Source organism: Mandrillus leucophaeus, unplaced genomic scaffold (genome assembly GCF_000951045.1).
Source record: "Mandrillus leucophaeus isolate KB7577 unplaced genomic scaffold, Mleu.le_1.0 Scaffold558, whole genome shotgun sequence".
Taxonomy (NCBI): domain Eukaryota; kingdom Metazoa; phylum Chordata; class Mammalia; order Primates; family Cercopithecidae; genus Mandrillus; species Mandrillus leucophaeus.
The window spans coordinates 1,860,974-1,933,062 of NW_012106008.1; the positions used below are offsets into that span (position 1 = coordinate 1,860,974).

The following is a 72,089-nucleotide window of genomic DNA, read 5'->3' on the forward strand; positions in this document are numbered from 1 at the left end:
TTTATGCGTTGCCCTGAATCTTAGCATAGAATTACACATAGAATAAATGTTTGCTCTGTATAGGTTGATGAGTATCGAGTTTGTTAAACTTCTCAAAAGGCCCACCCACCTAATGCTGAGCATCAGGGCCAGGTCCGAGGTCAGCAGCTGGTTCTCCCGCTTCTTTTGTGACTGGGTGTGCGCTTTGGTGAGCTCCTTGGGTGCAGAGAAGAGGTGTGAACAAAGCGCTATTTGCCAGCCATGTGGAGGAGGTGGAGGTGGCACCTCCCCAGGGCACCAGAGTCCAATATGTATGTAGACAGTCTTTCTGTCTCCAGCACCAGTGTTACACCATTTAGTTCTTTTTGGAGATGGAGAAAGGCCTCTTTGCATTCAGAATCTGTATGGAAGATTTGGGACAGCCCCAGGCCAGATCCCTAACCCTGGTCTGAGAGGTATCTTTCATCCCTCAACAGACATTTTCAGAATAGACTTAAGCACCAGACAGGGTACCAGGCCCTGGCCATGACCGCTTCCAGAATAATCCCAGGAATGGAGCGGAGTGGCAAATGCAGGTACAGAAGTCCGCATCCCACTTGCCTCCTGGCTCCACCTGTCTCAGACAGACCCAGGAAAGAAAACGGTGGCTAAGATACCTGCGGCTGCTGCGATGGAGGCGCTCAAGGTGAGTGGAAAACTTTTCTACTCTTAAGTCCGGCCCTGTTCTATGCTGTAGGAAAATTTTCTATTTCCACCTCTGCCTTTTGTTCTCTCTTCTACCATTTGCCACAGCAGTGTTAGTGCCTGAACGAGTACAGTCTGTTTCCCTCTCTCTCTGTGTGTGTGTGTGTGTGTGTATCCTCTCCATATGTTCTGTGTTATCACACCCATTGAAAGATGGAAAGACAAAGGCCCTGAACAATCATTGAGTAGAAAAGGACACTCCAAAAAATGTTTCTTTGTCTCCAGGAAGCCTGTGTCTAAGTCATGGACAATAGCTGGGTGTTTTCCAGCTTTGAAAGCTCTTCGAGGAACTTGGAACATGACTGATCCCATCCTGGACCAAATTTCAAAAGAGAATTTTGCAGACAAATTAGCTTCCTAGTTGTGTCACCTGAATTACTACTAAACCACACTGTCTCCTTCCATTGACCGCATGGCCGCAAATAAGAGATTTTGCCCTCTCGTCATTACTGAAAAATTTTCAACTTTTCTTCCAATTCATTCCTCATATAGGACTTATTTATATTAGACATTTGACAATGGAATTTTTAAAGGAGAAGTACAAACCACTGTTAAAATGTATATGACATATTTATTGATTTTTGTTCAGTTGTTACTTTAACAAGTTTGCAACTTTTTTTTTCCTTTTTTCTTCTGTGAAGTGGCACTCTGAAAGCCAGCTGATAGGCTTCTGAGTCAGCGTTGCTGTTTCTAATTATTGAATATCTAGAAGCAGCTCCAGACAACTGCTCAGCATTACATTCCCACCAGCAAAACCTGAGAGACAGAATTCTTGGTTACAAAATGCTGGAGTTAAGGGTTGAAAGACAACTTCCATTATAACCTCCTGTTTTCACTCACTTAAAATTGCCCAAAAATTGTCCTCTTGCTCCAAATCATTTCATGCTCTGTTTCCACCCCAGGGATGAAATTGCTTGGAAAGTTTGAACAAAAGTGGTTTAGCCAGTTTGGATTCAGGCAACTTGGAGAGAATATCCTTTTTCAACTGAAAAACAAAGAATATGTATCTCTGGCTATGGACAACCCCAAAGCAGCTGTCACCTTATAGCATCGGTTCTCTGGTGTGGGTGGTCAGCTTTATCCAAGAAAGGAAGTGTCTGTGGACGCAGTAGAAATCCAGAATCTCAAGGAAGAAACCAGAAGCAATGACGGTAAGGATTTGTACTTTCTGTTCTACGATTTGATTGCCGATGGGGAAGGGGGGCAGGAAGAGAGGGACTTACATTACATTATCTGCAGAATAAAGACCATCCTCTTTTCCTGGTATTAACTGTTTTGTTTGCAATAGAATGCAGTGGTTAAAAGTATGGGATTTAAGTTAAGGCATTCCTGAGTTCGAGTTTGGATTCTGCCCATGACTAGCTATGTGACACTGAATTAGTAATAAAACATCCCTAGGCATTGATATCCTCTCCACTACAATGGGGATCATGATAGCAGCCACTTCATAGAAGTGCACTGAGGATAAAATAAGGTAATGCATATGAAATGCTTGGCCCAGTGTCTGGAGTACCATGTGCAGGCAATGTAGGTTGCCTGGTAGTAGAGCAATGGTAGTAATAGAGAAATACACAGACATGGCTGCATGTTGAATCTGTCAGTTGTGTTGACATCTATGTTTTTGCCTTTCTGGATCCATTCCCAATTCTGGTGAGCACACCTCAATTTTCATTTTAGGAAACCACTCCTTCCCAGGTTCAGCCCATGTGATTCAGATGTTGCTATCCCTCCCACCATTGTCATGGGTGTTTCTGGGACCTAATTCCAACCAAGTAGAGCTTGTGAATATCTGCTCGAGGATTTCTGCTGGAACATGGGCAAAGAGAAGATCCCTCCTCCTTTGGCTAGGGTCTCTGGCCCGCAAGGATGCCAACTTAGAGTTCCTTGAAGTCGCTTTTGGTCAAGCTTACCAAGAATGACTCTAACAGAGAGAAATACAGATCCCAGAGATAGCAAGAGTTCTGAAGGTATCATCCAAGTGCCGGGGCCCTCTGTACCTGGAGCTGGTCCTGTCCTAAGACTTTCAGTTTTGTGAGACATTTTACTTAAATCAGATTGAGTTGAATCTGTATTATTTCCATTAGTCCTCTTCAAAAAAGAAGCTCAAGGCTAAAAGCATCCAGCATTGAGGCAGAACTCTTCATGATATGGTTGGAAAACATGTATTTTTCCTGCCTCTACTTTGCTGGCAGCTTTGGACAAGTCTCTTTGCCCTCTGGGTCTCTAGGACCTCTATAGTTAGATCAGGCAGACGTAAGAAGTAGCCGCTGAAGTTGCAACATCCTGAGTATCTATGATTTGGAGGAAATAGAGTGTAGGGGAATCACAGTCTATACTTAGGTTTTTGGTGACAGAGGAGAAATTCAGAGTTTGTGGCTAACGATTAGAGTCTGTCTCACTTTAGAGACTAGTTGTGACTTTCAGCTTTACTACTTGCTGTGTGACCATGGGCAAGTGACTCAGCCTCTCTGAGACTCCTCTTCAATTGTAATATAAAGATATTAATATTAGCTAGAGAAAGGAACTTTCTACTCTTCCTAATCTCACATACTCATTTTAGCCCAAGGATGAAGGGCTCCTGCTTTTCTACTGGACATAAAAGTATTTGAAGAAATCCTTTGGCTTCCCTGTCCACCCTATCACTTGCTTCTCCTCATAGGAGAGAGGTGACTAGTCTGATTGGTGAGATTAAGAAAAGCAGTCATTTTTTCAGCCATGTTTCTGCCTTGGGCAAGGTGGAGGAGTAAAAGCTTGACCTACTGCCTGGACCTGCATGTGTTGAAGTTCAGCGAGCCATGTGCTTCCAGGACCCATGGGATGAACCCCTGAACAGGGGCACTGTCACTGCAGGAGGTCCCCATTCTTCAGTTTCTCCACCTGGGAAAGCATGGGTAAGTCAGGTTGGCCCTGCACGGTGAACTTGGACGTCTGTAATTCAGGAAGGGAAGAGGGTAGAAAGGCCTGTCATGTTCTCCATTCCAGATCGGTCTCTTACAAAGCAAATGCTTTGGTCCCCACATGGCTCTTTGAGTCTCTTGTTAGGTTAATGAGAAAATGATTCTGGGACCTTTGGACGAAGGAGGTTCCTCCAACAAGACTCCAAAATTGCAAACCATAAAGTGAGAAATGGATAGATTTGACCACATCAAAATTAAAGATTCTGCTCGAGTGAACAGATGGTATTAGATTGGGAGAAACTACTTGTAATACTTCTGTTATAAAACAGCAGAAATTTCTCATAGCTCTGGAGACTGGGAAGTCCAAGATCAAAGGACTAGCAAGTCTGGTTTCTGATAAGGGCCCACTTCCTGGCTCATAGATGGCCAACTTCTGATTGTGTCCTCCTGTGGTGGAAGGACCAAGGAATTTCTCTCAAGTCTCTTTTATGAGGGCATTAATCCCATTCTCTGCCCTCAAAATCACCTATCAAAAGCCCCACCTCCCCCATTGCCTCAGGGGTTAAGATTTCAACATTTGAATTGGGGGAGAGGGGCATAAACATTCAGTTCCTTGCAATATATAGTAAGCACTTGCCTCTTCTAGGCCAGGCCTAAATTGTAATTCTTTTAAGATAAGCAATAGAACAAACATAAGAAATCTGAATGGCTAATAAGGAAAGAGAGGAGCTCAACCTTTCTAGTAATAAGAGAAAGACAAATCAGAGAAAGACTTTGTATGAAGCACAATAACAAAATTAGAAATTTGAACTATGCCAAATGCTAAGAAGGATGTGTGGAAATGAGACCCTTATGCACTGGTGGGAGTATATAATGTATATATATTGGTGCAGAGGTTTGGAAAACAGTAGGAAAGTATAGTGAAACTGAGGATGTGGAGACTCTACAATTAGGCAAGTCCTACTCCTGGGTTTATATGCCAGAGACACTTCTGTACAGGTAAGCAAGGAGACTTATGCAAGAATGCCTGTCATGGTAAAGAGCTGTCAGCCATCTACATGTTTATTGAAACACTGTGCCGCAATTAAAAGGAACCGGCCAGAGTTACACAGAGCATCGTTGATGGATGGCAAAGCAGAGTAATGAGAGAAATAAAGAAGAATGGATAAAATGAAACTGATACCAAAAAGTCATTCATGTACAGTTTTAAAACAACAAAATAATACCATATAATTTCCATGGATGTCATGTGTAGAAATAAACCCGTGGAAGGTGGATTTTCAAGGACCTACTAGAAAAAAAAATAGGAACTTGGAATCTTTGGGGAAGATTTGGATCTGAGATAGCAGATGACAGGAGAAGAATGAACAAAAGAGGTAACTTGGGTGGTCTGTTTTGCCATCAACTGAGATAGATAAACTCAATTCTGCTCACCTGGGATTCGAAACCATCTTTATAAATTATATCTTTTTTTTTTTTTTTTTTTTTTGAGACAGGGTCTCACTCTGTCACCCAGACTGGAGTGCAGTGGAGCAATCGTGGCTCACTGCAGCCTTGACCTCCCAGGCTCAAGAGATCCTCCCACCTCAACCTCCCAAGTAGCTGGGAATACAGGTGTGCACCACCTCACCTGGCTAATTTTGTTTCTTATATTTTTTGTAGAGATGGGGTTTTGCTATCTTGCCCAAACTTATAAATCTATCCTTTAACAGAGCACTAAACCCATAGCAGGTGTTCAAGTCATAATTTAATAAATGTTTAATCTGTGTGTTTTATCCTTCAGATCCTGGGCTTTCTAAGGAATAGGATTTTGTCAGAGTTCTCTCTGAAACCATTGCCCAGAGCTTAGGGTAAGACCCTGCTTTCATGTTAGGTAATGGAGTAGAATGTCAGTCCATCTCTAAAGGACATTATTGATTCAATGAGGTAGAAAGAACTTTAGAGACTACTTGGTTAGAATCTTTGATTTTATGGAAGAGAAAGCTGAAGGCCTGAGAGGTTTAGAGACATGCGCAGGTCAGACACTCACCTGCTGCATGATCAGACCCTCTAACTCCCTGTCCCCTGCTCCTTCCACCGGGCCACCTGCCATCAGCATTGCTCCTCCTAAGGGCGCTGCAACTTCAGCTTGCTGTGAATGCCCACATCTGGCTCTGCAAATTTGGGAAGGGCTGATCTGGCACTTTTGTACTCTGCATGACAACAGAAAATTTCCCTAAAACATCTTCCCATTAAAAGCTCACATTTAGCCAGTCTCAAACATCTCAAATTCTACGTCTGGGAAAGAGGTCTGACTGTCATGTTGCTGTGGAAACACTGTTGTTGTACGGAGTGCTCACCCACTTTGAAGAGCCAGTCCTGATGCGGCATTAGCCTTCGGCTTTGTATGTGATGCCGGTGAACAGGCATTTACAGATCTGTGTTCCCTTTAGCTAGTGGGGTGTCTGACAGATGAGGAGGAGGTTGTTCTTTCCCAGCCTGAACCCGACTCCTTTTCATGTATTCTCTAAGGGATGCTCCAACATTTCCCCCCTTGAGATTTCTCTTCTAAGCCCATTTCCCCAGAGTCTGAAGTAAACACTCCACTAAGTGAGTATCTGGCTAAGGTTACCCCTTCCTCTGAGTCTATTTGAGGTTCATTTTTCAAACTACTCTTTTTGTTTTCAATTTTTAAAATCCCTTCCCTCTCAGGCCTCCTGGAAGCTTTCTCGGGGATGTGATGCCCTGAGCAGACAGCAGAGGGCACCCATGCCTAACAATCTTCCCTCACAAAGTGTGCAGCCGGGAGGGGCAGGTTGCAAGCATCCTTCGCAGCTGCACAACGGGAGATGCCGCCCCTGGGGAGGCTGGACCTGGCCAATTCCTCTGCGGTCTGTGGTCTGTGGTGAGAGATGGCTGTGTGCGCCAGCACTGTCACGGGAGACATTTCCATGGAGTTTTCTGTAGAGGAGGGCGAAAGCTGCTCTTCCTGGCTGGGAAAGTTCGGGTCTCCAGTTCTCTTCGTAAACTAACAAACCTCTCATTCAGATCTGCCTTCCCTGCCTGCCTTCGGAGAAAAGAGGTTTGTGCTTTCCATTCCACTCCTCACTTAGCCCCTCCCAGTAACGCCTTAGTTAATCCTGTAGCTGCCGCCCCAAGCTTTCTCCTAGTGGAAAGGCACTGATTTATTGCCTGAAGCCTTGAGATCATTTAGCTTCAAGACCCAGTTCTTCCAGAGCCTGAGTCATTTTTTTTTTTAGATTACAGAAGTGGTGGCAAATTTTCATTCACAGAGGGTAGATTTGGTTTTTAAAAATAATCAAACGCCATTCAGCTCCAAATCTCTTGAACGATGTAGGAGATAAAGCTGGGAATATGAATGTGCCAGCCTGGGGCCTGGTGTATGCTGGATTCCGGATTGATGGGCATGTTACATGAACCTGGACCAGGAGAGGTGTTGTAGTTGTTGTTATTTAGTGTCTTTACTATAGAATCATGAGATCATGTATCTTAGGTGGCCTTAAACCAGCTCTGAAGACAAATGTAAAAGGGAACTATCCAAGGAAAATATCACTGTAGTAAAACTGAAGGAGATGTTAGCTAAATGTTGGTTTGTTTGTCCAAGTTCCACATTTATTAAAAAACACCATCCCTTAGTATTTTATGTTTGTTCTTCATGTATACCAATCCCTCAACCTACAAATATTTCATGGGCACAGAATATAAAAAGTTCACTGAGGGCCAGGCGTGGTGGCTCACGCCTGTAATCCGAGCACTTTGGGAGACCGAGGCAGGAGTTCAAGACCAGTCTGACTGACACGGTGAAATCCCATCTTTACTGAAAATACAAAAATTAGCCAGGCATGGTGGCACACACCTGTAATCCCAGCTACTCGGGAGGCTGAGGCAGGAGAATTGCTTGAACCCAGGAGGCGGAGGTAGCAGTGAGCCGAGATTGCATCACTGCACTCCAGCCTGGGCTGAGACGCCATCTCAAAAAAAAAAAAAAAAAAAAAAAAAAAAAGTCACGAGAATATAGGCCCAAAGGTCTTGGAGTTGAGTGGCACTGGCTCTGCATCTGCCGTGAGAGTAGCTGAGTCCCTCATTGCTGCCGCCATGTGTGTCCCAAGACAGGTCATTGAATCTCTAGAGTCTCAGTTTCTCATCTTTAACATGGAGACCTCAGCAGCTCCCCTGCCTAGTGAAACCCCATCTTTACTGAAAATACAAAAATTAGCGAGGCGTGGTGGCACACACCTGTAATCCCAGCTACTCAGGAGGCTGAGGCAGTAAAATTGTTTGAACCCAGGAGGTGAAGGTTGTAGTGAGCTGAGATCATGCCACTGCACTCTAGCCTGGGTTACACAGTAAGACTCCATCTCAAAAAAAAAAAAAAAAAAAAAAAAAACATTCACTGAGGATATAGGCCCAGAGGTCTTGGAGTTGAGTGGCACTGGCTCTGCATCTGCTGTGAGAGTAGTTGAGTTCCTCATGCTACCACCATATGTGTCCTAAGACAAGTCATTGAGTCTCTAGAGTCTCAGTTTCTTATCTTTAACATGGAGACCTCAATAGCTCCCCTGCCTTCTTCTCCAAGGCCAGATTACCACCACGGATCCTTGCGTGTGCCTTGTGAACTTCAAAGTGCTGTAGATGTATCATTGCTTAGGACCCCTTGATCCTTGTGCTTTCTGCTTTTCTCCATTGTAAGTTCCCAGCTCTCCCTCCCCACCTTCTGTGGCGAGGTGGGGCAGCGGGTTTTTGCTGCTAGGCAAGCATCAGCCAGGATGCCAGGTGCCAGCCTCCCCATTGTGTAGGTGCCCACGCCCACTCAATGAGTTGCTCTTTTCTGCCCCCTTCATTTGCCACGGGAATGGGGATCCCTCCCTCTTGCTGTATACCCTGAAGGGATAGGGTAAAGCCATGACTCTACTCCCCAAACATTCCTTATTCTAAGGACGTCTCTCCTTAAATTTCAATCTTCTATGAATATCAGCTCAAGAAGAGGAATAAGTCACAGAACCAGCTCATCTACCTTCATAAGTCCTTAAGACATGAGGGGACCTCATGGCCTCACCTTGGGGCTTTAGCCAAAATACCAAAACAACAGGAAAGTACTGTTTGGTATTTTATTCCATTAGTGACACTTTATAGCAGAGTTTCACAATCTCAGTACTTTTGACATTTTAGGCCAGATAATTCTTTGCTCTGGGGCCATCCTGTGCATTATAGATGTTTAGCAGCATCCCCAGCCTCCATCCAGCGGAACTCCCCTTGTCATGACCATCAAAAGTGTCTTCAGATATTGCCAAATGTCCCTAGGGGTGGGGAGGGACACGCTTGTTTCCTGGTGACACTGCTTTTCTTTTTTTTTTTTGAGACCAAGTTTTACTCTTGTCACCCAGGCCGTAGTGCAATGGCATGATCTCGGCTCACTGTAACCTCTGCCTCCCAGGTTCAACTGATTCTCCTGCCTCAGCCTCCCAAGTAGCTGGGATTACAGGCACCTGCCACCATGGTAGAGATTGGGTTTCACGATGTTGGCCAGGTTGGTCTCTAACTCCTGACCTCAGGTGATCCACCCACCTCTGCCTCCCAAAGTGCTGGGATTACAGGCATAAGCCATCGTGCCTGGCCTGAGACTGCTTAATAGACTAAAGGAAGTCATTGAAAGTTTTTGAACAAGAAAGCAGCATAAAATTATAAACAAATATTTGGTTGAGTTCACTAAACGATAGGAAAAGAAATGGCCAAGGCCAAGAAATACTGTGCAAATGACATCTTTTTCACAGCCTTTAATAGTGTACAAAGTGCTGTCATTAAATTATCTCACTTGACTTTCACACCAACCATGTGAGGAAGGGCGGGCCCACACTGCACGGGTGAGTTGTCAGCATGGGGGATGGGGGCTAAGGTGTGGAGAGCTCTCAGGTTAGGTAGGGTGTGGAGAAGGAGCTAGGTGTAGGGCGGGGCTCTTCCGTGAAGTCTGGACTTTCTTTCCAGAGCAGGAATCCCGTAGAAGATATTTGGATGAATAATAATAATGGTTTACTAAAATTAATTGAGAGCTCACCACGTGCTGGACATAGCCCTGTGTATGGTTCATAGATTATCTCATCTGCTTCTCTCAACAGGCCCCTGTGGATAGGTACTATCATTTTTCACAGTTTACAAAGTAGAAAACTAAGGTCTAAAAGATTAAATCACTTTCCCAGGGTTACTCAGTGATCAGATGGGATTTTAATTGAGGCCGGCTGGGCCGACTCTGAGCCTGTGTTTGTAACCATGGCCCCTTCCTGCATGCATTTCCTCCAATCTGACTCATAGGCAGGCTCCACAGTCACCAGCGTCCTGCACTCGCTTGGTGCCTGCAGCTCACACCAGCTTTCCTGTTATCAGCATTGTTTATTAGGAAAATGGGGTGGTTCATTTCCGTTTGCCTGCTGAAGATGTGACCTAGAATAAAAGTGTTAAACCAAAACTAGAAACTAGAAATCTTTGATCCCTCTTACAGTATATTGGATGATCCAAGCCAGGCTGTGGGATAGAATGTTCTGGCAATTTCCTTGAAACTCCAAGATTATGTTTTAATTGCAATCTCACTCTTCAGCAGAAAATAAATTAACATTTTTGCCCATCTTCCATGCCAGTCACAGCACTAAGAGCATTAGCTTATGGCATCCTCACAAGAATCCCATTTTACAGATTCGGTGATTGAGGCTCAGCGAGGTTTAAGTCCATCATGAATGACAAAGTCAGGACTCAGAATCCAAGTATGTCTTACGTATGTGCTCTTACACTAGGCTTTATGCATCTTTCATCTTTTTATCCTTATAAGGTGGGTATTATCATCTGACCTTTACAAATAGAGAAGGAAATAAGAGGCAGAGAAGGTAAGTAACTTTCCCTAAATCCAAGACTACTGCTGGCAGAGCCAGGAGTCAGGCTCTGGCTGCCTAAGCCCAGAGTGACAGGCTTTTCACCCCGGAGCTGTGAGCTCAGGCTCTATGAGAACTTGTGAAAAACAAGGCTTCATCCCTCTGTTTTAAGTCAGACTACATAGTACCTGGGACACCAAAAACATTCGTCAGCCTTGACCGTGCTGTCCCCTCACACAGCTGATTCCACTTGTAGGTGAGGCATGTGGAATGAGGAAAGCTCTTGCTCTTCGGAGATGTGGGGCCCTGGAAACTTATCATGGCTTCTGTGGAGCCAGGCCTTCAGGAAGGTGAACCTCAATCCGGGTGGGGCTGAACATCCACTCAGTTGCTCTTGCTAGGGTATAAGGAGGACCTGCTCAGGAAGGAGGTGGCCTTTGAGACCCTGAATCTGATAGGACCAGCCCGTGCAACAAAGACAGCCCAGCTCCTGCAGAGCTTCTGTTCGGGCTCAGTGATGCTCCCTAGCAGCAGTTCGGGAGACACCGCACCTGACGGATGTGCAGCACCCTGCTGGGCCCTGACCAGTCTGTTTTGCTGCAGGCAAAAGTTAGGGTTGGCTGGAAAAGGGATCAAAGATTGGAATGGGGCTGGAAGCGGTGGCTCATGCCTGTAATCTCAGCACTTTGGGAGGCCAACGCGGGTGGAGGACTTGAGGTCAGGAGTTTGAGACCAGCCTGGCCAGACATGGCGAAATCCTGTCTCTACTAGAAACAAAACACTTAGCCGGGCAGGGTGGCACACACCTGTAGTCCCAGCTACTTGGGAGGCTGCAGCAGGAGAATGGCTCAGACCTGGGAGGTAGAGGTTACAGTGAGCCAGGATTGCACCCTGCAGTCCAGCCTGGGTGACAGAGCAAAAGTCCGTCTCAAACAAACAAACAAACAAACAAACAAAAGAAAAGGAATGGGACTCAAGTGACCCCCCGGTGGTGGGGGGGCAGTGAATTTTCCTGGAAGGCCCTTGTTACCTTAAGGCGGTTGAATGTATCTGGTGAATTATGCTGGCAGAGGGAGGAGATCAAGCAGGCTACAATTAAATTTTAACACCCACTGCCAACTATTTTCATCATAGTTCACAGTAAATGCAGATACACAAGTTAAGGGAAAGAACAGCAGAATTAAGATTTACGTTCCATTGTTTAATGTCCAACGCTGACAGATCCCTAAATTTTTCTTAGTCATAAAGCAATGTTAGTTTTTTCACAGTTGTACTGAGGGATGTATTTGGACTGGAGAGTTAACCATGGGGATTTTGAGGGGACAAGTTATTGATGGGGAATGAGACAAATGTCATCCACATTGTCTTTTAGGGGATTCTTTCTAGTTGTGTGGAACCCAATTCAACAACACAGATTACTTTGTGCTTTGTACACCAGGCCCTGGGTCAGGTTCTGGTGGTATGGAAAAGGTGAAGCAGGACTGCCATGTGCAGCTGTTCAGGCTGCACATTTACATTTACAACCCTAGGGGGTACCACGTAATTGATAGTATACATCGATTTGTGTATCTGTTAAGCCCTATTCCTGCAGATGGCAGGAATGTGAGTTAAAGACAGTGAGCTATATGGGCTGTGTGTGGTGTCAGACACAGTCTGTACCTTTAAGGAGCTCATTGTCCAGCCAACGGTTGGGATTTAAAAACTATGTAAATCTGGACATCCTAGACTAGAAGGTGGGAGAGCTTTTCTCTTTCCCCTTTAAGAACAGGCTGAACAGGGTTAGATAAGATTGGAAAACAAACTTGGTGTACTCTAGTCTTTTGACTATTGTTGGTAGCTCATGATATAACAGACAAACCTATTCCCTTGTTACCACCTCCCACCAACTCCCAGAACCTAAGATCTTCCACCAACTCCCAGGACAAAGAACATCTCTCCTTTGGCCTTATACTAAATTGCCTCCATTTAGAATAAGTCTCTTTCTGTGCATTATTATTAGGAGAAAAACAAAAACAAACAAACAAAAAAACAAGTTAATTTTGAAAGACAGCATCTCTTCCCAGTCTCCCCAGAATGTGCCCCTGGGCAAAGCTTGCTGTGCAGCAAAGCCCAGCTTAGATACAGGCATTATGCTCTGGGATTTATGGTCTCAGGACCCCAGCCTCTGATATCCCTTCTCCATGTCTGAGTCGACTTCCCTGTAGCACAATAACACACCCCATGCTCCGGCAGTGCCAATTTCACATATATTATTTTATTACTCATTTGTTTGCTTTCCAGGGCAAATGAAAAAATAATTTAAACCAATTGTATGTACAGAGGCTTGGTTAGTTTTCCCAAGAACTTCCAGTAAGTCCCACAGCCCTGTAGACAGCAAAGCGTATTACCTTTAGCATCTATACAAAAGTCCACCTATAAAAGTCTCATGTGTAGAAAGGTTTTCTTTATTATAAGCATCACATTTTGGGACAGGAAGGGGGTCAGGGTGGGAGGTGGAGGAAAGTGCAGGGTGGGGGTCCACACACACCTGCCCGGGGATCATCCTGGGTGGGGAGGCTGTGGCTGGTAGGGCTCAGGTGATCTGCAGCGGGGTCTCCAACATCTCCATGAGGAAGGTGTCAATGGGGGTGTCCCCGATGAGCTTGAAGAAGAAGAGGTGCTCCAGACATTTCAAGCCAATGGAGCGCAGAGCTGGGAGGCGCAGCAGCAGCTTGGCAAACCTGCAGGAAAGCCAAGAAGCATCAGGAACAGGGATGGGCATGCGCTGCACACCTGCACCTGCTGGCGGGAGGCTGTCCACTTGGTCTTCACTACCAACCTGTGATAAAAGAGCTGGAAGGGGAGACAAGGGAATCACAGAATCTCTAAGCCTAGAGAGCTTCAGAAACAGGCTAGAGGGCTCGTCAGCCTTAAAGGCAGAAGTTGTAGCACATGACCCTTCCAGAATCTTGAATTCTGTAGCCATGTCCCAGGACTGCCCTCGGCTCCCCTCACTCACGGTGGGGCAGAGGAAGAACTAGATGACTGTGTCCACTCATGTTGCCAGCCATACTGGCTCCTCACAGTCTCTATGTCCCTCGGGTACCTACACAGATCTGCTGAGGCACCTAGAGCCGAGCGTGAGGCACTGAATGTGCTCAGTCCATGGCAGCTGTCACCATTAGATGAACATGTTTGAGAACCTTACTCTAGCCATCATGCCATCAATTTGTTTCAGTTTCCAGCCCCCACAAAAAGTCTTTTTAAGAATGGGGTCTCACCATGTTGCTCAGGCTGGGCCTGAGTACCTAGGTTCAGGCAGTCCTCTCGCCTCAGCCTCCTAAGTAGGTGAGACTACCGGCACATGCCTTGGGGTCCACAGTCACCAAATTTTTGTTGCCAATTTGTAACCAATTGTTACCAATTTTTTTTTTTTTTTTTTGAGACTGAGTTTCACTCTTGTTGCCCCAGGCTGGAGTGCAACGGCCCAGTCTCAGCTCACTGCAACCTCTGCCTCCCAGGTTCAAGCAATTCTCCTGCCTCAGCCTCTCGAGTAGCTGCGAATACAGGCTCCCACCACAATAGCTGGCTAAATTTTTGTATTTTTAGTAGAGACGGGATTTTGCCATGTTGGCCAGGCTGGTCTCGAATTCCTGACCTCAGGTGATCCACGCACCTCAGCCTCCCAAAGTGCTGGGATTACAGGCGTGAGCCACTGTGCCCAGCCAATTGTTACCAATTTTTATGGTCAACTTCTTAGTCTGTGCTTACCCTTAAATTAGGAAAAGAGGAGACAGAAAATCATAGTCTCTGCCCCCAAGGAGTCTATGGTCTGGGGAGAGGATACATGCACACATGCATACACACTGACCCACACATTATCACACATACTCGCACATGCTTCACACCCATGTGCCCGCACACACATCCTCACCACTCACACACATGCACACTCACACTCTCTTACACTCTCACATTCCCTCACACACATGCATTCACACACACCCTCACACATACACATGCCCACTCATGTACACTTTCACATGACTTCACAACATGTGCATGCACACACACCTTCACACACTCTCATGCACACGCACCTTCACACACACTCATGCACACGCACCTTCACACACTCTCATGTATATACACCTTCACACATACTTCATGTGTTTGTACACACATCCACACACTCATATGCTCTTGCACTATATTCATGCACATTACACACAATACACATACTTACACATGTGCACACACTTAATCTCACATATCTCATGCCTGTGGTCTCACATACGTACACATGCACACTCATACACACACATGTGCATGCATGCACTCACACATACACACATGCAAATACACTCCACACTCACACTCTAACATGTTCTTACAACATGCACACATGCACACACACACACCCTCACTCACTCATACACACCCTCACACACACTTTTCGGTAACTGAAGACACTTGTTGTGAGGTTCACAAAAGGGAGAAAGAACAGTGTGTGAAGGAATTCATCTCCCATCTGCATGTCCTTTCGGGCACCTCTTTCTGTGACCTTTTTCACTCTGCCTGTGACATTGTGCCCTCTGTGCACAATGCAATGCCAGCTCATTTTTAATGTTATTAATACTACTAGATATGAAGTCACTCTACTCACAACTTCCAATAAAAAACTCAAGGACCAAAATCACATTAGTCACTATGGCCCTAAGTCAGAGATTTCTGGTTCCAGATGAATCTTTACTGAGTGTCACAGCATCATTTCATGAAAAAGTTACAAATGAGAATTTCAATGTTCCTTGAAAATGTGTATATTTCTATACTCATGCCATATGACATTTTAAAGAAATGTAGCAACACAAGGAAAATAAAGTGGCACCATCGAAAAAAGTAGAAATTGCTTCCCTACATGGAAAAATTAAAGATCTATGCCAATGCCACACATTACTTCGAAAGCCTCCAGTGGTAAAGCCCCTGAAAGCATTTGAGTGGCATCACCATTCAGGAAAGAGGTCGTTAGACAATAAGGAGTCTGAACTCCTGGCTGTGCCTCTGCCATTAAGCTTTATGGAAGTAGGCAAAGGAAACGGCTTCTCCATAAGTGCAAAGTTAGACTGGGATTAACTCTAAAATTTTTTTTTAACTCTAAAAAGGCCAAGATTTTACAACATCCAAAATTCTAAGTATGCCATCGTACCGCCCTCTTTGTTGTGTGACCTGGATTTAGGAACGGAGATCAAATCTAATAGACGAATGTCCCAGCATTCCTTGCCCACAGGTTAGCAGCAAGGGGGATATATGCCTTTGAAGGTGCCTGCTGTGCGTGCAAGAGAGTGTGTGTGAGAGTTCAGTGACCTGACTTTTGAACTCTGCTTTCTGATCAGAGCGAAAGCAGAACGTGGCCCCTGTGACATGCACTTCTGAGACATCTCCACAGCGTGGCAGCACTCTCCCACTGAGAAATCCGCCTCTACCTGGCTGTGCCAGGATCCCCTTCAACCAGGTTCTGCCGACCAGAGGTGACCAACCCTCAGCACACCCACATGCCTGGCCAACGACACCCCTGATATACTTGCTGAGCCAACTGTGAACACTTGATCAGGGCAGTCACCCTCAGTCCAAGCTGTGCTGGACAAACCCAGGAGACGATGCAATGGACCCATCCTCTGCTACGTCTCTGCAGTTCCAGGCTCTGCCCTAGTCCTGGCAACAAATGTTGGCCTCTCTCCCCAGTGTGTGAAGGCAGCCCAGCCCCCTACCAGCCGTCTTCCGGCAGAAGAGTCAAGTTCCAAACTTTTCAAAGTGATATGAATTAGAAACAACCCAAATGTCAATCACAGGGCAATGGCTAAATACATTAGGATATGTTCACACTGCAAAATATTACAAAACCTTTGAAAATGATAATTTGTAGTTGTCAATAATTGAATACAATTTCTAGAATGGCTAAGGGAAGAAAATAACACACAAAACTGTATAATTTCATATCTAGAAATGCATACAGGATATATATAATACATAATAGATACACGAAGATACACACAAGATATAATAGATACATGAGGATACTGGAAAGAAATATACCAAAATATTTACAATAAGTTCTTATTATCTGCTTTTTTTTTTTTTTTTTTTTAATGGAGTTTCGCTCTTGTCCTCCAGGCTGGAGTGCAATAGCACGATCTCGGCTCACCACAACTTCCGCCTCACCAGTTCAAGTGATTCTCCTGCCTCAACCTCCCAAGTAGCTGGGATTATAGGCACATGCCACCACACCGGGCTAATTTTTGTATTATTAGTAGAGACGGGATTGCTACATGTTGGTCAGGCTGGTCTCGAACAACCAACCTCAGGTGATCCATCAGCCTCGGCCTACCAAAGTGCTGGGATTACAGGCGTGAGCCACTGCATATTTTTAAAAAATATTTTTCTAATGGTTTTTTTTTTTTCTTTTTTTTTTAACCAAAGCATGCATTGCTTTTATAATTAGGAAAAAAAGTGAGTTGGGGTTTTTTGTTGGTTTTTAAAGAAAAACAGCAAGTCATAGAGCCAATTTCAGGAAAATGATATGTATGACACTCATTATTTCTAATGCCCTGCACACAATATGTGCTCAAAAAACGGAAGATTTGATAGAAAGCATCCAGCTCAGGGCTTCAGTTAAGATGACTTGCTCAGGGCTCACACCTGACAGAAGCCAAGCCAATGCTGGCAGCCACGTCCTGACCCCTTGATCAGGGCTCTCTCAATCTCATCTGTAGTGAACTGCTAGATTCACCAAAATCCAATCTTTTCTTCTCTTCCTTGGCATACAACAGGGTACATTCTCCAGCCTCCTTTGTGGCCAGCTGGGCCACGTGACTTGGAATCAGCCAATGAAAGTGAAGGAAAAGGTGAGGGTGCTCTAAGACCCAGGTCTGGCCCATATGGCCTCGCTCCTCTGCTCCTCCACCTCTTCCCGCTTCCATCATCTGGATGCAAAACACAGTATGGCTCTGGGTCATGGTGGAGACACAGGAAAAAAGGCGCCTTGGTCCCTGAGTGATGGCGTGCAAGACAACCAGCTCTCTGAACTGACTGCCCACCCAGATTTGAGAGCAAGCAATAGATGCTTGTGTTAAACTGGTGGCATCTGGTGGGTCTATTCAGCTTCATCTCACTAATAAACTAGGCCCTGCCTATTCATTGCACCAAAGGGGCAAAACCTACCTACTCGAATTCATCCACAGCCTCCAACACAAAACACAACTCAGTCTCTTCTGGACATTGCTAGATGTCGGCTTATGATCCAGGATAAACAGCTAAGTAGATATTAGACTTCACAGAGGAATAGAAATAATTAGTGAGCATCGGGAGCATGTAAAATTAATCCCTCAAACAAAATTAATGCCTTTAAGACAGTCTTTTCAGTTTCATTTCCAATTTCTATGAGATTTGAGGATCATATTTTCTCATTTTAACTGGCATTAGCAGAGAGGGAAAACTCTTTGGCTTAGCTGTACTTTGGAAAAAACTTTTGAGAATATCTTTTAATAACTCAGAAATACCTATACTGCTAGATGGCCTCAGAGATCTGCTAGACCGACATCCACCTTTCCAAATGAGGAGCCCAGACCCAGACCCAGCACCTTCCCAGATGCCACACACATGGCACCCTGGGGACCAGCAGCCATGCCTTCTGGCTACCAAAGCCTGTACTTCCTCCTGCATGGGGGTTTCTATGGGGGCAGACCAGAAAGCAATGCAGTCACACCTCAAACACAGGCTCTGTGAAATCACATGAACTGGGTTCACATCTCACCTCCACCATGTGCTAGCATTATGGTCTTCAGCAAGTTACTTAACATTTCTGAGGTTCTGTTTTTTGATAGAAATCGGAGATAATAATTCCCACATTTATTCATTTGTTTGCTATTCATCGTCCATTTAAAGATGTGTGCTATGTGTCAGGCACTGCTTTACCTGTGGAGGTTAGAGGAGTGAATGGTGAATAAGACAGATAAGGCCGCTAGCACCATGGAATTAACATTTTTGTGGCTTTCAGCTTGTTATGAAGATTAAATAACATTTGAAAACACCTAAACAGTGCCTGCTGCTCTTTAGGGGCTCAATAGTTGAAGAATGGGAGTAGTTGCTGCTGTTACTGCCATTCTGCCAGCACTCTCTCACCTGCCTGGCTGTTCTGGATACTTTTGCTTGGTGTAGGCCTCAAGGGTGGCATAAACCTTCTCTCGCAGAGTCTCCACCTCAGAGGGGTTGGACAGGCCCTTGGCATCTAAGAGAGATGACTGAGTTAGCCTTTGATTACACACCCTCCAGCAGAGGCTGTCCTCATTCCCTCTGGCCACCCTCCCTAGAGTTACTAGAGACACCCTGGATAGGGACAAGTGTGAAATAAACAAAGCTGATCATTCGTGCCCCCTTGCTCTTCTTTCCGTGTCCAATTTACCCAAAAAACTCTTAGGGCAAAGATTTTAAACTCCATGAATAGGCAAATGTACCCACCACGGACTCTAAGGAGGAGAGCTTTATTTTATCCAGACCATTCTCGAAATATTACCTGCACACATTTACCGAGTGCCTACTATGTGCTAAGCATGGACTGAGTGGTAAGATGGGGCACAAAAGCTGAATTGGCACATGTCCTGCATTGATGAACTAACTGCCTAATTCTGGAGATAAAGCCTCTGCATGAATGATTACGTAATTCTGAAGGTTCCTCTTTCTTGACCACAGCAGCGTTTGCTGGAGCTGATCGCCTCCTTCTTGAAAGACTATTTTCCCTCGAGCCTCCAGGACACCACCCTTCTGATTCTCTCCTTATCTCACTGCCTGCTCCTTCTCAGGTTCCTTTGCTGGCTCTTCCTTTTCTCCCTGACCTCTAAATGTTGGCATGCCCCAGGGCTCAGTCCCCAGCCGTCTTCTCTGCTCTATCTTCCCAGATGATCTCACCCCAGTGTCATGGCCTTACACAGGCAGAGGCTGACAGCTCTCGGATGCACATGGCTTCTCCCATGAAGTCCAGGCTCATATGAGCAGTTGCTTCCTGGGAAGCCACTCTTGGATATCTACTACCCATCTCCTATTTTAATGTCCAAAGACAAGATCCTGATTCCTACCCACCCACTCTCAGAACTTGCTCCTCATGGAGTTTTCCCCATCTCAGTGAAGAGAACTTCATTTTTCCCATTGTTCAGAAAAACAAAAAACAAAAAAACAGAGAGTCATATTTAACTCCTTTCTTTCTTTCTCATTCTACATTCAATCCATCGGCAAATCACAGTGGCTTTACCTAGAAATATATCTAGAATCTGACCGCTTTTTACCACCCCCTTCACTGCCACCCTGGGCCACCATCATCTTTCATCTTCCCCACTTGCCCCAGGCATGTGCCTGCCACACCCATTCAAAACATTTTTCAAGACGGCTCTAGCTGACACTGTGAGCTCCCTGGATTCCTGGCTCTGCCGTCTCTGTCTCAGCTGAGCTGGAGGACCAACAACATGGGAGCACTGGAGGCTGACAGTGGAGAGGGGTGAACACACACATCCCCTGGGGTCCAAGGGTGGTTACCTGGGTTAAAGAGCACAATGGCTCGCAGGCACCCCAGCTCCGACTTGTCCATCTGCATGTCTTTCATTTTGGAAACCAGCTCAGTTAGAACTCTGTTAACAGGAAACAAGAGGGTAATAAGAAAACCATGAGTAACAGGCGAAGAGTCAATAAAATGAATTCAACCAAAATGTGTATATGCCCACCCTGTTTCCAGACGATGTACCAGTTACTAGGGGTATAGAAATGTAAAAGATGCAACCACTCACTGCAAGGAGATTACAGTTTAACTAAAGAAACAGACATGAAAACAAGCAGCAGCACGATGCCCAGGAATATAACTGCCATGAGCAAAGTCCAAGTGGGCTCCAAAGAGGAAGCAATGAATGCAGGGAAACAGAAAGGCATCATGGATGTCTTGGAAATTAAAAACGCAACAGGCAAAGCAAGGTAAGGGGATTGTAGGTCTAGAAAAACACAGCAGAGGGCAGCATTCAGTGAACTGGTAGAAAGGTCCGGGCACCACAAAGAGGGACGAGTCATTCCAAACACCATGTTGGGCTCTACATGGAACATGTGGGAAAGGGCAGGGAGGTAGTAGAGACAGCTCAGTGGATGTGCACATGACCAAAGAAGACCATTTACAATGGAGGTGGAAAGGGGCCACGGGGCCCTGGCATCGGACAGAGAGATTAATTTCAACTTAATTCTCCTCTTTACCAGTTCTCCATCCTCTCACTCTCAAGTCATCAACTACTCATTTCATTCAACTCCTTGTCAGATGGCTTAATTTTCCTTTAGTATCATTTAAGGCACAGAACTTCTGTCAGGGTGTCCCTGCCTGACCAAGATGGATTTGCTCCTGCTGCAGGCCTCCTTCTGAGATCATCCAGAGCCCAGCATAAACAGTCCATCTTGCCTGGCTTCTTGAGGACAGATCCTGATCCCTTTCCCATCCTTGGCCCCTAGGATAAACAGTTCACCCTCTCCACCCACAACTTACTAGCTGATGTCAAGATCTGATCTCTCCCTGGGAAACCCATTGGGAGAACAGATTCTCCTATCTGCCTGGCAACTATGCTGGCCTCTGACTGGCTCCATCTTATTGTGATCTCAACCTTTCTTTTATTCTCTCCCTCATTCCCCAGGTTTATAGTTTCATGTGCCTAGTGGTCTCTGCATGGTCATGTGCAGCTAACTGGTCTGCCCATCCTTCCTCCCAGCACTACCCAGAGGTTCATACCCACATGAGAATTCATGTATACACACATGTGTACACACACACACACGTGTACATACACACACACATAATACACACAAATACTGGAAGCAGAAGACAGACACCTGTCAAAGATGGAGCCGACCCCAGCACTATGGGCACTGCTCCGGTGGACATGTAAACCCGTGGCCAGAAGGATGCCATCCTGCACGGAAACTGAGCGGTGGGAGAAAGAGGCAATCAGCAATTCATTCCACCCTGCAAGGATAAAGAGGAGGTCTTGAGGGAAAACAGACCACATTCTTTCTTTATTTATAATCACCCAAGGCATGTACTATTATTCCACATAACACAAGCAGAATTGACAATCTAGGGAGGTTAAGAATTAGTTCAAGATGACACAGCTAATTAGTGAAGAAACAAAGGATAAGACTGGGGTCTCCTGACATGGCTCTGCACATCCCCCACTCTCTCTCAGATGCAACTCAGAATGACAGCTTGAGGACAATGATTCTATTTTTTTTAATCAGTCAACAAATGTGGATTCAACATTTAGCAGATAATGGTCACTATGTTAGCTTCCGTGGTGGATAAAGCTAATATACCTTGCAGTTTCTGCCCCCAGGACCTGATAACCTAGTTTTGTTTCTTTGGCATTGTCTAGTAACACCCAACACAGTCTGTAGCTTTCAGCTGACACTCAGTGAGTGTTCATTATCTAACAGGGATGAATGAGTGGACTGGTTCCCAATGCTCAGCCAATCTTCATGAAATTTCCCTGCTGGCTCAGTGACAAATAGGAGATATGGCATATGTCAATGGCCTGCAAGTGTCCCAGAAATAGGAGGCAAGAGAAAATACAGTACATTGAGTCTTAAAATAGGAAGATCGTGGAACCCATCTAGTATAAGCTTGAGCAGACATCTTTGGCTTCTTTATCTCACCTATGAAATGGGAATATCTCTATTTGCCAATTTCATTACAATAATGAGGCACTGCTTCAAATTATCCTCAATAAAAATGATTTAATAGTCTTTTTAAAATGTATGCAAATTATAAAGCCATGGTAAAATTTGCATGGGAAGAGAGTCCCACTCCCTCATTAACAATGCTTCATTTGGGAATGAACAAACCTGCATAGGGTTATTTCATCAACATGGTACATAGCTTGGACATGTTGCAGCTCCATCAGGTTACTTTTTTTTTAGGATCCCGGGAGCAATTTCAAAACTGTCCCAGGGAAAAAGGCAGCCAATATGCTTTACCTGCCCGAAGCAAAATGACCTGGTCCTCCAAGGTGAGGTCAGAGAAGTGGGGAATACGCTTGGCCCATTCAACGAGGGTGAAAAGCTGCTTGTCAGCAGCATGACATATGTTGGTAACAGGGTCATTTGTCTGAAAGAGGAACAAAGTACTGTGAGGGACAGGTCCCAGGACTCAAATACACCCCTTTCTCCCATTTCCAGTCCTACCCAAGAAATGGAGCACACATGTGTGTCTAAGAGCACATACCGAGTTCTCCATGTTCATGTCACCATAGGACTCTGTCTTTGGTTCAACAGCAAGTTCAGCTTCTAGAATCCTCTCCACAGGCATGTCTTCATGACCACTACTGGCACATTCTGCCTCACTCTCGGCTCGCTCCCGGCTCCTCTGTCTTTCTTCTTGCACAGCTGACATGCAGCAGGACATGCAGAGGTTACCATAATGCCCAGGACTACAGTGGGAAAGTTTGTTACCCACCTAAGCCTCAATTTACTCATCTATGAAAGGGGATCCTGAATTGGGGATATTGTAATGTTGACAGATGAAACAAGGAAAGCAAAGCTGTTTGCTTACGCCTATGCAGAATGAGGGGTTCTTTAGTGCATATTCTTTCCAATGCATTATGGTGATCACACTAAGAAGTATGCATTTTAAGCTTTAATAAACTCTAATTATATCCTCTCTTTTAATGGGCCGCCCTCTCCTTGCTATCCTTGCAGATCCCCACATTCTTGCTCTACCTGCTGCCTCTATAAAATTGTGAGCATGAAATAGTTAAGTAGCAAGCACATTACTTTAAAAACTCCCTCTGTCAGATCCTATGCATCATCCTTGGCATTCACGTCCCATTAGGTCTGCCCCTAGTGCACCAGCTTGAACACAACATCACCTGATCCGACTTGTCAGGGAAGATTTTCAGGGAGCCAGCTGTGGGTATTTAGTAAGTGAAGGGGTGGAGGGATGTCACCTAGATGACATTTCAGAATCAGTGGCTGATTTTGGAGGTGGGGGAGGGTACATAGGCAAAGGTGTAGGCTGGAATTATCTCAGCCTCTCCAAAGCTTAGGGTTTTCATCAACGTTCAGGGCAACTCTCAGAATCCTCCATGTCTATACATTAGGATGGAAAGCAGACTGCTGCCCCCTCCAATTCTATGCTCTTCATCAGGAGAAAAGTCTCTGTTGGGTTAGTTTCCATCATCTAGACGGCTGTAGTTTCCATCTTATTCACAGCAGCAATAAACAGAATTCGATATTAGAACACATTTTTTATATCCCAAGAGTCAGGAAAATTATCCTTTAAGCAGGTGACTAGCCTGAAACTCCATGACAGCTACTCCACTAGCAGCTCCTATTTCTGTTTCTCTCCCTTCCTCCCCACAGTCCACTTGCAAGAGTGCCTCCTACTCTCTGAGGAGATAACAAGCCCCAGAGGCTGCAGAATGGACTGGAACCGCAATGCTGAACATCTCGTTTGTCATGCAAGCCATATCAGTCTTTCAGGATAGGTCAGAGAAGGGTATGACTGCAAAAACACAACTTATACTCCCAAGCTTAGTGGAGATGCGCCACAAAGCTTCAAGACAAGAATGGTACTGTGTGGTTGCGAGAGAGGCAAAGAGGGTAGAAAGAAGAAAAGGAACAAGGGAAAGAGACAACAAAACGGTGAGAAAAAGAGGAAACAGAAGGGAGAGAGAACAGAGAGGAGAAAATAGGGAAAAGAAGGGCAAAAAAACATGTGCCTTAAAGTCAAAGAAACCTTTTTCACATAGAACTCTACCCCTTCCCTGCTAAGTGGCATTGGCCATATGACTGAGCCTGGTAAGCCCCAATTCCCTTATCTGTGAAGCAAGGATTAACTGAGATGGTTAAGGCTGGCACTTAGTTAAGGTTGGTACTCTTCGGTAGTTAACTGAAATAATATCATAGGGATGGACGAAGCAATTATAAAAACTCAATACAAATAGTTATTTCCTCTTTGCCTTTGTGTCTTTTTACCCCCTTGGGCTCATCTCTCCATCTCCCTTTTTGGCCTCTTCCCCTCTCTCCTGTTGTTCTTCCTCTTTCTGTCTCATCCTTACTTGCTGCTCACTCTGTCAGCCTTCATTCACTGGCAATATGTAGAAACTATAATATGTATTTTTTATTATATTTGGATTTACTGGGAAATGTTGAATGCTTCTTGTATTAATTTTTTAAAGGTAGGTTATGAGCTTCTATTTGTCTTGACTTTAAAAGATGAGGGAAAGCAAACTAAGTTAAGTTTCATTCGTGGTCCTCAGTCAATGTCTTCTACAGATTTGTAACACTCGAGGAAAATAACCTTCAAGCTTCAAAGAAAATATCCTTGGTGTCAGGGCATTCGATTCTAATTCTAGTTTTGCCATTAACTGAGCAAACCCTTTGCTGTTCACTTTTCCTCTTTGTGCTTTAAATCTTCCTGTCATCAATGAGGAGTCATATATTGTTATTGGGGTGTAGCTTCTATATGTCAGACATTCTGAGCTACTATTACGACACACATCAGGGTACATCCAGAGAACCCTGGATGATCAAAAATAGAACCAAACTCCTGCCTTAGGAAAGGATTTTAACCATTCATCCAACATGTGTTTATTTTGCACTCATTACAATAGCCAACATTTATGAAGCTCTTTCTCTGTGTCAGGAATTGTGCTCAACATTTTAAATAGATTAAATTTCATTTAATCCTCACAATAACCCTCTGACATATTACGAGCCACAGAGAAACTGGTAACATATCTGAGGGCATGTGGTAGGCCATGGTGGAACCAGCACATACACCCACAATGGCTCCTCCTGGGCCCATCTCTAACCTCTCAATACTGCCACCAAAGTACTGGGCTAGGTCTAGTAATAAAGACCACACAGGGCTCACAAGGATGCCAATGCTGCCCACGAACAGCCTCAAAGGTAATCCATTCTCCAGTCTTAAAACTACATGTATATGATGAGAAATCATGGAAATAGACATTCCAGAATTCCTGAGGTGGCCCACGAATCAGAGGGTCCCAGTCCTATACAGGGTCTGCCATGTGCTTGCTGTGTGAGCTTGTGCGGGTCCCTAGGCTCTCTGAACCTCTGATTTGTCCTTCAGGAAATGGACGTGTTACATTAGAGAATAGAAAATGTCCACTCTGGCTTTAACATTATGTATCCTAAAAGGGCAACAGGTCCTGGCCCCTGGTCCCAGGCAGGTAAACTCTGTGCCCACCCCAATTCCATCTCTTTATCTGTGTGATTTCCATGGTCTCTCTGTTATCTGCTCCAGGATGTTATTATTCTTGTCCTCAAGAAAGTGTCCAAACGGAACCCCAAATTCTATAAATCAAGACCAGAAATGATGGCGGTGAAGGACAGGCTATCCAGTAGCCTTTTGAATGTGGCCCCTTATATAGCAAGAGGAGGAACTAATTCACCTCTTTGCCTTCTCTTTGTCAGGGTAAATGGTGCCAATCTCTTTAGAAAGTTCCCTAACAGCTCATTTCCCTCTCCTAATTTTTACTACTCAGCTTTTCACTATTCTTTCTGTTTCTCCACAGTCTTTTTAAAAATGCAGAAGCAAAAACTGGGTCCAATTTTCTATTAAAGTACCCAAGCCATACAAGAAGGAGTGCCCAGTCTCTTACAGTTCACATGTCCCTGTTTTCCTTCCTTTTTAAAAAACAGTTAACAAACCACATTTCCCAACATTTCACCACTCGGTCCCTAACTGAGCTGGAGATATTCAGCCTGCATTTCCAGAAATGGATTAGACTAACTCTAGAGAAATAGAAATGATGGTTTCTCTGACTGAGACCATTCACTTTCTTTTAATTCAATATCATGTGCTTGATGAAAACTTATTTTTCCAAGTCAACTGGAAACTTATCTCAAGTGTTTTAGGAGGAAAAAATGACCCTGCAGCCACTGGGCTCTTGTTAATGGGAGAAATACTTGTAGTCATTAGTTTCATTTTGATAATCATGGTGGGGGAAGCTCCAAGAAGTATCAATTCTATCTTGGTGGAAAAAAGATGTTCTTCACCAGCAGGTATTTCATATCGTATGTTCCAATCTGTAACATCATTGATCCCACTGCCACAGCAAGTATGACATAAGCACAGAGTAGGCACTCAGCTAATACTCAATGAATAAATGAATGCGTCATTTTTAGGAGCTCCTGCACTTCTAAAACTTCTGATTTCAGCATTCAGTTTAAACTGTTCATTCAACAATTTATTAAATGGCTACAGTGTATTAATTACTGGTGATAAAGCAGCGGGGGAGAAAAAATCAGACAAAGTCCCCACCTTCATGGATACAGACAGTAAACAAGATAAGTACAAGTGTTAGTGATAAGTGCTGTGTAAAAGAGACAAGGAAGAGTTGGCGGTGGCTGGTGCAATTTTAGATGGTATAGCCAGGCAAGGCTTTACCAAGAAAGTGAGAATTGAGTAAAGATCCAAAGGATGAGAAGAAGTGAGCCATGCAGATACTTGAAAAAAAAAAAAAATCATTCTAGACAGACAGCAAGTGCAAAGGCCCTGAGGTGGGCACATCTCTGGAATATTTGAGGACCACCAAAAAGACCAGGATAGCTGAGGCTGGGAGACAACAAGGCATCCAGACCATGTACAACCTTAAGTTGTGACAGAGATTTTTGCCTTTTTGTCTGGGTGAGAAGGAAAGACACTGGAGGATTTTGGTGAAGGAATACCTTGACCCAATCTACTTGTTCAAAGCCTCGCTCTGGTTACTGTGCTAAGAAGAGACTGTAGAAGGTGGAAAGAGGGAGATGTCTTAGGATGCTATGTAGATCACTGCAAAAGATATGGGTAGCTTGGATTGAGGGTTTAGTGGTAAAAGTAGTGAGACATGGAAAGATTCTGGACATATTTTGAGGAAGAGACAAGATTTCCTCACCCACTACATGTGGTGTGTGAAAAAAAGAGGGGAGTCAATGGTTTTTGTTCTGAGCAACTGGAAAATAAGTGGCCATTTCCTGAAAGGGGAAGACTGTGTGAGGAACAGGCTGGGGTGTGAGGCAGATTATCAGGAGCTGAGATTTGGGTCTCTCACTTTTGAGGTTGCCGTTAGATGTCACGGCGAGGGCTGTCCTCAGTTCCTTCACAACCTGGTAGGGAAGGAGACACAGACTAGCACTGATCTGAGAGTCAGAGACCTGGGGTCAATTCGTTGCCTGCCTTTGGCACCTCAGAAAACTCCGTTCACCTCTCTGAGCCTGTTTTCTCATCTGGCGGATGGTTACAGTTGATTAGGTCACCCTGTAAGGCCACCTCTAGCATTTTGACATGTTAAGATTCCAATAATTTGTTTGCTTGTGGGTGACATTCATTTTAGCAGGGACACAAAGAACCCCTCTTCACTGACCCTTTCAGTAAGATGCCCTCTCCTCACAGAAAAGAAGTTCCTCAAGAATGAGGAGCATGCTGGGCCTGACTGACTGAACTCCTTGTTCTTATTTCCTAAAGAGAGGCAGGACCTTCTTACTCTAAAATCTATTAAATTCACCACTATCCCCATGTCCCTGCTTGAGCTCGCTAGTTAATTAACTGCCCACTTCAATTTATCTGTGCTACTTAATGGAAACACTTTTCCATCTACTAATGGAACAGAAAGCACCTTCTGAGGTTTTTTCTCTGATACTAGAGTACCCAGCTAAACCACACTAAAAATTAAAAGATGTGATGTTTTCAACACACAATGGTGGTCTCTCTGAATGGGAAGGCCAGGCCTATCAAACCTGTGTAATGCCAGTAATGCCAAAAGATGATGGAATATACCAATATCAAAGAATTGATAGAAGACCCAGGTAAAAAAAAGCTCAGTGAGTGAAATCAAACCTGCAGTTTTCCCTAGAGGGAGACCTAGGATTAAGGGAGAAAAATCACCTCCACCCTGAAGGTCAGTCTGACGATCCATCGGTAGAACAGAGCATGAGGACCCTGAAACCTTGGCTCTGAGACTTGCTGCCTGGTTATTGGAAGAAAAAAGGAGATGGTCCAGTTTGGGGATCACCATCTGGGCTCCAGAAGAGGATGGGTAAAGTGGAGGAGGAAGACGCCTCTTGCCCTCTCTTCTCTGGAGAGACACATCTCCTAGGACAAGGCACATTCAATTGCAATACACGGGAAGTCATGGTACCCAAAGTTATCCTAACCCCCAATCAGACTTCTCTTGAGAGCCCTGTGGGGAAGAAGTTTGAAGGGGAAATTAGGATGACTTTGGGCACCATGACTTCTCGTGTATTACGGTTGAATGTCCCCTTGCCCTAGGAAATGCCTCTCTCCAGAGACGAGTATTAGAATTGAATGTGTCTCACCTTCCCTCTTCATGCCCATGACAAGGCACTTCTGATAGCGACAGTACTGGCAGCGGTTGCGCTGGCGCTTGTCAATGAGGCAGTCTTTATTATCCCGACACGTGTAGATGAGATCCTTCCTTATCGTCCTCTTGAAGAACCCTTTGCAGCCTTCACAACTGTACACCCCATAGTGCTTTCCTGGTTACAAGAAAAGAACATTCCATAGATTGTTCTTGTGTTTATTTGGATCTTTCATTCAAAAGAACCTCTTGGTTCTTCCCCAGAGAAACAGGCACATCACTTGGGCACTGGGACAGAAAGCAAATAATAACTAGCAGAGAATGCAGGCTTAATCACAGGAACTAAACTCAGACAGAGCAAATACACCTTTCCTTGTCTCTTTCCTCTGCATTGCTAATTCCAGATAGAATTATTAGAAAATTCCTAAAGCTAAGGCTTTCTTTACATTTATTTTATGAAGGTAACTCTTGGGTTTAGTTAAGCAAATGTTCTGCTTCCATTCAAAATATTAGTGTAAATAATAAATAAAAATATATATGCTTGTCACATATTACCTAGCAGGAAAAGAATCCCAGCTTAACTAATATTTCCTATAATTGAGACCCAAGTTCTTAGGAAACCCATTTAAATTTATTATCCTTTACCATAAACTATGAACAGAATTCTGAGTTATGAATTTTTAAGTGCTATTGCCTGTCGAGGAAATTAATTGCTATTTGATCTTTATTTCATCATGTGACAACCAAGCTATGACATAAATATCTGATAGAAGCTGATTTTGCAGCCAGGCATGGTGGCTCATGCCTGTAATCCCAGCACTTTGGGAGGCCGAGACGGGCAGATCACTTGAGGTCAGGAGTTTTGAGACCAGCCTGGCTAACATGGTAAAACCTCGTCTCTATCAAAAAAAAATATTTTTTTATGTGTGTGTGTGTGTGTATGTGTGTATGTGTGTGTGTATATACATATATATACACACACACATACACACACACATATATATATACACAAAAATTAGCCTGGCATGGTGGTGCATGCCTGTGGTCTCAGCTACTCCAGAGGCTGAGGTATGAGAATCACTTCAACCCGGGAGGCGGAGGTTACAGTGAGCCAAGATCATGCCCCTGCACTCCAGCCTGAGTGACAGAGCGAGACCCTGTCTCCAAAAAAAAAAAAAAAAAAAAGGTGATTTTGCTTAATCCAGACTAATTTGTTGCGTATTTTACTGCCCTTATTACCTGCTCCACACATGCGGTTTTCAATTACCCCAAGCAGGGGCAGCTAATTTGTGTCAGGAGGGCCACCAAGCCCATCCTCACACAGGCATCATGAATCAATCACAATCCTTTTTCTAGGTAAAAGTCTTCTCAATACTATGCACCAGGCGTTATGCTTGATTGATTGAAATTACGGAACTTCAAAAATATAAGGAAACAAATCATTCAAAACATATTTATGTCTGATTCTTGAATGTAATGTGATGTCACTGAGCTGCAGAAGTGACATGACTTTCTAATTCTGTTTTACTTAGGTTTCCAGCACCTCAAGAGCTTACAGTTCAGAGGAAGCCACTCTAAGATGAAATGATGGTTAGAGATAGCCTGCCTGAAGAAAAGCCAATCTGTGCCTCATTAGTTGACCATACTACAGGCTGGCTTTTCACAATGCTGAACTCACAGCAATGATAAATACGGGATTTTATCTTGGGCCCAGAAAACCCAGTGCTCTCAGCTCTGAAATATTTGTCTTAGAGAAATATGGGACCAATTTTTCAACTGTGTGACATAGTCACTCCCATGGCTTTTCAATATTTAAATGAACCTCATAGACTTTCAACTAGAATAAGCATAGCAGAGTAAACACTCTGTCAGACTGTGGCTGGTATGCTGTTATGGCAATGGCCAAGTCTGCATGATTTGGGAAGTATTTTCTGAGAGCAAGAAAACATCAGTCATTCAGCTAGGTAAGTTCTAGGTGCCTGGAACTTCCAACGGAGTGACATTCTGTAGTGACTTTGGTGACATTAAGAGGATAAGGAAATATTCAGTTAGCCATCATGGACAGCTATAGAAAAGAAAATAACCTCCTCCTCTTATTATTCTTCAAATAATCAAATCAGAGATTCAGATGTGTTCAAAATTGGTGGGGAGGGAAATATGGAGCAGGAAGAATGGAGAGGAAAGAAGCAAGGAAAGAAATAACTGAAAAAAGGAGAAGAGAATCAAAGATAAGTTGGTGAAAACACATTTATTCCTGCCTATAAAAACATATTGAAAACCTAGAATGTTATAGCAGAAGATATGCTAAAATATTAAAGGGTTTATCTTTCTTGGGGACATTATGGGTAATTTTTTTACTTTTTCTTTAGAGTTTTCTAGTTTGTTCAAATCCTCTACATTAGGACATTATTTTTACAATTGCTTATTTGGGAGGGATTTTTCTTAATACCTTTTTTTTTTTTTTTTTTTTTTTCAGACGAGGTCTCATTCTGTGGCCCAGGCTGGAGTAGCGTGATCACGGCTCACTGCAGGCTTGACTTCCCAGGCTCAAGCCATCCTCCCACCTCAGCCTCCCAAGTAGCTGGGACTACACCAAAGCACTGGGATTATAGGTGTGAGCCACCACACCCGGCAGAAATACTTGATAACCACAACAGCTTCTGTCGCGCAGATACGTGTGTAATAGTGTGACTCCAGAGAAGGGTTTCTGAAATGCTTCCCGTAAATCTCATCCTCAAAAAATAAAGCCATACTTTAAATTCATCAGAACGGCAACCTATGAACCCAGTGACAGAAATGTACAGGCGGGTCCCCAGTTAGCCCATCCTAAAGGGCCATTTTCCTTTCATTGGGTACAAAGTATCCAGGCAGGCAGTGAGCAACCCCTTTTCTGTGGCACTTTTCGGGGGCTGTCTGCTTCTGCATGTACCTGAGGATCTGTCTCCACAGATGGCACAGATGTGTTTAACCAGAGATCCGGGGCTGGTGGATGGGTAGTTCATGTTTCCAATCCCGGGAAGCCCTGGTAAGGGCTTGATGTCCTCTGAACTGCTGACGCTGTTGACCACATTTAGCTGCAAGAGAAAAAAATACTGTAAAGCACAGAGCCAGAGTAAACTCAATCCCCAAGGCCTAAGGCAACGAGGGCACACTCAAGAAAAAACAAGTTCTATTTCAAGAAACAGTTTCCAAGTACAGAGTATTTGAAACTGGCTATCTGTGAGATGAACTTAAGGGAGGGGTAAAAGTGCCATAGGAGGAACAAAATTATTTCTAGAAGCCAAAACCTAAACCAAAAATCACAACACATCTCCATTAGAGTCTCTCTGCTTTCATTCATTTTACTCCTATGTTTTATTTGAGCTAGAAATCCATGCCAAATTACACACCCAGGACAATGTCAACTGTGTATTTTTAAATTTTTATCAACTATTGACTGCCTATTCAGCCATGCTGCAAGAGGAGCTATGGCCCTCAGGCTAAAGACTTACACTCTAAGAGAGCCAAGCAAAAGAACGCAAATTCATTCATTAGTCAATCAACAGACATTCCCTGGGCACTCAGCATGCCAGACACTGTGCCAGGCTCTGGAGTACAAAGGCAAAGAAAAATACACACCCAGAAGGAGTTCACAGTAAAATGAAAAAGGACACGTGTAGTGGTCATCTCTGCAAGCACACTGAAGATGCTAACTCAAATACATCCCTTATTTTAAGTGAATATCAGTTCCCCACCACCATCCCTGTAGCTCCCAGTGTTCTTGGGAAGATTCCTAAGAAACTGCAGCTAAGTGTCTTGTATTCACCAAAGAAAGCAAGTTGAATAAATTTGAGCCAGTCATCCCATCAGTGATAGAAACCCAGAAGGTATATCTCTCATTCCTCAAAAATGTACAATGTCATCAAGGAGTCAGAACATGCACCAAAAAAATAAGAACACTTACAAGCAAGTCCAAATGAAGGTGGCGCAGGATATGCATGTGTGTAAGTGTCCAATAGAGGTAAACGTTTAGGGGTTAGGAACCACTGACTTTCCATAGTTTGTCTGAATTTTGAATCATATTGCCTAACCAGAGTGACAATAATTCTCAAACTGAATCAAAGTACGATTTTCCTCTCTATTCAAGGCCTTTGGGACAGAAAAAAGGTTCAATAAAACAGAAACTACAATAGAGCCTAAGCTAGGTTCCTTCTAAATTCACTAGCTTTTTCAATTCACTAAGCAAATATTTAGTGAGCGCAGGAGGCAAACAGAGGCTCTCAGTTAACGTTATGAGGGATACAAAAAATAAAAGACACAGCCTTTGGTGCTTTGTTTTGAAATCAACATCACTATTAATTTTTTAAACTTAATTTGCACAATAAATGACAACACATAAGTGATAGAAGAATTCTCTCTCTTCTTGCACCACCCCTTTTATATACAAGGCTATGAGAAGACATGTGGAGCTTGTAACCAGCATTTTGCTTTGTTTTCATGTAGCACACTTGTTTTCAAGCCTGGGAGCTTTGGGAAAAAACGTGGAGGTTCTCAATCCTGGGGGCTTTGAAAAAAACATGGACCCCATGTCTTGAGATTCTGATTCCATGAGTCTGAGAGGTAGGGCCTTGCCTCTGGCATTTCTTTCTTTCTTTTCTTTTTTCTTTTTTTTTTTTTAATTTTTCCTTTTTTTGAGACGGAGTTTTGCTCTGTTGCCCAGGCTGGAGTGCAGTGGCGCCAACTCGGCTCACTGCAAACTCCACCTCCCTGGTTCAAGCAATTCCTCTGCCTCAGCCTCCCAAGTAGCTGGGATTACAGGTGCGTGCCACCACACCTGGCTAATTTTTTTTGTATTTTTAGTAGAGACAGGGTTTCACCATGTTGGCCAGACTGGTCTCGAACTCCTGACCTCAGGCAATCTGCCCGCCTTGGCCTCCCAAATTGCTGTGATTACAGGGGAGAGCCACCACACCTGGCCGGCTCTGGCATTTCTTAATTTCACCAGATGACATTAATGTGCATCCAGGGTTAAGAACCACTGCTGTAGCATGACTTCTAGGCAATAACTTTCCTCAAGTGCCTCAAAGAAACAGAGATTAGCACTTGGATCTGACTCATGAAATGGAAGAACTTTAGGTCAGATGACCCCACAGAGAGAGCCCTCTAGCTGACCATGGCTCTGTCCCCAAGTCCTCAGATGGACAAGAAAAGTCATGGGAATAAGGAAGATCTATCACCTGAGGCTCAAGGGGACCTCACCCTTCCTTCTCCTCCTACCCCCAACTCCAGCAGGGCCAGTTCCATAACCATCAGCCTGCAGCAACCACAGAGCGTAATGATTGCCATTGCTACCATCTGTGGAAAGCTTGCTCACTGCTGATTAATTATGTTAATCCTCACAACAACCCTAAGAGGTCTTCCTATTTACAGATAAGCACATGAGCCTTAAAGTGGGTTTATTCATTTGTTTATTCAGGAACAATATGGAGATCCAAAACGGAGTGAGATGCAGGCACTGCCTCAAGGAACTGGCCATTAATGAGATTAAAAGTCAGTTTGGATCATTTAGGAAGGAACGATCACACGCTGTTGAGATCAGGGAAGGCTTTATGAAGGAAGTGGCATTTGAGCTGGGATGTGACAGCCTTCAAGAATGGATAGGATTTGGATGGGCTAGTGATGGGCAGAAGGCTTTGAGAGCAGCGGCCTAGAGGGAATCCCAGGTGTTTGTGGAGCAAACATGTCCAGTGGATGGATGGGAGATAATGCTGAGAAGTGGGCCATGACAGAGCCTAGAAGCTGAATTGTCTGGCTAGGAGAATGGATTTAGTTTGGGAAGCAATAAGCAGCCACTAGAGGGTTGGAGCAGAGAAATAATTACATGAAACTATCTCAATAATATAGTAAAAGAGGTAGAGCATGAGGAAAGATTGAAGGAGACATCCGAGGCTATTGCACCTTCCCAGATACCAGGTTAGGTACCTTACCAGGTCTGACTGCTTGGAGCCAGAACCCCAGGATCCTGGATCCTAGATCATCATTCCCCATTCACCACATTGTCTGCCTTGGGTGACAGGCGGTCCTCAATCCTCACCTTCCCTAGCAGCTTCCTTCCCCACCTCCTTGGCCAGGAGCCCCTGAAGGAGCAGACTTGCTTTGGGGCACTTTCTCCCCAGTCTGAGCCAGCAGTCCCTCTCCAACACTCCTCCTCTTCATGAGTGGATAGTGGCAGGAGGGGCAGTGAGACAGGTGGGTTGATATTTTCTCTGCCCATCTCTCTGGCTGGCTTGGGGTTTGTTTTGGGCTCAGAGCAATGGCAGATGAGATCAAAGGCAGCCATCAGAGCATAAACCCATTAGCTGCCTGGTCCCCAAGTCCCCCAATCCCGGCTGTCTTGTTCCATTAGAAACAGTCTACTGAAATAAGCACTTTAGAGCTGGGATTCACCGGGCAACTCCTATCTGCTCCTGCACGCAAGCCGGCTGCTCCCTGAGAACAGAAAAGAAACATACTTGTCTGCCGGATTGTCTTCCCTTTTGCAGACTCAGCCAGGAACCAATTCATTCTGCATGCTTCTGGAGCCATCCTTGAACATTGAGTCCTGCATTTCTGAGCTGTGTTCAGCCCAAATCCTTCCACCAAAGGTTAGGCTGCAGGCAGGCGCTCCTGTTACAGGGAGCAGAACCCTTATAGTCGCACAGCCTTAATTTAGTTAGGGCCTTCATCATGAGGAGTAATAAGCCTGAACCTCCAACATGGGTTTGGTCTAAACCTGCCACTTCCTAATCAGGTCACTTCACTTAGCAAAGACTCTATTTCCCCATTTCTAGGTAAGTGTGTGTGTCACTGGGGGGCAGGGAGGCTGAGGCTTCAAATCTTTTGTCCCTGGCTCAACCAGATCTGTTTTTATCTTATGTGTATATTGGGTTTCCAAATATGCTTTCATCCGAAGAAGACTTGATGACTTAATTTTTTTAAATCATCAGATGAGATGAACTTTAAGGTCTATTCCAGCTCTAACATTCGCAATTTTTATTTATTTTCTATAAAAATGCAAACAGACTTAAGAGGATAATAATTCAGTTATCAATGAATACCTAAGCAGAAATTAGCAGTGATAGAGCCCAGGTCAAGCTGCAGAGTTCAGGAAGGGAGAAAAAGACAGGAGTATCGCAAAGATCTGTGAGGCCCGTTCTGGAGTCCAGCCAGCAGACATCATGTTGACAAAGATGCAGTATCAAACACAAACACACACACACACAAACACACTCAGAAAAATGTTTCCTATATCACATTATCTAAAAAGTACATAAATATCTTCCCAATTATATATTGATGTCTTTAGAAATTGCATCACTCCACTTAGATGCTCCCCAGGGCAGGGATTGAATCTCATACACATTTTTGGTATCTCCAATGCCCAGTACTGGGCCTGGTTCAATAAATGCTTGTTGAAATGAACTTCTCTAGAACCTTTCAGAAACACCGGACACCTGAATGACCTAAGTATATAATACTATCACCTGGGAATAATCCTAATAATACCAACTTACGGCTATAGAGCACTGCACATGTGGAGAAGTGATTTTTAAATCCACATCTTCTTTGACAGGCCTAAAAAGATCCCTGTAGGGTAATCAGGGCAAGTATTTGTCACTCCACGATAAAGAAAAGGAAACTGAAACAGAAACAAGTTAAAGTGGTTTGCAAAAGATTACACAATTTCTGCCTTCATCGTACCAGTTCCGATCTCTTTACTCCTTAAGCTCAAAAATCCAACAACTGCAAAAAGAGAAGCACAAACAACGAAATGACAGAGCACAGAGTAGGACACTGGCCCTGCCTTCTGCTCCCACTCCTAGACAGTTCCTCCTCCCTGCACCCCCAAATCGTACTTACGCGAGACCCAGGTCACAGAACAAACATGCTTCCATCACGAATCCCTCTCAGACCAGTCCTGGGTGAGGAAGGCAGGATGCATAGGAATAATCTGCCCAGACAATCCAGAGTCCAGCTCACTGTAGCTAACACCAAGGCCTTTTGTCCAGTGTCATCTCGTTAACTGGGCAAAGCTTTGCTGCAGTGTGGTTCCGGAGTCCAAGTGCAGAACACTGCTCAGGGTCTCAGGCTGCTGAGATTCCCCGGCACTTGGCAAGCTTAATATAGCTCCCCACAGCCAAACTTGGCCTTGGCCTCTGCACACAGCCCAGTTGGCCAGGACCAAAGCTTCCATCTGACCTTTCAACCCCAATCCCTCTGTACAGACATATGGTCCAGGAATAGCGGCCCTGCTACTCACACAGCTCTGAAGATGAATTGACTGGCCAGGTTTGGCTCAATCAAACTTGAGTGTGGTGGCTAAAAGTGGCCTCAGAGGGATGGTGCCTTGCCCAATTCCTACCCACAGGATCTGTCTACCACCTCACCCTATTTTATTTCTTTTTAGATATTATGATTTTTATTTGAAACTATCTTGTTTATTCCTTAGGATTTTGTGTGTCCTGCCTGCTATTTTGTAATTGCCATGAGAGTAAAGACCTTGGCCACCTTATTCCATGCTTATCCCTAAAACCTAGGACAATATCAATTAGTACCTGATGCACAGTAGGTCCACATAAATAGTTATTGGGATGAATGTCAATGCCCTTTGCAAAACTGTACTTTCATCCCAAAACTTCAATGTACTTTCTGTCTCTAACTACCAGATTTTACTCGCCTTCCTGGACTCTGTTCACAGGAAAGAAAGGGAATAAACAAACCTCATACATTATGAAGCATAGGGTATCAATGGCCCTGCTGATTACAGTGGCTGTGGGTGGTATAAATACATGTAAACTCCCACTGCTTCTTCACCCCCACTCCTCCGAGCAGTTTTATACTCTCACTGGGGTCAAGGAATATATATTGAGCAGTTTATAGGTCCTTCTCTTTGCTCCCTTCAGGTCTGCCCCTGCGTCTATGACAGCACACAGGCAGCACCGAAGTGCAATGGATCTGCATAATGTGGCCACCTCTCCCACAAGATTCCCCAGGAGCACTGATTATCCATCTTTTAATCCTTGGCAGCCAACAGGAAGATCTTGGGGTCACTGTGCAAGTCAGCATATATCACAGCATTAGGAAAATGCAGGATCGTGAACACAGGGTTGCAGGCCAGGGGACAGGTTCTCATTTTGGCTCTGTTTTTGACTGGCTGTGTGAGGCCGGACAAGTCACTTGGGCTCCCCAAGTCTTGCTACTTCATTTGTGGAATAAAGGGTTTGGACAGAATGAGTGATCCTCATTTGAGCAGGAGTGGGGCAGTTAGGATCCCTGTGGGGCTTTTGTTACCTGCACAAGGGCCAAAATATGGGATGAGGGAGAAATGTGTACTCTGAAAAATGTCCTAAAGGTGAGAACCATAAGATTAGAAACTGGGGTGAAGATGACTGGCCAAATTAGACCCAAGAACGTAGTTTATTTGGCCTGAAGAATGCATTAAAAGTCTGTGAATCTGAACAGCTTTGAGGGAGCAGGGCAGTTCTCCACAGTCCACACCCGCCCCATTGACTTACACACCCCTCATTCACTCACCTCCTGTGTTACCTGACTGGCCCCAGCTCCTGGAATCCCTACACTAGCTTATCTCTAAGGCAGTTTCCTAATTATCTCATCCATGGAGCAATACACTTTTGAAGTCCTTACTGGCTCTATGCTATAACTCCACAAGAATTTGCTTTCAGACGCCTAGAATATGAGGTGTCTCAGAGGAGACTCCAGGCGTGGTTACTGAAGTTCTGTCTGGAGTAGCAGAAAATGCTGACATAAAAGGAGCCCTACCTCCTCTTCAAAACCATATTCGAAGGAGGCTTTGGGACTGCGTTAGTCAGTGATCTCCAAAGAAACAGAATCTATAGGAGGCGTGTGTGTGTGTGTGTGTGTGTATGTATGTATTTTAAATTTTATTATAAGCAATTGTCTCACATGATTTTGGAGGCTGATAAGTCCCAAGATCCACAGGGTGAGTCAGCAAGCTGGAGACCCAGAAAAGCTCATGGCACACTCCAAAGGCCAGCAGGCTTGAGACCCAGGAAGAGCAAATGCTTCAGTTCAAGTTCAGAGACAGGAAAAAAATGATGTCACAGTTCAAAGGTCATAGGCAGGAAAGTTCTCTCTTACTCAGAGGAGGGTGAGCTTTTTTGTTCTATTCAGATCTTCAACTAATTGGATGATGCCCACTCACATTAGAGAAGGCAAACTCCTTTACTCAGTCTACCTATTTAAATGTTTATCTCATCCAAAAGCACCCTCTCAGAAACACCCAGAACAATGTTTAACCAAATATGAGGGCATCCTATGGCACAGTCAAGTTGACACGTAAAGGACCTGCCAGTTCTGCCTCTAGGTGTGCTGGTAGTTGGGGCAGCAGGAACCCTGGCTATTATACAGGGAGAGAAGAAGATATGGCAGATGGGATTATTGTTCTTAATACTTCACTCCTTTTCATTCTTCATATTCTTTGCATCGTGTCTCTGCAGTACCTCCCAGTAGTATAGACACAGCCTTCTTCCTTGTCCCATCAATGTTGGAATCTGTCATATTTTGTTTTGCTTGGTTTTGTTCTTTTGAAATGGAGTCTCACTCTGTTGCCCAGGCTGAAGTGCAGTGGTGCAGTGGCACGATCTCGGCTCACTGCAACCTCCGCCTCCCAGGTTCAAGCTATTCCCCTGCCTCAGCCTCCCGAGTAGCTGGGATTACAGGCGTCTGCCACCATGCCCGGCTAATTTTTTGTATTTTTAGAAGAGACACGGTTTCACTTTATTAGCCAGGACGGTCTTGACCTCCTGACCTCGTGATCCACCCACCTCGGCCTCTCAAAGTGCTGGAATTACAGGCATGAGCCACCGCCCCTGGCCTGAATCAGTCATTTGGTTTTCTTACGCTGATGGAATATCAGTGGGCATGATTTGAGCAGAGACTTCGCTGTGCTTTCTGGGTTGGGTTTGGACTTTCACATTTCTATGACACACCATGAGAAAAGCATGCCCCAGGTAGCTGCTGCTCCTACTGAAACCTGAGTGGGCTATAGCTGAGCCCACTCACTCACCATCTGAAGCAGAGCCATCTGTCCTAGTCTAAGGTAGACATATGAGTGAGAAGATAAGTGTTTGGGAATTTTTTGTTATGCAGCATTATTGCAGCAAGAGCCAACCATTACAAGAGGGGAAGGATGATGACCTTAGTGTGGTATTGCTAGAAGGAAGTAAAGACATCTGGTCATCCTATAGGCTCTGCAGAGTAGCAACCTACCATGTACCATGCAAATACCTCTTCTCCTCCATCATAGCAGAAGGTACTCGAAATTAAGGTAAAGTTTCCTTCCCGACTTCCCATAGTCTCAGAGACAGCATGTAATGCAGTCTGCCTTGTTCTCCATTTATCCATTGCCATACCTGTCTATTTCTCCTCTCTGTTGTAAGCTCCTGAAAAGCAATGGCCATATCCTGATCATTTCTGCATTGCCTTTAACAAGAGCACATGGCACTTCAGTGACTCAATAAGTGCTCATGATTGAATTGAGAAGAATGAAAGAGGTCCACTCTGCTGATGACACAAACAACCCTGAGAGATGTTGAAATCACAGCCAGGGCTGAACTACTAAAACCACAAGGCAGGCTCCCTTTGGGTCACAGTCCCCTGGACCATGAGGAGTTGTCAGTTCTTCAGGACCGCTCAGCCTGAGGACACATGCAATGAAGGCCCTGCCTGAAGGACGTCTGCAGAGACCATCCAACCCCTTCGCCAAGCACACATTATGCACCTGCTGAGTGCTGGTTCTGCTCCAGGAGCAGCCTGGGTGAGACCATGTAAGATGGCTGGAAAGGCCTTGGAGAGGAAGAACACCTACCTGAGAGCTGGGTGGGGCAACCAGGTTGATTCCTGGAGGTGCTGCCAGTGCTCCTGAGGGTGGGCCCATGGCAGAGGTGATGACTCGATACGGAGAGCCCAGGGCATTGAGGGGGGTCCCCACTGCACTCAGAGTCCGTGGGGCACTCACTGGGGTGTCCGTGTAGCTGGGGTGGCTGTCCATTGGCTTCCCTGTGGACAAGGCTGCTGACGGGCTCATGGATGTAGAGCCAGTGTGGCCAGGGGAGCCTGTAAGGAGAAGAAGAATATAGGTGGTGGGAGGTTGGGGGGCATCGAAATGGGCCCTGGGGGACAGAGGCTCAGCCCCACCTTTCTTTCCTGTAACTTGCCGCTCTTTTTAGCCACACCTACACATCTGTGAGCCCTAGGTGCTCTCACCTACACTACCCTGGTGGTATAAAGACAAGCGAGGGACACAGCGGGGAGAGGGCCTGACCTAGGACAGAAATAAGCATGGATGTTCTCTGGGGCCCAGCTTGGAATCCACTCTGGGTGATGCTGGATCCACAGCCAGTGCAACAAGGGGCACAGCCCACAAGCTCCTGGCCTGAGTGACTGTGGCCTGGGCCAGCCAGCCAGGGAAGGTGAGTCTATACCAAACCTCAGATGGGGAGAGCGAGTAGGTTCCCAGGCTGCTCCAGAATTCCCTGCCTAGAACTCATATTGCTCTGAGAATTGGGGCAGGGCTGAGATCCATTCATGTATATGCAACAAACATTTATTAGGGTGCCAGGTGCTAGGGATTCAGAGTTGAAGAGCACACAGTCGTTGACGTCAGGGGTCACATTTCATAATAATGATGGGGAAGGCAGTGGCTGTCGTCATACTCCTAGTTTCCTATATCTATTGAAGCTTTATGTACATGATGTTCTTGTCCTGTCCTTCTCTATAGCACAGGGTTAATTAGCACTCAGGGGAGAAGACTTGGAATGGCTAGGCATGGCTTTATGGCCACAGAGGCCCAGGAAACACAGGAAGGCAAGTGCAGACCGGACTGCTGAGACCATTTCTGCCTCCAAGAATAGAATGCTGCAACCAAAAGTGTCTGTAGAACAGGGTCTGGGTGAGGAGATCATCAGTGCCACTTTCTTCCAATAAACTGAACCCACATTCCCCTGTAGTCAGTAGCAAACTCGAGATGAAACAGGAGAGTGCCCTCCTGTCATCTTGGGAGCCCCGCATGGAACATTCTCTCCAGAAGAGAGGAGCTATAAACTTTAGGATCTGTGGCAGCAAAGCAGAGACTAGAAAACACCATGGGGAAGCCCACCGTGGATCACATCATTAGATCCCTGTGCAGCTAGCATGCAAGAACAGATGCGAGGAAGCCATGTGCACAGTAGCAGCACGCGGCACATCCATGGCACCCACGCTGTCCACATGGACAGAAAGGGAGAGGATTAAGTACTCAGTAAGCACGGCCTGCTGGAGAAGCTACCCCATTCTCAGATGGCTGCTGTGAGTCAGACACCTTGCCAAGCAGATGTGATAAGGAGTGGAGGAAGTTATATGCCTAACTTTATGTGGCTCACTATTCATTCAACAAATACTTCTTGAGTGCCTACTACGTGCAAGGCATTGTCCTAAGCCTTTGGGCAACATCAGTGGGTGCTAAGTGTAGTGTTAGGAGTAGGATGCTGGGAGAAACTGGCTTCCTTCAAATTCTGGAGGAGAGCAGGAAGTGTCAGAAATATAACTGTGAAACCATTCTTAAACATAAATATCCCACTGGAAAAAACGTCAACCTGCAGTTTCTCTAGGAGCTTCTGCTAGCTTAGTTAAGGGCTACTTGTAGAAGGAAGTTACTCCAAGGAAGCTGTGACCCTCGTTCTACCTACGGAGCTTTGGTCTATCAGGGACGATTGCCTCATAAACAGGTAAGTCCCAACACCCCATGTCCTAAGTACCACAATCAAGGAGGAAATACATGCTGCGGGCTCGCAGGGGAGTGACAAAGTGGTTAAAATGAATAACTCAGATATTTATTATTTGTCCTCAATAGCATCAGGCAATTTCCGTAACGTTATCCTGACAATAAGCATATGAAGATCATTTTAGCCTTTTGCAGATGAGAAAACTTAGGCTCCATGTAACCCCATACCATTCCCCGTTCCAGGGTAACTTACCTCTGCCTCCACTGTCTAGAAGCTCTTATTCAACCTTCAAGGTCTAACTCAAGTGCCACCTCCTCCAGGAAGCTTTTCCTGGTGTTCCTGGTCTGGTTTGCTGCCCTTTTCTGTTTCCTAAAACTGTCTGTCCTTACTCGTATCTTAGCATTTGTTATACTATCTCGCCATATTTGTTTATTTCCCTGTCTTTCCCACTAAACAAAAAGGAAAAAACCATGTCCAGTTTTGTCTCTCCATCTCTATCAGATTACCTGGCACTGCCCAGGTAGTTAGTTGCAAAGCCTCGATTCAAATTGCCAATCTGAAACCCACGCTCTCCTCTGTGTTTATTGTCAAGGACAGCAAAGATGATTGGAGAGCCATCTGCACCAAGAGTACAAGATGACTCAATTATGAAGTGATCTCAAGCTGAAAGTTCATCTGAAGGAGAGAAAAGAGGGCAGCACTCAAGAACTCAAAGCCAAGAAAACCAAGAGACTCTTTTCAGATGGCCACTCATTGGAAAGAGCAGTTTTAGACTCTTCTGAGGCCCTGGGGGCTGTGACATTTAACGAGCCAATGTATACCTTGAGTCTGTTACTAAGATAAAGTGTGACAGGTGAGTTAGGAGCCAGCCCTGACTCAATGGGTGAGGAGCCATGAACTCCACTGGGAAGACAGCTGTCCTTCCCCCATGACCAAGCTATCTGAAGGAAATTGACTTTCCCTTCTTGCTTAGGCTTGCCAAAAACAGACCAGAGCACCCTGCAACTTTCCTTTTTATTCTGCTTTAAACAGATCTGAGAGAGACTGCGCCTTCTATTTCTTTATCCCCAGGGTCAAGAACCAAAGCCTGACATCAGGCCTAGACTGAGGGGACAGGCAAGAGCAAGAGTTTGCTTCACACTCATCAATTCAAGAGTTCCAGGGTGTGGTCCCTCTGCCACCAGTGACAAAGGACATTTTAAGTGGTATGTCAGCAAACTTAAAAGAAAATTAATAGTTTTATATTTATGTTTTCTGTTTCCTGTTGTTTATCGGGAGGGACTGAGCTCTCGTTTTTTGTTATAAAATTATCTTCCTAAAGATAGTTATTTAAGCTTTCTTAAAAACAGTGAATTGATTTAAGAAAAAGTCTAAGTACAGAGGATATATAAAATATCATGAAAATAGTATGCAAAGGAATTATGTTTAAGAAACATCAACCTGCACAAAAATATACAAATATGAACTTTGAAGAACTCATGAGTTGTTTCAAAAATAAAATGAGATAATGATGTGAAAGTGATTTGAAACTTAAAGTACATTTTTGTTGTTCTCATTATTAAAAAGAAGTAAGGCAACTTGACTACTCGGCACAGTGGTGAGAATGGTACATTGTTGAGATACAATGAAATAATGAGTTAAAGTTTGGCTATCAATGGCCTTTAAAATGTGATTTATTTCTGTTGACCCAGAAGAGGTGGGCTATTTTATAACTACATTTTAAAAAGTAAAATAGAATTTTAAAAGGCAAATACATCTTAGACAAATGCATTTTAGTTCTTTGCCTCTCACAATGGCCCAGTAGTTCTTAGAAATAAATAGCTTTGCTTTTAGACAAGTTGGAAAACAATAACTTTTATGACAAAAGTGTTCCTCAATGGAAAATTCATCTATTCTCCCAAATAGACACTAATGCATACCTGTCTGTGATGTCTTTGTCAGCCTCTCTCATTCCTTTTTTTTTTTTTCCCCCACAGCCCCATGGAAACTATAGCTAATACCAATAAGCACCACAAGTTTTCCAGATACCTGATTATATCTTATTTCTTTTCCTTCCCCACCGAGAGCCTTCTGGTTAAGCTATGAACTAGGCAGAAAACTGACAGGTTTCCCTTCAGCACCAGCCGCAAGTAGGCAGGCTCCTGTTTGAAGGATGAGTGGTGTTTATTGCAAATTGATCAAGGGTAGACTCTGTCTAGCCCTCAGCCTAGGATAAGTCTAGTCCAAATCTGAAGTCAAGGTTTTCCCTAATGCTCCCTTTTGGTCCTTGCAATGATTTAAATGCATGTGTCCTTCCAAACTTTGTGTTGGAATTTAAACCATAAGAGAGTAGTAACAGGTGGGGCCTTTTGGAGGTAAGTAGGCCATGAGGGCTCCACCCTCACAAATGGGATTAATGCCCTTATAAGACAGGACTTCAGTGAACTGCCTGGCCCTTTCATCTCTTCTGCATCAGAGGATGCACCATTTGTCCATTTTTCCATCCCTTCCATCATGTGAGGCACCATCTTTGGAAGCAGAGAGTGGCCCTCACCAGACACGAACCCACTCGCATCTTGATCCTGAACTTCCAAGTCTCCAGAACTGTGAGCAATAAATTCCTATTATTTATAAATTACCTAGTCTGAGGTATCTTCAACAGCACAAATGGCCTGATTCAGTCTCTCAGCCCAATTCACTCTGTGACGTGACCCCTGGCCCTGGCATCCCATCAACCTTGCTCCCTGCTTTCCCCTGTGCCCTCTTGATCTTTCAGCCACCTATACCAGATGCCTGGAAAATGCACCAAGTCTGTAGGCTGCAGAGTTCATTCTCTTTGCTCAGGCAATGATTTTATTTACAAAATAATTTATCGAATGAAAAAGTGCTAGTGGAGTTCCTCAAAAGGTTTTCTTCTCTCCTGGTAACATACTCAAGAATAGCATTGCATCCTCCTGGGTCTCATTTCCCCCAGTAAGGAGCTGGCACTCAGTGACCTGTAAGATCCCTTCCAGCACTAATGTTTCATGAGCATTGGGTAGGACCTGGCTCATTGGCACTGAAAAGAAAGAAGTGCAGGTGTTGGTGGTCTGGAATGGTCTGAGCCTGGACCAGGTGCTGAGGGGTACCTGTCACCATCAACTGGACCATGTTAGGCCTTCAAACCATTTGGCATTCCAATTAAAGGTGCTAAGAATGTCACCAGGAGCCGAAACTGAGAAGGGAATCTGTAGAGTGCATAACTCTACAATGACTCCAAAAGTCCCTGTGTTCACTGATGGCAATATGGTTTCAGGGATGCAGGACTAAGGAGGAGACAAGAGCTCGGAAGTCAAAGAGTTCTAGGTTGAGGTTCTGCCACTTTCCAGCTATGTAAATTTGAGAAAGGAACATGACCTCTATAAACTGCAGTTTCCTCATTCATAAATTGAGACAAATAGGCCTAACTCAGAGGACTGCTGAGAGCTCCTGAGATTATGAAGTCATTAATTTTTTGTTAATTAATGTATATAACTAGGTATAAAGTTTATCAACAGAAATTATTTGCATAAGAAAGCAATGTCCCTGATGTTTACCAGAACCCCAATCTCTAAACAATGAATTGCATTGCGTGTGTGTGTGTGTCTGTGTGTGTGTGTGTGTGTGTGTGAGAGAGAGAGAGAGAGAGAGAGAGACTTACTGAGAAAGGGGACACAAAAGCCAGGGTACTTAGAACTACAGAATTCTTACCAAGGTAAGGAAGTTGCTTAGCAACCTCATCCTCAGCCAATAAAAGCAAAATGTCAAGCATGCAGTTTTTCTGACTGGCCAGACAAGGTAGCAAATGTCTTGGTGTTTCCACCCCTTTGCTGCTGTGCCAGGAAGGGTAGAGAGTTTGCTCTCCCATTAGCAACCCTCTTCAGGTTGGAATGGAAACTTGTAATGAATCATTGATAATGGCTAATGCCCACCCATGGGGAAAGGGACAGAGCTAAAGACTTGGCATTTTTCAGAGTCAGGAGTCTCCATATGAAGTCACAGGAGCACCATGGGGCCCTGTCCCACTCTGATCTCTCCCACGGTGGAAGTGTCACACACCAAAGCCTGCCTCTGTTCCTCCAAGGGAGGGATATGGTGTGAAAGCCCAGCAATCACAGGATTCTCAGACACGTGGCTTATTTTTCTTTGTCTGTAGCAAATTTACTCATATATCCTTTCCCGGCTTGACTCTTAACACAGACATGCTGCTGAGCAAGGTCAGCAGGAGATTGCCAGGCACAGGCACTTCAACCAACAACTGACTGTCACCACCTCTGTTGTGTAACAATAACAATAACTAATATTTACTGAGCAACTGCCACAAGCCAGACATGGTTCTAAACACTTCATACATGTTGAGCATCTCTAATCTAGAAATCCCAAATCCAAAATGTTTCAAAATCCAAAACTTTTTCAGCACTGACATGACTCTCAAAAGAAATGTTCATTGGAGTATTTGGGATTTTTGGATTAGGAGTGCAAAACCAGTAAGTATATAATGTAAATATCCCAAAATCAAAAAAAGATTCAAAATCTGAAATATTTTGATTCACAAGCATTTCCAATAAGGGATACTCAGCTTGGAGTGGCTAATATTTATTAGGCACCTACTATGTGCCATTCACCCTTCCAAGGGTATGGCATGCATCATCTTGTTTAATATTCTCAAGGGCCCTTGGAAATAAGGTACTATTAGTATCCTCATCCCCATTTTACTGACAGGAAAGTGGAGCCACAGGGAGATTAAGCAAACTGCCAAGACCTCCTAGCTGGTAAAAAGCAGGGCCAGGATCCAAATCCAGGCAGTCTCGTGCCGGGGCTGCTGTGCTGAACTCCTGCACTGTGCTTGCCACTTGCCAGGGTAGAAGAGACATAGTGGAAGGTAAGCCCAGATAAGCCCAAAATGGGTGGACTATATGTAAGAACAATTAAGATACTCAATTCTTACCCTATGCTCTTTACAACTTACTTATGGATCATAATGCATTCTTTTCCTTTAGAACACACATAATTGCAGCAAATGAACAAAATGACTAGGAGTGGGGGGCAGGGGACTGGGCCCCCAAAGGTGCTAATAAAACAAGGATTAAAATATTTTTCCAGGTGGACCTCAACTTACTTTAATATGTGGAACCTGATTTTGCATTCTGGAGTAGAGGTTGGCAAACTTTTTCTTTCAAGGGTCAGACAGTAAGCATTTCAGTCTTGCTGGCTGTACCGTCTCTGTGACAACTACTCACAATATCCTTTGTAGTGTGAAAGCAGCCACAGTCAATGGGTAAGCTAATGCACACAGATATGGCTGCATTCCAATAAGCTTGCAGACCTCTAGAGGATCATTCTGGAGAAGTTCTATTACCATTACCGTTTCTGATTGCTCTTCAGTTAGTAGTGATCCCCAACACCTTAGCACCACACTGCTCTTCCTCCAGCTTCCCTGTCACCAAGCTGGATTGACTGTCAAAGCTACACAGAGGGGCCAGCAGATCATCGAGTTCAACCCCTCAGTTACAAGCAAGGACACTGGGGAAAGCAGGTACGGCTTGCCCAGGACCTGTGGCTGTTTGTGGTTCCCCTGAGTCCCCTTGGAGCCACCTGGGGTGGCAGGAAGGGGAGTAGAGGGGGCTGAGCCACAGTGAGTCCTCCTCCCACCCTTTGGTAAAATAGCTCAATGCTACCAACCACAAGGGTTACCCTTCCACAGTGTGAGGGTTAAATAAAATCAAGCCTGGAAAATTCTAAACACATAATAAAAGTTAGTTCCCTTTTCTACAGAAAATCTGGAGACTATGGCACTAAATTTAGCTAGAATTTGGTATGTACCTTTTTCTTAGAGGAGATTCGCCTGTTCTTAAAGTGTCAGATGGCACACTATGAGATGCTGACAAAGTAAATAAGACATGGATTCTGCCTTGGAGGGAGCACCATTTTCAGAAAATTATGTTGTCACAAATCATCCCAGGGCAGGCACTCATGAGGTCAGACAGAAAGGGAGCCATGACCTGGGACTTCCAACTCCTATCATTTTCAGGAGACCATCGCCCCAGGCGGTGACTTTGAGAAGTCCTGACCCCCCCATTTCCTCAAATGCAAATGGAACAACCTGGAGTTCCTTGCCCTCTTTTATCAACTACTGTAACCAGATGGGGGCAGAAGTGGGGGACAGCAAGAGTTTCAAGGTTAAAGGTCAATCCCAAACTCCTGTTGGGATTTCAGAATTAACATCCAAACATGAAAAGTGGAGAGGCCTGTTATCATCTTTAATTCAAAAAGCATCTAAAAGATGTCAGAGGAATGGGAAACAAAGTGCTTAATGAGTATTTTGAAGTGTTTCTTCTAGGCTGGTTGCCTGGGTTTCATTTCTGTGACTCAACATCTCCTTTGTTCCTCCTTTTCATTTTATTGGTCACTAGTGTCATGGGGAAGCAGCCTTCTGGAGGGTTCAGGGCTCACAGTATCTGTGTTTGCACAGCCCCAGCGATGCGGAGAGCAGAGGTTGGAGAGGAGGGGAAGAACATTCTAGACTGATGGAGAATGCCAGTCAGTCAGTCAGCCAGCACACCTGGCTAACCATCTGCTTGTACATGGGTTGTGTAAGACACCAAGAGCGTGAAGCCCATTCCCTGCCCTGGCAGAATGTATAAACTAGTGACAAGCTCTGATGCCTTCAAAACATTTGGAGATTAATTATTTCTGCAAATTTTTCTTAGGGCTGAGTTTAAGTGAATGGATTCAAAGAATTCAGGGATTGAGAACCTGAGAACAGATAATGTTCTGCATATTACCCAGTGGTAACATGGGACTAGGAATATAGTTTGCTGTATTTTAAGATGACTGCCATCTTTAGAAGACAATCTATAGAGATTGCTTCATTCAGATAGAGAGAGCCTATCTGAACAAGAAATCCAGAGAGAGAAATGGACAGAGGTCATGGACTCAAGAGCTGGGTGTGCACATAATTGATGTTCAAGGACTTTAGGAACGAGGGGAGAACTGGGGGCACCCTCATTGGCATCTGCTTCAAACACTCATTGACATCTGCCTTCATGGACTAACTGGTACACGGTGTACCAGTATAAGGAATTGGCTTAAAGGGACAGCCAGCCGGTCCTCGTTAGCAGGATCCCCTGGAGCCTCTCATTTGTTAGGGATGGCATAATATCCATCTGTACCAGCAAGGTCTATAATTTGGTGCTGGCTGGGAAAGGTGGTGTGCAAGCAAAATGTCATTAATTATATGCAGAAATGTTCACAGAAATTCTACTAGACTAGACTCAAATTCTAGGTCTATAACAATTTGCAGCAAGCCCTCAAAAGGGCCACTTTATCATTCTGAACCTCAGTTTCCTAATCTGTCTAATGGGAATAATTTCTGCCTTACAGACTACACTGTCAGTTTGAAGTTTGAATGAAATAGACGGTGGCCTCCAGGAGGGGGCCCCTCTATCTGTAGTGCTGAGATTGACTCAGCTCTGACTGAGTATCCTTAATTCAAGCATCTAAAATCTGAAATGCTTCACAATCCAGAACTTTTTGAATACCAGGATGATGCTCCAAGGAAATGCTCGTTGGAGCATTTTGGATTTCAGATTTCTGGATTATAGATGCTCAATTGGGAAGTATAATGCAAACATTCCAAAATAAAAAGAAATTCCCAAATCCAAAACACTTCCGGTGTTAAGCGTTTTGGATGAAGGATACTTAACTTGTATCAACTCATGTCATAACTACAGTACCACTTTAAGGTTGGTAGTTTTATTTGCCCCATTATATGGGGATTAAGCACAGGGCTTGGCACAGAATAGGCACTCAACGAATATTTTTTGACTGATGACCCAGTGATTGGTATGGAAATAGATAGCACATATTTATAAAGAGTTTTGGGAATGTAAGACATTATGTAGCAGATGGAATAACCTTAGGCCCAGGAGCCAGAAGACCGACCTGCTGTTTCTGCCTGTGTGCCCTTGGGCAAGTCTCTCAACCTCTCTTCTATAAAATGAGGTGGTTCTTCAAGTTCTAAAAGTCTGGTTTCTAAACAAAAGCAACCAACATGGTCATATTAATTTACAACATAATTAATTGAGACTGGTGACTAAATTGGTCACGGTATAAGCTAGTTTGTGTTTGTTCATTCACAAAATAATAATAATAAATGTTTGTTGAGCAAATAAGATGGTAGAAGTGTTGAGCCTATTTAGGATACATACGTTTTCAAGCAATTTAAAAAGCATGGTAGGAGCACATTAGCATATTAACGGGGTGTTAATTACAAAAGAATCTTTTAAAGCAGGTTTTCTAAAATCCCCACTGAGTAACCATTAGCTTGTGGTACTTGAAACACAAACTATTCACATGTGTTACTTAGAAGTAATAAAATTGTAATTTAAAAGTAATCTGCCAACTTGTCACGAATTTAGACTGATTTTTCTCTCAATTGATCCAAATGAGTGAGGTTTTGCTATAATTATATATAATGCTGGTAATAATGAGGCTGATTATCAATCTTTCCCTGCTTTTCACTACCTCCATCATTACAGATTTTAGGGGAGGGAGGCGGGCGTGAAGGGAGGTGGGAGGAGTGGGAGGGAGGGGAAGAGCGGGGTGGAGGAGAGGGAGAGAGGCAGGGATGCCACTCTCTCCTTCCCCCTTCCTTCAAGTACTAGAAGCAACCCCAGGTCCCACCCTGAGCAGCTCATCAGCCCTTCTCTGGGGGCTGCATGAATCCAGGTGGAACTGCCCTGTGTGGCTTCCAAAGGCTAGCCAGCTGGTCCGAACTGGGGTTGCATGAAGCATGCAGCAGCGTCAACCCATCCGCTAATGCATACTTTCATTCTCACATTCCCACTGAGAGGCTGAGAGGGCTGAGCCTCCAGGGGCAGAAGGAGGGCCTCTTCTACACGCTCTCCACTCCCCCACATGTTCCTTGATTTTCCCCACTGAGGAAGCCAGAAAGGGCTTTTGTAGCAGAGAAGGTGTCCTTCTCATCAGAAGAAAGTTTCCCTCTGCTCCCCATTCACTGGAAATTTAATGTCTAACATCTTGTTTTCTACATCTGTTAAAATGTAAAGCTTTGCACCAGTGAAACAGGTATAAAATACCTTCCCATTCCATCTCAGGGTATTGTGCAGCCTACATGTTTATGTGAAAGTCCCTTTGAAAATGCTCATAATAATTCAAATATAAGAAATGCATATTAGCTAATCCCTGGTGTCTGAGTGGCTCTTTTGTGGAAAGAGGAGGGAGAAGAAGATTAGGCTGGGCTGGGAGCCCTGAGGACGGGAACACAAACTGGGAGTTGAATTGTGAGGAGCTGGAGTCAAACTGTGGAGTGTTCTAGTGAGAAAGGCCCAGGGTCAAAATCCTGGGAGAGGCCAAGTATTGAATTGGGAAGGGGTGGGAAGGGCTGTGCTGGGTAACTGCTATAAGAATTTACAGAGTAGTACAATATAGTACATGGTAGGGCTGGGATTAAAATCTGGATCTGCTGCTTTTCCTCATATTCGAATGCCACTTGTATCATTTAGTAACCAAGTTCTCTTTGGCAAGTTATTAATTTCTCTGTCCCCCAGTTTTTGCATCTGTATAATGGGGATAATAAAACTACCAACCTTAAAGTGGTGTTGTAGTTATGAAATGAGTTGATACAGGTTAAGTATCTCTCATCCAAAATGCTTAACACCAGAAGTGTTTTGGATTTAGGATTTTTTTTTTTTATTTTGGAATGTTTGCATTATACTTAGCAATTGAGCATCTATAATCAAGAAATCTGAAACCCAAAATGCTCCAATGAGCATTTCCTTTGAGCATCATCTTGGCATTGAAAAAGTTCTGGATTTTGAAGCATTTCAGATTTTAGATGCTTGGATTAGGGATACTCAACCTGTATTTTCACTTTCTTCTGAGGATCACTGAGCCAGGACTGAGTCAATCTCATGAGAGCCATCGAAACCCATGCATTCTAGAAAATTCACTTCATTCCCTGGGCCTTTGTGTCTTCTACTTTTAAAAAGAGGAGAAAACACCAGCTTCCTCTGGGAGCCCCTGGCACACCCGCCATCCAATGCTGGTGGCTAAGTTCTCTGCAGACCTAGAAGCTTCATAATGAGAGGAAGGAAGAGGTGGGGCATTTAGATTACTCTTTGCACAATTTCTTCCCCCAGTTGCTATTCAGCTCTCTATATCTTGGTGAGATTGTAAATGTTTTAGAAAATAGTTTATACTAAATATGTTCCTTCCTAAATCTCATAAACAGTTACTCCTTTCCACATAAACCTTAACCACTTATGCCCATGATAGGTTCCAATTAGCCACCCACATATTTGTGGAGGGGAAAAATATGTTCTAGCATACACACACACATGCACACACACACATACAAGCACGTCCAGCTCAGTCCCTTCTCTATGGCTATTTTCAGGTGAAAAAGCAATTATTCTACATGAATGGCCAGGGTCATTTGGACAGGTCTTTTGTAAATCAGTATGTCCCCAAGAGAAGCCACCAATTAATACTGCAGAGATCACTGTTGCTCTTCAGTGTCTCCTAACCTACCATGCAGCTTATTCCTCAATGGCCAGCCCATTGGGTCTGCAACAACCAGTCAGTGCTGAGGCTGCATTTCTGAGGTCGGATTGGGGCACCAGGAGCTCCCTGGGGGTGTGCTGCTGCCCCTGGCTTTGCAGAACAAATGTGTCACTCACAGAAGCTGTGAGAGGCAGCTCAGCAGTGTGAATTCTGGAAGCTAGTGTGCCTGGGTTCAAATCCCTGGCTGTGTCATTTTCTAGTTATGAGACCTTAAGCAAGTTATTTCACTTCTCAAAGCCTCTGTTTCTTCATCTCTAAAAGGAGTATGAGAACAATGGTAACAGTACCCACTCCTAGGGTTGTTATGAGGATTACATGAGCCGAGGCTAGTAAAGTGCTTACAGTGGTAGTGAGCATTAGTGTTACAGTGTGTTTGTTAAATGAAATGAGAGAAGTCCTCTCTCTCCCTGATCTCCTTCTCACCCTGAGGATTACTGCACAATTGGATGGGGGGATTACAGGCTTTGTTTTGCCATCTTCTAAGAGGCAGCAACTGTCTCATCCCAGAAAAACAAACCTATTACTGAGCAGCTGGCAAACCCTGGACTTGGCAGAGAAGGAGAAGAGAAGGGTTCTCTCATCATCACATGGTAGGGCCCAAAGCTGGGGGATTGGGCACCTTTGTGGAGCCACTGTCACCCAGGTAGCCACCACACTTTGGCCAGTCTGAGCAATCTCTTGTTCACTGATCGGATGATGCTCTGACATCTGGTAAGCGTGGTCCCAGACACAAATCTCTGGTGTTATTTCCAAAAGGTGACTTTCCTTCCTGGAGATTCTTATACAAATCATGGGGACCCTCTGTAATTCCACATGTTCATATGTAAAAGGGCAGGCAGTTATACACCAACTATTTTAATAAGTGCCGTGCAACTTGCTGCATTGGGGCAGGGGAAGTTAGAGGCCGAAGGTGACGTCCACTCTGATGCTGCAATTTCCCCTATGCCTGCTGGTGAGTCCTCCTGTATCCCTCTCCCTCATCACAGAAAGTTCTCAAACAGACCTCCCTGCAGATGGGGGTGGAGTCCTTTGGCTCAGCATTTAGGCCTCCTCTTAAACTGGTGCATGCCAACAAAATGGAAAACGTCAACAGAACTAAACAAAATAATTGTTCTCCTCCCTCAAGAATGACAAGGAAACGTGGCATTAGAGGAGACATGTAGACAACCTACATGACCCTTTCCCCTCAAGTTCCCTATGCTGTACTGAACTGTTTCCTTCCCTAGCTGAACCACTGTGTTTCCTTCTATCTGAAATCTAATTACACTGAATACCAGAGCCCCCACAAATATGAAAATCTATGCCAGCAAAATGTGAGGGTCTTTGTGGATTTAATTTTATTTTCCCAGATTCCACATTTATTATTTTACAATAATGTCTGATTTTTAACTATTTTGTGTGTTAGTCCCTGAGCAAGATAGAGGGGAAGAAAATATTGTATTAGGTAGCAAATACATGGACAACACTGTAGCAGCTGTTTTTCACATGCTAGCTCATTTAATCTTCACAATACTCTAAGGATGAGATTATAAACCCCATTTTAGAGAGAAAGGTGCTAAGGCTCAGAGAGGTTCACTAGCTTGCCTAAGGTCACACAGCTAGTAAGTGAAAAACTGGGAACCAAACTCAGTACACTACCTCTTCCTGTCCCCTCCTCCTCGTGCTCTTTTCACTATATTAAAGCAATAATATAAATTTGAGTAAGGGGGTTTTCTGGAAATGTTCTGCAGCTCAGCCCCATGTAAACTTGGACTTGTCTCTGCCTTCCTTTGAGCCTCATTTTACACATCTATAAAATGAGAACCTAAGATGCTGTTTCAGGTCCTTAGGATGCTAACATTCCAAGATGCCAGCCCCCATGAAATTTTAACTAGATCTTCTTTCTCTGGCTCTTACTTTAGTTCTCTCCCTAAATATTTCTAGCTTCAACTCTTTTATTCACCCAACTGTCTACAAGGGTCTCTTTGGCATTAATGAAGACATAGTCTCACAGACCTCGGGGGGCCCACGAATCTGGCTGAAAATGAGCATGCACCTCTCACAAATGAACTAAGATGTAAAGGAAAAAGCAATTCTCAGCTCTGAATGGGACTGAGGTGGGAATTGAGGAGGCTTTTCACATCTGGAGCCCAAACATAGACTAGAGATCAAATGCCCAGGACACAGCATTAGCCACTGCTCTCGCTCTGTCATCAGACTGGCCCAAAGAACTTGAACATCACCTCGGGAGCACTTCCATGGCCCTCACCTCGAGTCCAAGTACAACCTACCCAGGCGTTTGCTATTACATACACCATGCAGTATTATAATGTGTCTGTGTAACAAGCCTGCCCCAGTCCCAAAGGGCAGAGACTGTGTCTCATTCACATTTGTGTTCCCAGTGCCCAACACCATGCCTGCTTCATAAAAACTACCCTGAATGAATGTGCAAACTCCCAGGTCTAACACCTGGTGACAGAGATCGCTTCTACCTTGCAGTGTTTTACCATGCCTCCCAGAGGGTTCTGCCCAGCTGAGTTAGGCAAGCTTTACTCCCAAGGCTTCCGATGAATTGGTCCACGGAGGAAGTCTGGAGAGCAGGAACTTTTCAATTCTCAAGACCTTATAAGAATTTCTGCTTTGTCTCGCCTGCCAGAATCTTCCTTTGGCTCCCAGCAACATAAGCTACATGCCTCCAACTGACAAGCAGGAGGCCAGTTGGTCAGCTGTTGCTTCCATTTACTCAGAGCTGGGCGGCTGTACTGTTTCTGTCACTGAATCAAGGGATCCTTGGGACGGATGTGCTAGGGCGTTAAGGCAGCCTGAGGACCTAGTCTCCGGAAGCTTCTGTGAAGTGTGACTGGGCTGCCCTGCCTGGCACGGTGACTTGATTCTTCAGTTTGCCAATTCTCTAAGAGCCCCAACCCCCCATCCCCAGATCTCTACCCCCAGAGTGGAAGTGATTGCAGCAACCCTTGCAATAGAATTGGGGGCAGCAGCAGGGGAGGAGAGAAGAGGCTATTAGCAAATCAAAAGGAAAGAAAACAGGGAAAGGAAAACACAGTAGCAAATTAAAACACTATGTTTTCTTTTTAAAAATCCAATTACAGGGAAATCTGCTTTTGGGTAAAACAATCATGCCCTTGTTGCAAAGTATCCCAGGAACCCTCAAGATAGGCAAAACCTTTTTAATCACATTTTTTTCTCATTACAAGTTGGCTAATAGGAACATCATAGTAATTCCCCGTTAACTCTTCCACTTTTCACACCCACACAAACACACTGGGTTATAACAATGCTCTTATTCTATCTTTGTCTCAGACACATTCTCGAGCATGTTGGTTTACTCTCTCCTTAGAATATCCCCATATCCTCATTCTGACATGCAAACGTATCCTCACCTACCGACCATTCTCGCCTCCTCTCCTCTCTCATGCACGCGTGCACACACACGCACAGAAACGCTATATACACACTATAAATGCATATAAACATATATGTTCTCCTTTTAATTCAATACTAATCCAGTCATTCGTATTTCCCAATTTCTTCTCAGTCTCTCATACAAGTCCAAGTAGTGAAGCCCAAGGGAGATACTTACCTCCATAGCCTGCGGGAAACTTCATGAAGTGAGAATAATTTCCATACATGTTTACTCTTCAGTTCATGTTCCTCTCCTGTGCGGCTTCTAAATAGTACAGCCTCTCCCGGCTCCCAGGCACAGCCTGGCTTTCTTCAACTTGGGTTAACAAGAGTGGTCATCGCTTCCTAACAGCCCGGGGAGCACAGGCTGGGCCAGCCCTCTGGGATTAGTCAGGAATCTGCCTCTAGATCGGAGAGTCCACATAGTGCGTTTGAGACGGCTGTGGCGGCAGCAGCTGGTGCCTGTCAGTAATCACGCATAATGCTGCCGCCGCCGCCGCCGCCGCCGCTACTCTTGCCACCGCCGTCGCTGCTGCTTGAGATCCTGTTGCTAGTTTGATTAACTCAGGGTTGGGCTGCTGCGTGCGACTTTTCCAGCTCCCGGCGCGTCCCCAGAGGTCCCTGCCGGGTGGCACGATCTATTATCTAGGAAGCCAATCGATGTATGACCGCCCGGTGTAGGTCAGGAGAGAGGGGGGAGACGGCAGGGGATGGAAGACTCTTTAGGTGCCTGTTCCTTGAGTTGCATCCACAAAAATCAATGGGGTTTTATTAAAATGTATTTTCTCATTCGAGCTTCTATCTGTCCAATGTACTTGGTATTTGATCTGTGAAAGGAGGAGGGGGTAGGGTTCAATTGAGAACAGGGCCCTTTCAGAAGCCCAAGGTTAGAAAAGCGTGATACTCAATCTCCAGCTACGGAAAACTAAAATAGAGCAGCCCTTAAGTTGAGGTGGGCCTCTCCTGCTTGGGTGGCCTGAAGCATTTATCTGTGCTCTAACAACAGGAGGTTGACAAGTGCAGCTGGAGCCAGAGCTCACTCAGGTGGAAAACTTACAGGTAGGGAGGAGGGGTTGGCTTGATGTGAAGGTCTTTCTCTGCATTATTTTATATACCATTGTTATCCTGCCACCTGTTCAAAACACCACGGGGTCCTCACTGACCCAGAGCCTGTCTTGTGTGGAACTGACCCGAGATCAAAGAATCTAAGCATCTCGTTGACGTTTGGCTCTGTCATAGAGTTTTCGTGACAAGTCACCGCTCGGCCTATACTTGAACACCTCCAATAATGGGGAGCTCACCACTTTCTCATTCCATCTCTAGACAGTTTTCACCACAAGAAAGTTTCTTATAGAGATCAAACCTGCTCTTTTTCCCTACAGCTTCTGCCCACAGGTGCTAGACTGCTCCCAGGGGCCACACAAGAGAAGCCTGAAAGACGAAAAAAGTCTTTCGCAGTGGGATCCTCTGCAAATCCTGAGATTGATCTGCTGTGCCCATAATCCCCCTTTCCCTCAGCATCTCTGGCTCTTTCAGTAATTCTATGTATCAGCAAGTGTTCATGTCTATTACCAACCTATCCCTTTTCTAATAATGTACTTCGATTTACATAGATACCCTCACAGTGAGGAAGGGGGTTGGCCAGACTTGGATGCGATCCTCTGGATAAGGTCCAAACCTTTTCCTCACGGTATATGTGTTGGCAGGGTGATGGGATGCTGTCAACATACTCACTGGAGGTCTGTTTCGTGGGCTGAGCTCTGATGGGCTGGAGAAAAGATAAGAGATTTTCTCCTGATGCAGCACAAGACATAGAGAGCCAGAGAAGTAAGTCAACTCAGAGTCCCACAGAAAAAAAACAAGATTTAAATGCTAGGAGAAGCCAAAACAAAAATGTAGAATAAAAGGCCAGAGGCAGGAACAAAGTCACGATGACAAAGGAGGAGGTCAAAATGCGGAATCAGAGCAAAAGCATGTCAGAAAGGAGGAAGAAAGATCCAGGCCATCACTGTAAAGAGCTTTGGAGAGCCCAGAGCTGCCTTGACTGTTGCTGGGATGAGAGTCCAGTGGACATGAGTAATGTAGAATACAGGAGGACCATTTGCTCACTTGCATTAGCTGGGCAGCTCTGCATGTTAATTCATGTAGAACCAACTTCATAAAAATCTCCCCCACCCCTACCTCCCCCAAGTTGTGTTCTCTTATATACATTCTTCATTCCATCCTCTGGCAATTGGTTTTGGGACCTACATGAAATGCTTCCTATATTCCTCTGAAGTTAAAACCTTTTGGCTTCCTTCATCATCCCAAATCTTTTGGGATCCTGCTTCTGTTGTACAAAGTATTTCTTATTCATACCCCTATTGCATGACTTCTGAAAATCTGATGGACTGCTTTTTCATATTTTATTCAACTCATTGATAAAAATGTTGACATGGACATAGCAAAGACAACATCTTATATCACTAAAAAGTCCATTCATTAGTGCCTTAGACACTTTGCTCTGCTACTCACTAGCTATACGGCCTTGAAAGGCTATATGTGTAGTAAAAGCACCAACTCACAAGCCAACCGTGCTGGGTAAAAATCCCTGTTCCAGTGCTTACAGTCTCATAATACTGGCAAATGACTAAATCTCCCTGAGCTTCAGTTACCTTATAGGGCTACCATGAGGATTAAATGAGTCAATACATGTTAAGCACTTGAAATATGCCAGATAAATACTAAATGCTCGATACATGTAATCTAATTTGATGCAAATGATGGGGAGGAGAAGGAGGTCAAGGAGGAAGAGGATGTAACCCTAAGCCACTCACTTTGTGGCTCCTGTCCTTTTTCTCATTTGTGAAATGATGAAGCAGAGCTACCTGGGTTCCAATATCACCTTCAACTTTAAAACTGAATGCAGACTAATCCGTCACCCATTCCATAATTGTCCATTTTCTCCATAGTGGTATCTGAAGCAAGTGTCTTGTAATCTACAGTTTTCTATTGTATGCATGTCAGAAAAGGAAATGAGTTACTTAAACTGGTTTTTTGGTGAACCTGTGCTTGCAAGGGTTTTTCCAAGTACTCAAGTATTCAAAAACCATTCTTTAAAAATCACAGTCTACAGACTTGTCCAAGGTCATTGTCAAGATGATCTGTTGGTTAATCCACCAACAGATAGACTCTTTCTTCACCTTTTTCTAAGTTCAGTACATTGTCTATTTCTTTTCCTCACAGAAGAAAAACCAAATCCTAACCTGGCATGGAAAAGGCTCACCGTTTGTGGGGTGTCTCAGCCTATCATGTGAGCTCTATGTAGAGGAAAGTGCTTTGGGGCAGTAATCACAAGGCCTGGGATACATACTCTCTGGGAAAAACATCCATGCTGCCAGCCTTACTAAGGTTTCTGGTTTTAGTTTTGGTTTTGTGAATGATATGTGACGAGAGTTGGGCACGTGCTCATTTTTACACTGCAAAGTTCTATACAATGGCTTTGTAAAACAAATGCAAATAATTATTATTTTCCTGATTTTCTTTCTTCCCTTTCTCTGAGAGTTCCTTCATATCTGGCTGTTTTGCCCACTGTAGGGGTACGGTGTGTTCATTCCAACTTCTAGTTTGATATAGTTTGGATGTTTTTCCTATCCAAATCTCATGTTGAAATGTGATCCCTAATGTTGGAATGTAGCCTAGTGGGAGGTATTAGATCATGGGGTGGATCCCTCATGAATGTCTTAGTGCCATCCTTTTGGTGATGAGTGAGTTCTTGCTCGGTTAGCTCACAGGAGATCTGGTTGTTTAAGAGTTTGGGACCTCCCCCTCCACTCTCTTGACTGGTCTCTCACCATGTGACACACGGGCTCTCCCTTTGCCTTCCACCATCACTTAAGCAAGTCACTTTGTGGCTCCTGTCCTTTTTCTCATTTGTAAAATGATGGAGCAGAGCTACCTGGGTTCCAATATCACCTTCAGCTTTAAAACTGAATGCAGACTGATCCATCACCCATTCCATAATCGTCCATTTTCTCCATAGTGGTATCTGAAGCAAGTGTCTTATAATCTACAATTGAAAAGCCTCCTGGGCTTCACCAGGAGCTGAACAGACACTGATCCCATGCTTTTTTTAACACCTTGCAGAACTGTGAGCCAATTAAACCTTTTCTCTCATAAATTACCCAGCCTCAGGTATTTCTTTATGACAACACTAAAAGGACTAACACATAGTTCATTGTTCATGCCCGTTTACCTATTCTCATCTCTAAAATTCTTACCTATCATTCAAGTTCCAGCCCAGTTCCCACCATGACCACACTTATCCAAAACGATGTCTCCCTAACCTAGTCTGACAAAACTTATTGTCCAGTGTGTTCAGGTGACACTTAGTGTGTACGGCCTTGTGGCATCCCCAGTGAAATGGCAAGGAATGGTTATTATCTTTTGTTTGAATATGTCTTATCTTCATAACATTAACTCTTCAAATATAGTGATAATGTATTATGTGTCTTTGTTTTCTCATCTAAGTGTTAAAACACACAGTAGGTGCTCAACAAATATTTTCATATCAAAAATGCTTTACATAATTCAATATGTCAAAAACAATATACCAAAGAGTACCCCAGTATGCTTTTCTTATGATACCTTCCATGTGGCTTAATATCCCATAACAAACCATAAGCTCTGCTATAAGATCAAGAAATATGAATGTGTTTTTTTCTTTTTAACCCACTTTTTTTTTCTTGGCACCATTGTGTCTTCCTTAAGACCATTATTGATATAACAACGTTATCCTAAGTGGTTGGTATTTCTAACCTAAGCCCTTCCCAAACAACTCCACTGACTTCGGTCACTACAGTGTCTCCAGCTGTTACTGAATTCTCATTAGGATGTCAAGTGAAAGACCAAATGCTCAATGTCTATAGTAGGAATTAGCTAATTCATTCACAGGAATTCTTGGCCTACTTCTTGTCAAGGCTAATTATCTAGTCCTCTTAAATAATATGTTCTACTTTTACTAAAGCCACTAGTGCCTTTGAGTAAGCGAAAAGAGCTTGGATTTTGACTAGTATGTGTGACTGTTTGACACAAATTCGGCCAATAATATCTTATATTCACTCTGGTAATCAAAGTATATAGCTTTACATTGCTCTTGTTTTTTCTTTTGTCCCATGGTGATATAAAATAGTATTTTGCAGCAAATATAAATGAAAGACCAAACTCATCCATTTGACAATGACCAATAAACATTAGCTGTAGAATTTAGATGCAAATATCTCCATACTAATATTATGTATTAATATTTTTATATTTTTGTAATACCTTACCTACATAATAGTACATTAAGTTTCAGTATGCTATCCCCAATCCTGGACTTAAATAGGGCAGGCTTTGTTACCCCAGTTTTATAAATGGGCAATTTGAGACTAAGACTATGAAATCAGATAATGAACGACAGTTACTCTAACAAATTGGATTTTGGAGCTAGTCTCACAACTAGGTAGTGAAAGAAATGGGTATAAAAGCCAGGTCCCCAACTCTGCCATCTAGTAAATGTGTCTTTCGTGAAATCACAATCCTTCTCTCATTAATGATGTATTTCCTATCTATGTTTGTGTTAATGGGGATGGGGTTTCTCCTATACATAGTTTTTTTTGTCTTTGCTATTAATCACTTATTCACTTATCATTCAGCTAGCACTTACTGAGAGCTTATTATCTGACAACCAGTGGGGATATACTAAAGGGAAAGATAGATATAGTCCCTGACCTCATGGAACTTATGCATCTCAATAGAGGAGATGGATATTAAACAAATAGTCACAGACACATATATACCAGCATAAACCATGGTAAGAGCTATGAAGGAAAACAACTGGATGAGATGAAAGATTGCAGCAGGGGAATCTCATTTAAATTGGAAGGTCAGAGCAGACTTCTTTGAGAAAATGGTAGTTACACTCAGATCTAAAGGATGAGTATGATCCAATCTGGGGAAGAAAGCAGGAGGATGAGGAGAGGGTGGACCAGAAAGAGAGAACAATTGGTCTAACAGCCCTGAGGAGGGAGTGAAGTCAGTGCGTCCGAGAAGCTGGGGGGTAAGAATGTTCAGATCTCCCATGTTAGATGGTCTGGCCATCTAACATGAGCCATCCAACATGGTTGGGCCATCTAACACGGGAGATCTGAACCATCTAACACGGGAGGTTTAACCATGGTCTGGCCATTAACATGGGAGCTCTGAACATTCTTACCCTCTGCCCCCGCCCCCCCCAGTGAGTTCCATTGTTTCATTGTCTCACCCATGATTCTTTGCTTGACATGCCCGTGTCAATTTTGGGCTCTGTGCTGCCAGAAAACCATCCTTTCTGGCTTTGCCTCACCTTCACTTGCTGGTCAGATCAATGATTCGCCATTTTTCTATGACACCCCCCAGCAACTCATCATTCTTGTGTCTCTCAATATGTTCCTTCTTGTATGATTATCATGACTGCACCTGAAAAACCCTCTTACTAGATGACTAGCAGCTGAGTCTGAGTCATTTTTGTAGCTCCTAAAGCCTTTAACACCAGAACCTAACTCATAGTAGAAACCCAGTAAATGCATGATGAATGAAAGAATAAAAGTTTGTTGATTATGCTGAGATGTCCTCATGTCAACTCCAGGGCACTGGGCATGAGGAAGTCAGTGTTCCCATTCCTAGGTTCCAGTAGTTTTTAACAGCCCAGTTTTCATTTTCATGAGCTCCTTTTCCTGGAAGCAGACTCCTATGTGGACAGGTTCAGTGCTGGCACTAGTGCGGTACATCAGTCTTGATGACTAAGACTCACTGACGATGGAAATGAGGCACCTAAATCAGAAAGATTGATGATTAGCTTTAAATTAGGACAGTCTCATCTATGATCCAAAACAGGGCCGTTTCCAAAAGGCCTATCCAAAAGCACAAATTAAATCTAAAATGTGTCATACGCGGCTTAGGAACCAACTATAAGTTTGTATCATAGCTAGTTGCTGAAGTCACTGGTGAAACCAACTGACCGAATTTGCCTTAAGGAAATGATTCCCAAATTTGTCTGCAAGTTGAAATCATCCAGGAAGCTTAAAAAATTACTCATGCCCATGTTCACCTCCAGAGATTATTCAATTAATGTGGGATTGTGGTCTGGGTTTTGGAACTACCAAAAGAACCCCAGTGATTCCAATGTGCAGATGAGTTTGTGAACCATTGACTTGCAGCAAGAGAACATTCTCATAACAAGCTAAGAAAAACCCATCAGCAGAAAATGAGAAACTGTTTCCCTGGATAATTTCAAGGAACTAATAAGATCCACTTTTCCCATCTGCTAATACACACAATTGGGGCTTATGAACCCGAGAAGCTCTTGCTTAGTGGGAGATATGGTGGCTACGGCCATCTGCTGTGCAGACGTAGAATATACTGACTTGAGGTTTCCTGGCACTGTGTCCTTAGCATAGCACGCTCCCACAACACTGCCTCTGCTGTCAAAATCTTGCTCATTAAAGGCCAGTCCCTCTGTCAAGTCTTCCCTTACAAGTAGTTAATACTTCCACTGTTCTCTCAAAATCTGTACATCTTCATTACAGCATGAATTTAATTTCCCTTGGTATCAAAACTAATTGTTAAACTGGAATCTTCTTTTGAGTTCAGGGACAATCTTTTATTCATCTTTATATTGTCAAAGAATGTAGCATTTTGCTTTGTACACAGTAAGTGCCTAATAAATGCTTATTGAATTACAACATTGTAATTGTTGTAATGCTGAGATTACAGCGATGAACAGGGCAGATGCTATGTCTGCTCTTATGGAGCTATAAGCTATGAGTTAAGAGTAACATAATTACCCTTAACTCCAAACTAGGTAACCCCAGTCACAAAATTTTCAAGGTAGAAGGAACCACTGCATAGATGCCGCCATCTCTCGGTTCCCAGACAAATGATGATCACAAAACCTTTTCTGCCATAAACAACTCAACCACAGCTGCAATGCCCATGGGAGCTCTCAGAATACAGAACAACTGTAACCACACTGAGAGAATAGGGCTGAGACCAGGGGAAAACATCTGGTCCCCTCTAGAGAGGAGACAGCAGTGCAAATATGGGACACTCTAATCTAGACTGGGTCCAGATCCAAGGAATCCCAGCCAAAGAAGTAGATGTCAGCATTAGAGCTCAGTTAAGTCTGTTCAAGTCCCTGAGAGAGAGAGGAGGAAATTTTAAAATACAGCCCAGCCTCTGAGACCAAGTCATTGCCGTTTGGATTTTGTTGAACGGACATGTATTAAGAGCCACTGTGTACTGGCTACTGGCTACATGTATTCATGTATTCAGGTGTAGATTTGGAGGCTGCAACCCAATCACACACAGGCAAAGCAGTCTATTTTCAGATGCCACTTACTGTTGGGGAGAGGCTCTAAATATACCATCCAGTGACTGCAGGAGGCCGATCATCATTGCTGGCAGCTGAGCAGGGTGGGGCAGACAGCGACGTCAGGAGCCTCACCATTAACCTCAGCACAACTCAAAGGCCCCCACCACTTGTAGAGCTATATTTACACAAGGGCAAATGTCCATTATTTGACTTGGTTTTCATTTAAGAGCCCCTGAGAATGGGTTTTGTATGGCAGGAAAAGCACTATGTGACCCCCTCCAAAGATTCACTGAGCAAAGCATGTAGATGTCACAAGGTAGGCCTTAGACAAAACCGACCTTGTACTATTCTGAGGCATTTACATCATAAGAAGGTCTTGCAATTATATAAACTAAATAATGAAATTGTCTACATGTATAACACCTGATAATTTATAATATGCTTTTGTAGCCCATTCATAAATGGGTATAAAACATTGTTAAAGCAGAATTCAAGAAGGCTACAATCAGAAATGATATTGGATATTAGGACATGAGAATTTATCTTGCCATAATGATTTCCTCAGTAGCAGGGAAGGCCTTTTGAGTAGGTGTTCAATAAAGACATAGTTTTCTTTCTGCTGAAAGCCAAACACTGCATAATCCCTTCTGTAACCACCCCTACTTCCAGGCAGCTAATACCAAAAGGCCAGAAGGCATTTAGTTTTGGAAGGAATTGAGAGAAAGCCACACCAACCACCAGCATTTGGATAACTCTGTCCAGTAGTGAGAATGAATAGACATAGCTGTAGGTAGAGAAATAGTTGATTGGGGAAAAGGTTGGTGGGGGGTGCAGGTAGAGAAGGACATAGTCAGAATGTTTAGCAATATCAGAGTTTGAGAAGGTTCTGTGTTTAGTGTATTATATTAGCCTTTGAAGAGGGACTAGACCCAGTTTGGCTGGTATCAACCATGTAGTATCATCCATGGGAGGTAGAGGAAGATGGGTTCTGAGACATTCCACCTGCAGCAGGGTGGCTCCAAGTCTCCAGGCACCATCTACATCAGACTCACCTGGAAGGTGGCTAAACACACAGACTTCTGGGGCCTGCTCCCACTCTCTGAATCAGAATCTGGGGCTTGAGTATGCCTGGACGTAAGTCCATTCAACAAGCTTCGCAAGTGATTCCCACCCATAAGCATGATGTGAGAATCACGGCCTTAGAGAATGGTATCTGCAGAAAGCCAGGTGTGAACTTGGTATGCCACATGACAGCAGCAGAGATTATTTGTTGATGCCTTCCGGTTACTCTGAAGAGTCGATATTAATGCCACTTTAGTCCAATTTCCTAAGTCACAGTTATTAGTAGTGGAGTCAAGATTAGAAACAATTCTTTGGCAGAGAGGAAGGCTTTTCTGGCTGCCTGTGACCTCACCCACAAGCAGCTGTTAAGGATGCTACGCTATTTCTGAAATGGCCCAAACATCAGCAACTCTTGTGGTGGAATTTTAGACACATCAGCAGGCTGGGACACAGACATTTAGGGGCCAGAGCCCTTCTGACGCCTAATCAAAGTCTATGTGTGAGGCTGATGTTGCACCCCCTCTCCCCCCCACAGGAGGCCACTTGGTCCTGCACAGACACCTGTGGTCCAGATCCTTGGCAGGCCTCAGCCAGCCAAGACTGAAAGGGTGTGAAATCAGAAACGGAGATGGCAATGGTGATGGAGGAGACTTCTCCTTGACAGCCTGGCAGACGAAGAGAGCTTCCAAAGACATCAGGCCACCAAAAGCAAAAGCAAAAGGGGAGGAAATTCAATAAGTAGTTCTTGAACAGCCATGGCTTCCTGACAGTTTGAGGGACGGGGATGTGCTCTCTCCATACTTCAGTGAGGGATCAGTCCCGCCTGGTAATTAAGAAAAGCAATAATGAACAGCGCCAAAAATGAATCATCCGTGTCCTGTGAAAGAGTGGACTCTTTTATAGAATAGAGGATTATTTTAAAACTTCGATTTATTGACCGGTTTGTCCGTGATAAACCAGGAAGATGCAGTGAGGGAGGTGGAGGGGCTGCCACCCTTCCTTCCTACCTCTCCCACCCATCCCATCCTGTGCACTTCTGACAGATTAATCTTCCTAATGCACAGCTCTGATGGGACTCCTAGTACCTTTTTTTTTTTTTTTTCCTTTTTAAGAAATGGGGTCTTGCTCTATCACTCCAGAGTGCAGTGGTGTGATGATAGCTCACCACAGCCTTGCACTCCCGGGCTCTTGCAATCCACATACAGTGGCATGTGCCTGTGGCGAACTACTCCACCTCAGCCTCTGGGGTAGCTGAGGTACAGGCACATGCCACTATGCTGGGCTCTTAAGCCAAAGACTTTTAATGGCTTCTCCTTTGCCCACAGAGATATCTACACTGGGTTTCATCTCATTTCTCCATGCCCTTTGGCCCTCACTTGACTGAGCACATTTCAGTGTCTAGAAAAGTGCACATGTACTCTTTCCCATACACACTTTGCATATTCCTTGTTCCTGGGTTTTGTTCAAACTGCTTTTCAATCCCAGAATAGCATCTTCCCCACTACCCACCCCATTAGATGAATCCCATCTCATCCTTCTCTGGGTATCTTAAATGCTCCTCTCCCTAATCCTTCCTAACTAGGTAGTCGCTGCCTCTTTCTATCTTGCTTTCCATCTCTCTCTCCTCTGTGTATCCCTGTGCATCTCTTTCTCTGTCTCTCTGTCTCTCCCTGCTCTTGAGCTCTCATCCCTACCCCCCAGCCTCCAGCACCATGTACCTCTATTTCCGATCTGCAACTAGCTACTAAGCTGTGAAACCTTTGAATTTTCTCAATGTGATGCATACTCATAGACTGATATCGCTTAACATGCTGCTACTAAAAACTCATTCCTCATGCCTTTTGCTTTTGCATTTTAGCTGATGTCCTCCACACCAAGGGCTTGGCATAATTATAAGGAGACAGGGAGCCCAGTTCCCTTCTTGGGGGCCAGGCATGTCTTCCCACCAATCTGGATCGAAGTCTCCTCTGTAGGAAACTTTCCCAGCTCTGCCCCACATCCTCCCATCCTGGCCAAAGTTGGTACCTATGTTTCCACACAGGTTTCTTACTGTGCATGCATTCTTCTTCTCCAGCACATAGCACAATTATAATTAAATAACTGTCTAACCAGTAGTTTAACACCTGCCTTCCTCCACAATAAGAAGCCCCATGGGGACAAGGCCATACCTCTTTTACTCATCATTTAATTCCCAGTGCCTGGAATGTATTAATAGTTGATAGGCAATAAATATTTGGTGAATAAATGAATAGCATTTATCACACTCTGCATTCAATTATAGCTTTGTGTGCACAGTGTATGTCTCATCCACTCTTCACTGTCTTTAAGAATATAGGTGATATAGGACACCCTTTATATTCTTCCAACACTTTCAACAGTGCCTTGTCCACATTAGGTGCTCAAACAAATAGTTGTTAAACCTATTCCTCTAATGGGTAAGTAATCCAAGGCATGTGTTGGTGAGTCAGTGGCATCGCATTTGATTCAAAAGAAAACACATTTATTCCAATAAATCAACAGATAATTACTAAGCACTCTTTCTGTAAAAAGTATAGGGTTCTTTGTCTGTCTATCTGTCTGCCTATCTATCTGTTCTTCTGTTTGGTGGTCTAGGATTAAAGAAGTGGTTGTAGAGACAGTGCAGGGTCTGGTTTTGTGTCCCAGCTTTGCCCATGAGTGTCTATACGATCTTGAGTAGTTAGGGCCCTCTAAATGTCAGTTTCCAGTTTCTTTAGCCTTTAAAACGAACATAAAATTTTTAGTTAACAGGGAAATTGTGAGGATTGAAAGAAGGGGTGTATCTGAAAGCCTTTTGTAAAACATGAAGTGTAATAACATGCATAATTATTGTGAGTGCATGATGAAAAGGAAAAGGCGACGAAGTGAAATACGGCTGTGAGGAGTCTCAGTCCCTATCTAAGCAGTGAGGTGTGGGCCCGGAGTGCAGCATGAGGTCCAAGCTCTCTGAATCTGCCTGTCCTGACCCCCTGATAAATCTCTAAGCCTCCAAGACACAGGTTCATCATCTTGTCAAATGGGCTCCAAGGCTCCTGGCTTCCTGGGAGGAACCGCCTTACTAATAAAGAGATTGTCTTAATAATGTGAAGTACCCGGGTGCTATGGTAACGGGCATTACATGATCTGGAGAAGAGGAGCAGCTTTTGATAAGAATAGGGAGCCTGCAGATGGGAAAAGGGGGTGGAGATGCACACAGGATGGGAGTGGAGGAAAACGCAAATGTGGATAGATAGAGTCAGCACCAGAGGGAATGGACAAACAATACTGTTGGTTCCTGTCTCTCAGAGCGGCCTCTCCTCTCTGGGCCCTACTATCTGAGGGATTTCTTGAACATTTCCAGATTTTTTGGTGCTACTGCAATTTTAGATCCCCATGTACTTAAGCTGAGAGCTCCCATGGCTTTTTAAACACATAAGCACATGCGAAGTCTAGATAAAACCAGGTTGTGATTTAAAAAAAATTAGAAACCCAAGTTTTTTGTATTCACCAATGGATTATTTTAACGAGTTCTCTCATAACTGTTTGAAACAGCCTTGTGATCGAAGATGTTTTCCATAAGTCCTACAATGTGGAGAACCAGAAAATTTGTGCACTATGAAGATGTCAATGCCAATGCCAATGTCCATGCCATGAAACTTCATAACCTTATTAAATACCACTGGTCCATCTGAGGACATGCTGCACAGCTTAGAAGGGTGTTAGTGCAATGAAAAGCACCTTGGATGGGGCAAAGGAAAAAAATATCATGCCAAATGAGTCCTTCTATGTTTCAGACACTGGACTGGGCACTTATGCATATTAGTTTCTGCCGGAGAGTCTGATAGGACCCAGCTTGCCACCAGCCAGCTGTGAGAGCTTGGGGTTTTTTTGTTTTTTTTTTTTTAAGAGAAGCACATCTGTTCACAGACACTTTTTTATGATTCTGTTATTAAAAGATCTTCCTCCTCATGTGGTCATTAAATGTCTTCTAGTTAACCTTTGCTTTGGTTTTTACCTCCTGCTATTTCCTCACTTATAACTGAGGTCCTGAGCCAGTCACAGTAATGAAGACAGTTTAGTTCCTTCTTGGTTTTATATGTTGGCTTAAGCTCTTTTGGTAAATATTAGTTGCCTCAGAGGCAAGTTAGGTGTGACTATTTTGTGTTTATTTCATAGATGTTTCTACTGCTGCCAGGACTAAAGGAGGTAGGTATAAAAAAGAAGAGTGATTTCGATTAGGAAACTGAAAGAGCTTCCTGGCTTTCAGACTGTAGGGTCCATAGGAAGGTAGTACCCTGGGTGGTTATATATATCCTCTTTCTGTGAATTTTTAAAGGAAAACTAGATTCTTCTTTTCCTTCATTAGTGTAAGAACAAATGTGCCTGCAGATAAAAAAGAGAACTGCCCATCATTCCTTTCAATATTTTATCTAAGTTTCATGTAGCTTTGGATTTTTCAAAAATATTCTTTAGTCTGGAAAAAAATATAACAGAATTTGAATAATGTTGAACTTTAGGCCACACAATCTTGAAGTGATTTTTATTTTCTTTTGCAGTATTCAATATTTTAACAAATTCTCTATGACCATGTATTACATTTACAATGAGAAAAATAATCAAAATATTTTTAAATCTTAAACAAAAATATTCTTTAATCTTTTGACTTGTTTCATTTTGCCATTGGTATTTCACAAGTCACAGCCCATTTCCTCCATACATTCTATTTCATATAGCGAGCAGTTGACAAATAATCAAACAAAAAAAAAAATAGCCTGGAATCCTCACCTCCCTGAAAAGGCCATGAGATTGAAGCCAAATATTATCAAAAAGTCCAAAGACAACAAATGTTAGCAAGGGTGTGGAGAAAGGGAACTTCTGTGTACCACTGGTTGGAATGTAGATTGGCACAGCCATTATAAAAAACATTATGGAACTTTCTAAAGAAATTAAAAATAGAACTACCATGTGGCCTAACAATTCCTCTTCCAGAAATATGCCCAAAGGAAGTGAAATCATTGCCTCATAAAGATGTCTGCACCATCATGTTCACTGAAGCCAAGCCATATTCACAATAACATATTCACAATAGCCAAGATATGGAAACAACCTAAGCGTCCTTTGATAGAAAAAATGGATAAAAAACTGTGGTACATATATACAATGGAATACTATTCAGCCCTAAAAAATAATGAGCTCTCGTCTTTTGCCACAACATGAATGCCCCTGGAGGCCATTATGCTAAGTGAAATAAGCCAGACAGAGAAAGAAAAATAATGCATGACCTCACTCATATGTGGAATCTAAAAAAAAAAAAAAAAAATTCAAATATACAGAGATAACAAAACAGTGGTTACCAGAAGTGAGGTGCAAGTAGGGGAGATGGGGGAGATGTTACAGATATGTAGGATGACACACCTAGAGATCTAGTGTGCAACATGAGGACTGTAGGTAATAAAATTGAACTGCATATAGGACTTACGCTAAATAAGTAGATTTTAGTTGATTTGGCCACAAAAAAAAATGGATTACTATGTGAGATGATGAATATAGTAATTTGCTTTACTATAGAAACATTTTACTATCTCTATGTATCCTATAACATCATGTTCTGTGCCTTAAACATACACAACAAAATGTATTAAAAATAAAAAAGGCTGGAGCACAAAACCAACATTTTAAGAGCATCCCTGGATACAGCCCCTCAGAGGCCCACTCACCTGAATTACATGAGACATCTCATCCCATCAATGAATCAAACCTTTCAGTGGCCCCTCCTCCTCCTCATCTCTTCTATACTCCCTCCCACCCCAATCATTTAATTATCTGCTCTTCATGTCCCTCAAAAGTCACTGAAAAGATATACCATCAAGATCTTTGGATTATTATGGCCTGTCTTGGTCTTCCTCTATCCTGCTAATTTTCTAACCTTTATAAAGTGTATGCCCAGTGAAATTAGAAGACCTGGGTTCAAATCCTGACTCAGTTATTTACAACACATAGGAGATCGTATTAGTCCATTTTCATGCTGCTGATAAAGATACCTGAGACTGGGCAATTTACAAAAT

General features: G+C 43.9%; 1 protein-coding gene across 2 annotated transcripts; it reads right to left on the minus strand.

Moving 5' to 3' along the window:
• Positions 1-12,709: 12,709 nt before the first annotated feature.
• On the minus strand, positions 12,710-57,385 carry RXRG (retinoid X receptor, gamma). 2 transcript variants are annotated; one of them, XM_011998133.1, is made up of 11 exons: positions 56,773-57,385; positions 40,715-40,962; positions 36,727-36,784; positions 31,778-31,922; positions 28,847-29,026; positions 22,749-22,909; positions 22,502-22,631; positions 21,362-21,494; positions 20,039-20,130; positions 18,635-18,740; positions 12,710-13,197 (listed from the first exon to the last, which is right to left on the minus strand). In XM_011998133.1, exons 4-11 carry the CDS (start codon positions 31,848-31,850, stop codon positions 13,050-13,052), a joined length of 1,023 nt encoding a protein of 340 aa, XP_011853523.1. In that variant the 5' UTR covers positions 31,851-31,922; positions 36,727-36,784; positions 40,715-40,962; positions 56,773-57,385; the 3' UTR covers positions 12,710-13,049. The 2 variants fall into 2 exon arrangements, with proteins under 2 accessions (XP_011853523.1, XP_011853522.1); XM_011998132.1 differs by lacking the exon at positions 36,727-36,784.
• Between the last annotated feature and the right edge of the window lie 14,704 nt (positions 57,386-72,089).

Bases quoted from the DNA above. Each gene is read 5' to 3' on its own strand.
- RXRG (XM_011998132.1), bottom strand. From the start codon at position 56,821: ATGTATGGAAATTATTCTCACTTCATGAAGTTTCCCGCAGGCTATGGA. The intron at 29,027-31,777 runs GTACATGCAGAA...TCTTGTAACCAG, and splicing joins CTGTGGAGACAGATCCTCAG to GAAAGCACTATGGGGTGTAC. The intron at 21,495-22,501 runs GTAAAGCATATT...TTATCCTTGCAG, and splicing joins GGTCATTTTGCTTCGGGCAG to GGTGGAATGAATTGCTGATT.